At 40.1% G+C, this 72,089-nt stretch overlaps 1 protein-coding gene, 1 long non-coding RNA gene and 1 pseudogene across 2 annotated transcripts; 1 reads left to right on the forward strand and 2 right to left on the reverse strand.

Moving 5' to 3' along the window:
- Window positions 1-12,203: 12,203 nt before the first annotated feature.
- On the reverse strand, window positions 12,204-15,015 carry LOC130228608 (uncharacterized). The gene is made up of 3 exons (XR_008837789.1): window positions 13,567-15,015; window positions 12,453-13,485; window positions 12,204-12,347 (listed from the first exon to the last, which is right to left on the reverse strand). It is a non-coding gene; the product is annotated as an uncharacterized LOC130228608 (long non-coding RNA).
- Window positions 15,016-30,338: 15,323 nt separating this feature from the next.
- LOC130228712 (putative nuclease HARBI1) lies at window positions 30,339-32,830 on the forward strand (annotated as a pseudogene).
- A 5,451-nt stretch (window positions 32,831-38,281) lies between these two features.
- Window positions 38,282-51,594, reverse strand: si:dkey-172m14.1 (uncharacterized protein LOC567451 homolog). The gene is given in 7 exon segments (XM_056458464.1): window positions 38,282-39,057; window positions 39,641-39,897; window positions 43,779-43,875; window positions 44,253-44,400; window positions 46,472-46,532; window positions 50,656-50,697; window positions 51,123-51,594. Coding segments are annotated over 7 exon segments (1,200 nt in total). The 5' UTR covers window positions 51,385-51,594; the 3' UTR covers window positions 38,282-38,724.
- Between the last annotated feature and the right edge of the window lie 20,495 nt (window positions 51,595-72,089).

The following is a 72,089-nucleotide window of genomic DNA, read 5'->3' on the forward strand; positions in this document are numbered from 1 at the left end:
AACGGGCCAATGAAATGCCAATGAGTTGGCAGCGTCAGCGTGCACAGCTGGCGTCAATGACAATCAGTCATGCTATAAAGACGCAGCCAGTGCCATGCTCGACATCCTTTTCTAGCTGAAGAGACTTTCACGCTCAACAGCTAAGGGACAATCGTTGTGGCGAAGGAACATAGCATTTCCGTTCCCCCCCTCGGGGAACGAAGGGTTACTTTAGTAACCGTAGCGTTCCCCTTCGGATGGGGAACTCCAATGCTATGTGGAAACTTCCACTATGGGGAAATCTATGGAAAACGCCACAACGAAAGAACCTTACTGCGCCCCTGGCGAAGGGTGTGCCACGCAGTAGAGCAAGCGCACCTACAACGCCCCGAGACACAGTCTTCCAACGTGTCCCCTGGCCCTCACTTACCTGTTCAGAAACGGTTATATTTTTCGGGGAGTCGCAATAACCCAGTAAAAAGGTTTTGATACGACAGTACGTTGGGAAAGCGTTCAGTCCCGATAGGGAGGACGCTGCGGAGCTCACCTGCTACCCAGAGGGGAGACCTGGTGACAATCTATGGACCAGCCCAGAGATGGGGGGGTCCTAGCATAAGGATGGTTAGCGGGGAGGGAAGACACGAGCCTGCCCTAGAAGGGGGGACTATACCGTGGCTGAGTGAACGTATGGGATCGCCAGCGGGGATCACACATAGCAGGCACCTATACCCAGAACGCGGGCTGACCAGCGGGCATGCCGACAACGTAACGGGCCAACACCTGACTCCTCCGCTGAGTCAGGTGCTGGGGGCCTCGGAGGAACTCTGCAGGGTTCGCCAAAGAAATGGGGAACTAAACTGACAAAGCTGAAAAAGCGCACGTATCTCCGGGTTAGGGAGAGTGGCGCAGCAAGCGTGTTTCGACACCTCAACCGAATCGTTTCCTCAATCACCAAGGGTTGCCTAATACCCTTGAGGAAACCGGCTCCACTCGCAGATTGTAACCTTGCAAATGTATTGGGTGTCACCCAACCCGTAGCTCTACAAATGTCTGTCAGAGAGGCGCCGCGTGCTAACGCCCAGGAGGATGCGATGCTCCATAGTGGAGTGCGCTCTCACCCCCGGGGGACACGGCTCACCCTGGCCCAAAGGCGAGGGAGATGGCATCCACTATCCAGTGGGCCAACCTCTGTTTAGATACGGCACTTCCCATCTGCCGACCACTGTAATGGACAAAGAGCTGGTCAGAGGATCTAAGGCTCTGAGTGTGGTCCCCATATATTCGCAAAGCGCGAACAGGACACAACAATGAAAGGGCTGGGTCTGCCTCCTCCGTGGGCAGCGCTTGCAGGCTCACTACCTGATTGTTAAAACGACGTGGTAGGAACCTTGGGCACATAGCCGGGCCGGGGTCTCAGGACAACGTGAGAGTAGGCCGGCCCGAATTCTAGGCACGAGTCACTGACCGAAAATGCCTCCAGGTACCTAACCCTCTTAACCGATGCCAACACGACCAGCAGAGCTGTCTTCAAGGACAGAAATCTCAAGGATACTGAGTCGAGTGGTTCGAAGGGATCCCCACGTAGGCTCGTAGCACTACCGCGAGATCTCAAGAGGGTATGAGAGGGGGGCGGGGGGAAAACATCCGCCTCGCACCTCTGAGGAACTGGATGATGAGGTTATGCCTCCCCACGGTGCCGCCATCCACGCATCATGATGAGCGGAGATGGTGGCCACGTAAACCCTCAGTGTGGAGCGCGACAGCCTTCGCTCCACCTGTCCTGAAGGAAAGAAAGCACAACACTGATCTGGCAAGATCGGGGGTCTTCTCGGCGAGAAGCGCACCACTCAGTGAATAGACTCCACTCCAGGGCGTAGGCATGCCTCGTAGAGGGTGCACTAGCCTGAGTGATGGTATTAACCACCGCCACCGGTAGGTTACCTAAGTCTTCCTCGTCGCGTCTTATGGACCCCACGTGGAGGTTCCACAGAACTAAGCGAGGGTGCCAGATGGTGCCCTGTCCCTGAGAGAGTAGGTCCTCTCTCAAAGGGACTCGCCAGGGGGGGCGTCGCGAGGAGGGAGAGTTCTGATATCCAGGTCCGGTTGGGCCAGGGGCGCAACTAGCAAGACCTGCCCCTCGTCCTCCCTGACCTTGCACAGAAACTGCGCGAGTAGGCTCACTGGGGGGAGTGCATACTTACGCATGACTCGGGGTGGAGTCGCCATTCTCCCGGGGAAGGAGCTGCCGTGAGAGCCTGTTGGCCGCACGGTTGAGCCCATCCGGGGTGTGAATAGCAAGCAGCGACTTCAGCCGCGTATGACTCCAGAGGAGCAGACGGCGAGCGAGCTGAGACATGCAGCGGGAGCGTATACCCCCCATCCGGATGGAATACGCTACCGCGGCCAATGCTGTCCGTCCTGACCAGCACGTGTTGCCCCCTCAGCACCGGTAAAAAGCGGCGCAGAGCGAGAAACACTGCCAACAGCTCTAGGCAGTTGATATGCCAATGCAGCTGGGTTCCCCTCCACAGGTCCGCAGCAGCATGCCCGCTACACACGGCCCCCCCACCCCATACTGGAGGCATCTGCCGAAACGACAGCCTGCCTGGACGCCTGACCTAGGGGCACACTGGCCCGTAGGAAGGAGGGGTCCTTTCCAGGGGGTGCGGGTGCGGTGACACAGCGCAGTGACAGTCACTCGGTGTGGGCCCGCGTGCCATGCGCGTCTGGGGACCCGATCGTGAAGCCAATGCTGTAGTGGTCTCATATGGAGCAATCCGAGCGGCGTGGCCGCGGCTACGGATGCCATATGCCCCAGGAGCCTCTGAAATAATTTCAGGGGGACCACTTTTTTTCCTGTCGAACTCTCTCAGACAGTTCAGCATTACCTCGGCGCGCTCTCGTGAGAGGCGCGCCTCCATAGTGATCGAGTCCAGCTCCAACCCGAGAAAGGAGATGCTCTGCACGGGGGCGAGCTTGCTCTTTTCTCGGTTGACCTGAAACCCCAACGGGCGGAGGTGCCGGAGCACCTTGTCTCTGTGCATAATCAATTGCTCCCGAGAGTGGGCTAAAAATCAGCCAGTCATCGAAATAATTGAGCGTGCGGATGCCGGCGAGCCGAAGGGGCGCGAGGGCACCCCCGCGAGCTTGGTGAAAACTCGCGGAGACAGAGAGAGCCCGAAGGGGAGGACCTTGTATTGCCACGCTCGACCTTCAAACGCAAACCGCAGAAACTGCCGGTGGCGTGGAAGTGTGGAGATATGAAAATACGCGTCCTTCAGATCTATTGCTGCAAACCAATCCTGAGGACGAACGCATCGCGTGATGCGCATCTGCGTAAGCATTCCGAAGCGCAGCCTGTGAAGGCAGCGGTTCAAAATGTGCAGATATAGGATTAGCCATAGCCCACCGCTTTTTTTTTTTTTTTTTTTTTTTGGGGCACGATGAAGTGCGGGCTGTAAAACCCGCGCTCCATCTCGGCTGGAGGGCCGGCTCGATTGCATCCTTCGCCAGGAGGACAGCAATCTCCTCTCGCAAGACAGGGGCGGACGCAGGACTGACCCTGGTCGCCCGTGAACCTGGGAGGCCGTTTAGCGAACTGAATCGCATAGCCGAGTCTGGTCGTATGGATGAGCCATTGCGATGGGCTGGCCCGCGCTAACCAGGCAGGCAGAGCCCCCGCAAATGGTCCCACCCGCACGATCGCTGACGTGCCAGCGGCGGGGCAGCGTGGAGTGAGTGGGCTCATCCGGGGAGCGCTGGGGTCCCACAGGAGAGCAGGAGAGGAGATGTTGTCGTCTCGCACTCAAACTCCAGGAGAGGGGCTGGGAGTGGAGAGAAAGGAGACCGTTCTCTCGTGCTCCATGAGCCATTGGCGAAATGCACCGATCCTGCGAGCTGGAAGGCATAGCGTCCCAGACTGGCAGTGTTCGGGCTGTCACATCCGGAGGAGGGGAAAAGTGCTCTTTCACTGAGGATTTTGATGGCGTTTTTTTTTTTTTTTTTTTTTACGCCTTTAAATAACGTGCCCCGCCCTCCAGCGGGGAAAGAGCAAATTCCCTCCTCCCCAGATGGCCCGCCTCAGGGACGCTTCGCGGTCCGTTTTACCGAACTTAGCGGCGCCCTGGGCGGGGGACGCTGGTTGCCGGCGCGATGCTCGGCGCAGCCGCGTGGCCGGAGGCGCAGGCGGGGGGCGGCGAAGCAAAGCTGCGGGCGGGCGTCCTCGGCGAAAAAGCAGTGGATGTGGATGGCTCGGCGGGGGGGAGCGGTCATACAATCCCGCCGATAGAGACCTCGCCCATCGCCTCCGACTGCTCTATCACCGGCGTGAATTCCTGGGCGAATTCACCGCCAGTGTCGCCGAACAGGCCAGCCTGGGATATGGGTGAGTTAAGAAAGCGAACTTTGTCAACGTCACGCACATCACCAGGTTTAGCCTGAGGTGGCATTCCTGGATCACGGATGTGATCATCGTCCTTCCCAGGGCACACACAGCCGACTTTTTTTTTTTTTTTTTGTAAGAGCATAGTCGGTTGCGGTGCGGAGCGCATGCTCAGTCCTGGGTCAGAACCATCCTCGCGCAGCCGGGCCAGCGCCTGCGCTTGGTAGCGCTGGTAGGTGGCCATAGCGTGCATGGTGAGGGGGAAGGCGCACGCAGCACACTGCGTGAGCCTACTGTGCCCATCCAGGAAGAAGGGGATGGGGAGGCTTAGAAGGTCTCGCCTTCATCCTCCACATCACACCCCTCTAATCGGTCCGGCCGCGGAGCTGGGGGATAAACCATCTCCAGAGCCACGGCCGAAGCAGCCTGGGGAAGCACAGCCGCAAAGTCTGCTTCTGGATTCGACGCCGCGCTCAAAGTCCCGGAGGGAGCGAGCGGGTTCGAATCCTCGTCAGACCTTGACAGCCCAACCTCCAAGGATGGTGAGGATGGAAGCGCACGCAGATCGGGCAGAAAAAAGTGCCCTCAGGACAGCGTGAGTTTACTGTGCACTTCCGGGAAGAAGGGGACGGGAGGCTTTGAAGGTCTTGCCTCCTTATATCCTCCACATACACCCATCTAGTCGGTCCGGCCGCGGGGCTGGGGGATAAACCATCACCAGACCCACGGCCGAAGCAGCCCGAGAAAGCACGGCCATCACGTCTGCTTTTTAGATGCTAACGCCGCGCTCTCCACCCCGGAGGGAGGGAGCGAGCGGGCTCGCATCCTCATCAGACAATGACAGCCCATCCTCCGATGCAGCGATGGACATCTGACCCCCGGTGTCATCAGGTGAGAGAGCGACCATCCAAGGACGGAGCGCTTCTCTTCACCTGAAGCTTGGATGGAGCGCGTGGAGGAGCGAGAGGTCCACGGCCCGGGGGCGGCGGATTTACTCTCACTGAAACCCTCAGATCTGCCCGAGTGCCAACCGCAGTGCGGGGGACAACTGGGGTGGGTGGCTCTTTTGCAAGAGCGAGCCGCGATCTTAACTGCGCAACAGACATGACATCAGTGATGGCATGCACTGCCCGCGAGCACCGCATTAACATGCTGGACCCCCAGACATGAAACGCTGTGCTCGTGCCCATCATCCGGGGATAGGAAACCACCGCATCCAGAAACGCACGGTCGGAGTGACGTCTTGAAAAAGACGCGCTGCACGACCGTGTTGCTCTTTTAGGAAAGCTTTTTTCCTATATACAAACCGCTCTTGGAGGACCGGACCCAAAGGACGCCAGGCAAGGGAGAAATACCCAGCTCGACCATCTGCCACTGCGTATACGCGCTCTGGACCGGGAGAAGCTGCTTCTCGATCTCTCTCTGTAGACACAGGTTGGAGATACCCTCAAAGACTCTCTCAGAAGCTTCGTGAAAGGCTCTGAAAGCGAAAGGATGTCGAGCATGGCACTGGCTGCGTCTTTATAGCATGACTGATTGTCATTGACGCCAGCTGTGCACGCTGACGCTGCCAACTCATTGGCATTTCATTGGCCCGTTTTTATACTCTTTCAGATGATTGGATTCTGACGAAATCCCCATAGTGGAAGTTTCCACATAGCATTGGAGTTCCCCATCCGAAGGGGAACAGCCTATTTCTGCATTGCAGGAATCAGCTTATTTCAGCTTTCTAAGGCCAAAAACAGCAAGTGATAAAAACTGCTCAAAACAGTGAAAATGAACAATGTTTTTGTTTTTAACAACATATATGCAGTATTAAACATGTTTTAACAAGTTGCAAGTGAATACTGAGTGAAATGAGAGAGTTTGCAGAACAGCCTATTTCTGCATTGCAGGAATCAGCTTATTTCAGCTTTCTAAGGCCAAAAACAGCAAGTGATAAAAACTGCTCAAAACAGTGAAAATGAACAATGTTTTTGTTTTAACAACATATATGCAGTATTAAACATGTTTTAACAAGTTGCAAGTGAATACTGAGTGAAATGAGAGAGTTTGCAAAATGACAAATTCTGCATTGCAGGAATCAGCTTATTTCAGCTTTCTAAGGCCAAAAACAGCAAGTGATAAAAACTGCTCAAAACAGTGAAAATGAACAATTTTTTTTGTTTTTAACAACATAATATGCAGTATTAAACATGTTTTAACAAGTTGCAAGTGAATACTGAGTGAAATGAGAGAGTTTGCAGAACAGACTATTCTGCATTGCAGGAATCAGCTTATTTCAGCTTTCTAAGGCCAAAAACAGCAAGTGATAAAAACTGCTCAAAACAGTGAAAATGAACAATGTTTTTGTTTTTAACAACATAATATGCAGTATTAAACATGTTTTAACAAGTTGCAAGTGAATACTGAGTGAAATGAGAGAGTTTGCAGAACATGACCAATTTCTGCATTGCAGGAATCAGCTTATTTCAGCTTTCTAAGGCCAAAAACAGCAAGTGATAAAAACTGCTCAAAACAGTGAAAATGAACATGTTTTTGTTTTTAACAACATAATATGCAGTATTAAACATGTTTTAACAAGTTGCAAGTGAATACTGAGTGAAATGAGAGAGTTTGCAGAACAGCCTATTTCTGCATTGCAGGAATCAGCTTATTCAGCTTTCTAAGGCCAAAAACAGCAAGTGATAAAACTACTCAAACAGTGAAAATGAATCATTCTTTTTGTTTTTAACAACATAATATGCAGTATTAAACATGTTTTAACAAGTTGCAAGTGAATACTGAGTGAAATAGGAGAGTTTGCAGAACAGCCTATTTCTGCATTGCAGGAATCAGCTTATTTCAGCTTTCTAAGGCCAAAAACAGCAAGTGATAAAACTGCTCAAAACAGTGAAATGAACAATGTTTTTGTTTTTAACAACATTATATGCAGTATTAACATGTTTTAACAAGTTGCAAGTGAATACTGAGTGAATGAGAGAGTTTGCCAAATGACCAAATTCTGCATTGCAGGAATCAGCTTATTTCAGCTTCTAAGGCCAAAAACAGCAAGTGATAATAAACTGCCTCAAAAAAGTGAAAATTATCATTGTTTTTGTTTTTGACACCATAATATGCAGTATTAAACATGTTGTAACAAGTTGCAAGTCAATACTGAGTAAAATGAGAGAGTTTGCCGAACAGCCTATTTCTGCATAGCAGGAATCAGCTTATTTCAGCTTTCTAAGGCCAAAAACAGCAAGTGATAAAAACTGCTCAAAACAGTAAAAATGAACAAGGTTTTGTTTTTTAACAACATTATTTGCAGTATTAAACATGTTTTAACAAGTTGCAAGTGAATACTGGAGTGAAATAAGAGAGTTTGCAGAACGCTACGGTTACTAAAGTAACCGTTCGTTCCCGAGGGGGGGGACGGAAAATGCTATGTGGAAACTTCCACTATGGGGATTCGTCAGAAACCAATCATCTGAAAGAGTATAAAAACGTGCCAACGAAATGCCAATGAGTTGGCAAGCGTCAGCGTGCACAGCTGGCGTCAATGACAATCAGTCATGCTATAAAGACGCAGCCGGTGCCATGCTCGACATCCTTTTCTAGCTGAAGGACTTTCACGCTCAACAGCTAAGGGACAATCGTTGTGGTGAAGGAACATAGCATTTCCGTTCCCCCCTTCGGGGAACGAAGGGTTACTTTAGTAACCGTAGCGTTCCCCTTCGGATGGGGAACTCCAATGCTATGTGGAAACTTCCACTATGGGGAAATCTATGGAAACGTCACAACGAAAGAACCTTACTGCGTCCCTGGCGAAGGGTGTGCCACGCAGTAGAGCGAGCGCACCTACAACGCCCCGAGACACAGTCTTCCAAAGCCCTCACTTACCTGTTCAGAAACAGTTATATTTTTCGGGGAGTCGCAATAACCCAGTAAAATAGGTTTTGATACGACAGTACGTTGGGAAAGCGTTCAGTCCCGATTGGGAGGACGCTGCGGAGCTCACCTGTTACCCAGAGGGGAGACCTGGTGACAACCTATGGAGTAGCCCAGAGATGGGGAGTCCTTGCATAAGGATGGTTAGCGGGGAGGGAAGACACGAGCCTGCCCTAGAAGGGGGGACTATACCGTGGCTGAGTGAACGTATGGGATCGCCAGCGGGGATCACGCATAGCAGGCACCTATACCCAGAACGCGGGCTGACCAGCGGGCATGCCGACAACGTACGACAATGAGAGAGTTTGCAGAACAGCCTATTTCTGCTTTGCAGGAATCAGCTTAATGCAGCTTTCTAAGGCGATTTACATCGTGACAAAAACTGCTCAAAACAGTAAAAATTATCATTCTTTTTGTTTTAAACAACATAATATGAAGTATTAAACATTTTGTAACAAGTTGCTAGTGAATACTGAGTGAAATGAGAGAGTTTGCAGAACAGCCTATTTCTGCATAGCAGGAATCAGTTTATTTAAGCTTTCTAAGGTCAAAAACAGCAAGTGATAAAAACTGCTCAAAACAGTGAAAATGATAATTCTTTTTGTTTTTAACAACATTATATGCAGTATTAAACATGTTGTAACAAGTTGCAAATAATTACTGAGTGAAATGAGAGATTTTGCAAAATAACAAATTCTGCATTGCAGGAATCAGCTTATTTCAGTTTTCTAAGGCCAAAAACAGCAGGTGATAAAAACTGCTCAAAACAGTGAAAATTATAATTCTTTTTGTTTTTAACAACATATTATGCAGTATTAAACATGTTTTAACAAGTTGCAAGTGCACTGTAAAAAATAAATTGTTGAGAAAACATAAAAAAATAAGGCAACTTGATGCAGTAAGAACTTTGAGTTGTCTCAACAACTGTTTTTTAGTTCTTCTCAGTAACAATATTTTGTTCAGCTAACATAATTTTCTTTATTCATGCAATGTTGATTATTATATTATACTAATTACGATATTCTTGTCACATCAACTGAAGTAATAGTTACTATTGATTTCAATTAATTTTTTTCCGTTTAGTGGATGTTATAAAATAAGTAATTAGTACTAGTTAGCATATCATTGTTTTTAATCATTCTACTTACAAATGACATACACAAACTTCCTACTTCTTCAATTTATTTCCAATGAAAGCAACAGATAAACAAGCTTTACATCAGGAAAGTCCACAAACGTTTGTAAATATTTTAAGAAGAAAAAGTGCTTCAAATCACAAACTTTGCAGTATACAGACTTTTCTGCTAAATTGTAGGCACATATGCTAGCTTTAACATTTTAACCTAAAAATTTAAAAACAGCACAGAAATGAACAATTTAAACATTGCATTTAACACAAACAAAATTTGCTTTGAAAGCTTTTATGCACAAAAAGGTTGATTTGGACACCAGTTTCCATAAACATTCCAACCAAAATAAAAGTTAAGTGCTTGGGCGTCTTGAAAAAATTCAAATATTAAAATCTAAACCTTTTAATTTTAAAACCTTTAACGGTAACACTTTATAATAACTATACACTATGAATCATTATCAAAGCATTAACAAATAGTTAATTCATTACCTGTTAAGCATCAACTCTACATTATTAGATGTTAGTAAGCACTTTATAAATACATATACAAAAGCTGTTATAAGCTCATAATGTGCTTAATGATTGTATTTTCATATTTTGCTATTTATTAATTGTTCCTTAGTAAATTCAGTTTTGCATTATTTACAAACCATTTGTATTTAAGAGTAGTTGGTGGTTTTAAGATTATTCAGAATGAGTTAGTAAATGATTAATAAACTATTCAAATGAACATTTATATATCTTATTATTCAGGCATATAGTAATAGTTAATTTTTATGTTAATAAATGGTTTATTAACTCAACTTCATCCTGTTTTGTGACCTAATCTAAAGTGAGGACTATTGATGCTTTATAAATCCCTTGTAAATGACAATTAAAGGCTCAGTATCAAATGAACAATAAATGTTTGCAATCTTATATAAAAAAATTAAATTACCGTAAAGTTTAAACATTGCTGAATAACAGACATGTCAAAATACAATTAGCAATAAATATAATTGAATAAAATAGGATAAAACAACAATATATTAATTTAACAATATATTATGAGACAACATTTCAGTGTTATTTAGCAAAGTTTAAACTGTACAGTAACTTTATTTTAGATAAGGTTTCAAAGATTTATTCTTTCATTTGAAAGTTTCATTTGTGTATCTTTAAATAAATAGAAATGAATAAAGTAATTTATTTTCTTTTTTTTTTAGGATATAACAGAGCCATTACTTGTCATTTATAAGGGATTTATAAAGCATAAGTAGTCCTTACGTTAGGTCACAAAACTGGATGAAGTTGACTTAATAAGCATTTATAAACATATAAATTACCTATTAGTATATGCCTGTATAAGATCTATGAATGTTTGAATAGTTTGTTAATAATGTACTTACACATTCTGAATGATCTAAAAAAACACCAACTATTCTTAAATAACTGGTTTGTAAATGATGCAATACTTATCTAATGAAAAAACGATCCATTAACAAAGTATTAAAATACAATTAATTACAATTAAAGAATAGAGCATTTGTAGCTGTATTTATAAAGTGCTTACTAATGTCTATTAGAATTAATACTTACCAAATAATGAACTAACTATTTGCTAATGCTTAACAAATGATTCATAGCATGTAGTTATTATAAAGTGTTACCCATTTAACTGAACACAGTGCCTAAACAGTGGCTCTCATGGATCAGATTTAGTACTCAAATTGTACATTAGGTCTTTGTAACATCAGACCATTGACACAACACTGTTTACAGTATTAGTTTAACATCTTGTTTTTAAGAGAAAGCACACGTTGTGTACATCCAGTCCCAAGCTCCATGAAAACATTCTGAAGTGTGTCAAAAGTGTACCGAAGTTCTTTGGGATAGGAAAAGTTGAGTGCATAAAGAAGGCCAAAGAGGTATGCCACAGCACTTGAGGTATCTGGAATGTCTTCCAAAACAACAACCTCTTCCAGTACAACAGCAATGTTCTGGATCACTGGTGATGCTGCCCGGGTGTCATCGTCCGTAACATAGAGAATGCCAACTGATACGCCCTTTGTTCCATCTTCAGTTTCCTGTGAAAGCACAATAAGAATATTTGAGCATAGAAAGTCATTAGAGTGCTTTATCTACAAACAAGCAAGATATTATATTGCAAGTAGGGCTGTCATGCTTATGAAATTTAGGTGATTAATTGTAAAATAAATAATTGCGATTAAAGAGATTAAATAATTTTAGAAATTACTTGTTTATTATACGGCTATGACAATTAACACACTCTCACACATTTAAATAATTATAATAAAGTTATTCATTCAAAAAAATAAACCTGATGGAACCTGATATCAAACTTTTAAAAATAACAAGATACTTGTGAATTTACAAGATGCGTTTATAAGTAAATAAGGTCAGAAGAATTGTAATTTCTGTTAATGATATAAATTAAACATTTTAGCCCAGCTACTCAAGGTTTTCATGAAAGCTCCAAATAGATTGGCGCTCAACTTTTCAAGACACCAGCCATGCAGAAGCAAGTTTGGACACTCAAGCTTTAAACCATTTAGAGTGTTTGATACCTACTTTACATATCTAGAAAAGGTTAGTTTGTTTCTCTCGAAGAAACAAAGGCAGGCCCTCCAAAGCAGCCGTCCTTCTGTGATTAACAATTTCTGTTGTCTGCAAAAACATAAAAAAGATACAACCAAAAAGTCACAGTGTGAAAACTGAAATATCATCAACTACATAGATCAAAAACATGTAAACAATGAAAATTATTAACTTGCCCTTTCATCAAGTCTTTCCAGGAGCTCTTCCATTTCATGCTCCTTTTCTGGCTCTGTATAACTTCAGAAGCTTTGGTGTGTACTTGTCAGTGGCTGCCATGAAGACTCCTAGAAGGTCTTTGTTGGTGATGTGGAAAAATTCCTCACAGATCTTTTTAAAACAAACCAACCAGATTTACAGTAATCATTTTTTCTGTAAACAGCATAATGCATACTGTGAAAAAGCCTAATAAGAAAGAAAAAAAATTATCTTTACCTGTTCTTGGAAAAAGAGTGCAGGCCACCTCTCCTGAACCTCTACAATCATTGGCTGCTCTTGGACCATTTCTTTTCTTCTAAGGGAAAATGTTAGTTCCATTTTTTCACTTATGGCTGCCATGTCTCTTCTTGCCTTTTTGGTTTCCTCTACCAAAATAATTCTTTGCTCTTCAAGTGAAGTGTCAGTGTGGTTGCATGGATGTTCCGGTACATGATTGACTTCTCCACGCTTTGCCTTTTTCAGAGTGAAACTCCTCCGACTACTGGCATCATCGTTTCGCTTCCTGTTAACAATTACTTCATTGCAACCTGCCACTCGCAACTTTGCCCTATAATTGTTTAGCTTGTTCTTGATGCTAATCAACCACCCCTCTATAATTGTTTAGCTTGTTCTTGATGCTAATCAACCACCCCTCAAAACCCTTTCCTTTGCCAGGCTCCTTAAGGCAAGGATATTTGAAAACCAATGCAGATGCAATGGATTCAATTTCCTGATTGTCAGGGTACGCCTTAATATCAAAAACTGTCTGCACTATTTTGTCAAGAATCTCTATTTTCATGTCTCTAGTCACATCAACGCCTATTTTTGTTTTTTCAAATGCCTCGTTTCCTCGTCTTAGTTTTAGCTCCACATCAAATGACAGCACTGGTATGGGAAATGGCGAGGGCCATTCTGAGGCAGTGCGTAAATAGTTTTGCATAGAGCCTGAAGTGCTTGGCAAGGATTCTTCAGAGGAGTCGAGACTAGCAGTATCAAGTGATGAAACTGATGGAAGGCTACTGGTTTCATAAGCTGATGACTTGCACCCCTGATTATGCAAGACTGCTTTTTCACTTGGCAATTCTGAGATGTCAGACAGGTTACAAAGTGCATTGCCAAAATCAGCATCCTCAAACTTAAGGGAAAACTGTCCTTGTATTTGCAGCTTCTCTTGAAGAATATTGATGAGAGATTCCACTGATTCAGGCACTTCAGGAAGCTGGACTCGCCGGGCTTCAGTGGAGGAAATGATGACTCGTAGTAGCAAAGGCTGTAAATAAGCAAGAAGCCAATTTTAATTACTAAATTTAAGCAATAAATAAATACATTTGTTAGTTAATGTGGTACATACCATTGTAAAGGACATTTAATGCTGCAAATAGGTCCTCAGGGTCACAAACACTTTTGATCCCACACTGTATGGAATTAATGGGTGATAGCCATTTAGGTCACCAGAGTCAAAGATAACCATGTCAGCATAGTGGCTTTCAACAAGTTCATAAGATCTCAAATGTTCTAAATACCAAGCAGAAACCCTTTTTGTTATAAAGGACACTTTGGCAGAATGGATCAACATGTATTCAATTCTGAAGAACTCAGGCTGTCCATTGCAGTGTCCTGCCGATATGATCATGTCCTGGGCATATCTAGTTCCATGAAGACAAACGTCTCTGGACAGTGACACAGTGTGCAACTGTGGGAACTTTATTTGTACAGCATGCCTCAGGGTTGCATCCAACAATGATGTGCTAACCACATCCAACTTGTCAACATGCAAGTCTGACTTTAAAAGGCTTTGTGCATCCAAATGGTATGCAATCATTTGTTGATGTTTCATGGAAAGAGTGAGAAGTACATTTTTCATGTTGTGGGCATCACGCGCAACCTTCTTGAAGAAAGAGTGCTTAGACTCAAATCTCATGGTCCACAAAGTCACTAAAGGTCCAAAACATTTAGTTAGTTCTGGGTAGTGTTCAATAAAGTGATGCTTAGGCTTTAATGCATAGTCTGGAAAAGTGGAAATAAGAAGCAAGCGGTGGTCAGACAATTTAAATGACAAGTAACACAGAGTTTCATCAGAGAGACTGTTTGACAAAACAATCTCAACAATTTCTTTTAGGTCCATTAATATGTCCCATGATGGCTCATGCTCTGGGATACGATCCCCAATCATCAGAGGAAGTAAGCGCAATAACGTCCAATTTTCGTGTCCATTTCCTCCGATTGATCCTTTAGCAAGGCCTGTTTGTAGAATTGTCTTTGGTTTGTTGACCCTGGCGGAGTACTTGTAAGGAAATGTTCTAATGGAGTGATTTACTCCTTCAAGAGTAATGAAACCTTTGGAAATCAAGTCTCTGAGGCACAAAGATAATTCCGCAGGGATGACCCCTTCAAAGAAATCATGTAAAATGTCCGGGAGAAATCCAGTTACAGGATGAAAGTATCTTAAGTGTTTGCTCAATGCACACTCACTCTTTATACCATTAACACTCTGAATAGCACTCTGCTTAAGCTGTTCTACAAATAAATCATGTTGATCCACAGTTCTCAACGGAAAGTCACAAGGTTTTACAGTTGAGATCTGATCACGACTAATCAAACAGAATCGACAGAATTTTTCTACATTGAAATTTTCCTGAAACCCAGCAAGACCATGTGCTCCAAGATTATCGGCACACACACAGAATACCGTTGGCTTTATATAACGTCCTAAAGCTTCCACAAACAAACCTTCGTGCTCCAGAGATTTTAACTCTTTTATAAAAGGTTCAAGAAATTTGTCAAATCCAAATTTTTAAACATCAACACTTTTTCCTAAAACAGCTAACTGGATTGATGATAAAGTAGATCTTAAATTTGCAGGTAAATTTAAGACCACCCAGTACACAGCAGTGATTTTATGAATTTTCCTAGATGTCCCAAGAGGGTTGCAAATTTCAAACTAATCCACATAAAAGGCTAAACTTAGTTTAACATCATCATCTGTAACAAATCCACTTTCCCTGTAGTACTTTCCATCTTGAAATGAGCTGTATTGTCCAGGGAGATGTTTATGTGTGAATTCAATGTTATTTAAAAAGCTTTCTTGATTTAACAAGGTTTCAAGCAACCGAATGACTGGAACATGAACAAAAACTTCTTTATGAGAACGCTCATAAAGATATTCAGTAGGTTCGATTACAAAAAAAGTTCTTTTAAAAATATTGATTTCGTTTATAGTCAGTAGACAAAGTACCCTTTTCAGAAATTGATGCAAAAAGTGGATTTGTTAGCAAAACAGAATCTGCAATTTCTTTGATTACAACAATTTCAATGTTAATATTGTGCTTTGTTACAATCGATTCTATTTTATGAAGTGCATGAGATTTTGAGAACAACAAAATACTTTTAAGTTCCTCAAAAAATGTCTGAGTAGCACTTTTTGAGACATGTAAAACAGTTTGCATACACAATAAAACTGAGGCGATCTTTCGTTCAAGTGTATGAACATTTACATCTTCAACAGACTCTATTATATCCCCTTCATCGAATTCACTTGTGTTCTGTGTTGTACAAAAACCTTCTGAGACTCTGAGACTATCTGAGACTGTCTGTCATTTAATGTTTGATTTCTATGATTCCTGCTTCTATGCGAGCTAAAGGTTGGGCGGTTGTTTGTTTTAAAACCACATCCTTTAAAGGGACACTGAATTGTTTCTTTACGTTTCAGATGATTTTGTAGGTGAAGGAAAAATCTTTTTTCAGTACAAATCTCATGAAATTCACATAGTCCACAATTAAATGTTAAAAGATCTCGACTGACTGTATCAGTGTTGTGGTGTGATTTAGATAAGTGGGATCGTAAAGCACCTGGAGTTTTAAAAGCACAAACACACTCCGTGTAAAGGCAGGGCCAGTTGGAAATTCTATGATGATGTAGCTGATAGTGCTTCAGAAGGACATCTTCACTTGAAGTGCTGAATTTGCAGTTTTTACACTGCATGAACTCTTGAGATGATTGTCCTGAAAACAGAAATAAGCAGTTATAACCTTGTATTGGTAAATCACAACTTTATATTAAATATAATTTTTGTGAAAATATATATGAAAAAGCTACACATTTAAAAGCTTTAAACATTTTTCAAGTTTATGCCCTTTTTTTTAACATGAAACTCGTTTGGGAGCAGACAATGATACTGATATCAATATATGATATTGATGTATACAGAGGAGTCCACAAATAATGTAATATAGTTAGTAATAATATATAGTAATAATTAAGACTATTTTAAACCTAATAGGGACCATTTATATTAATTTGACAGTATTAAATAACGTTTTAAGCAATATTTTATAAATAGAAAAATATAGACTACATTTACATATTACTTTATCTAATATAATCTGAATATTGTCCGTGCTTTATATATGCGTCACAAATTTCTAAGTACAATTTACGGTCTCTTACTCGGTCTTAGTGAAGAGAAGTTTGGATCAAATTACTGACTCGGACCTTTGAGTCTCGTTCGTTGAAATGAACGAATCTTTTTTCGAGTCATTTCGTTCAATTTGCCAAAATATTATCAAAATGATACAAGTTGCCTTTAAACGCATCTACAACTAGCCCAGACGTTGATCACACTACAAACAAGTCATAACTTGAATGCTATAAGAAAAAGGAAATAATCGTTTGTTTACCTGGTCTTTTGTCTATAATTATGTCAGCTCAGCTCTTCTAACAGGTCTTCAAATTTGAGTGGTTCGTTTACGTCACACAGAGAGACCCATATAAGCGTAACCAAAGCACTGTCTGAGCCGAAAGGAGCCATTAGTTCAACTTTCGAGTCTTCTGATTTTTGACTCGTTCGTTTATCACGTGACAGCATGTAAAGAGAGATGACTCAACGCCGAGGACTCGAGAGATGATTTCAAAAATTTTCCGGCTCTGACGGCATGATTGCCTTCTGTCTTTCACGTGATGAACGAATGACTCAAAACCGATAGAGGACTCGAAAAATGAACTCATTTTCTCCACCTGCACAAATGTGCGCATGCGCGAGTGAACTAATCACTCCCAGAGGACTCCTCGTTTTTGAGTCATACAAAAGATTCGTGCAAAATGAACGAATCGTTCAAGAACGACCCATCACTAGACGTGTCACATACGCTCGTGCGCACAGAGGGAGAAGCACGTTAAATGAGAAAAATGTGAAAACTCGCCAGAGAAATGAAAACGTTTCACCTAAAAACAAACAAAACGTCTGAATTCCCTAACGTAAACGTGTCAGTACTATGGGCCCATAAGCCATATCTTATCAGTGACAAATAGCTAAGCATAATGATGTAAATTCAGTGTTACATCAAACATTTTAAATTTAAACGGCACAGAAAAGCAGTTTCCGTTATATTTTTCCAAGTAATAGCTCAGAAAGCTCTAGGCAAACAACGACTGTGCCGACCTCACGATGCTCATGCCGCCCTCTCGAAAGTGAAGTGCGGGGCGTGGGCAGGAAGGATGTCGCGCAGGGTCTCCATGCCTCCCTGGGCGATTGACTATGCCTAAATCCGCCACTGAATGTCATGAATACAAGTAAACATTTATGAGAGCTGAAACTATAGGCCACATGAATTGCCCACTGGATGTGTAACTTAAGAATATGCAATAATTCTCGTCGCTACTAACAAACCGTCAGGTTGTGAAAATAGTACAATTCATCGCATGCATAAAATTAGTGTTAAAAAGTGTTGTTACTCACCTACAGGAACGTGGTAATGTTTAGTTTACCGAAGAGTCGAAATATGCGTGAAGTCCGATATGGCACCAAGACAAAATGACGATAAGGAGCGAAACGAATGGTCAAAATGGGGGAGGGTTGGCGCCGTTTTCGATCTTCGCGTCACGCATGCGCAATTTATTTAAATATCAACACACCTGTTCAACACAAAAATGTATGTCCAGAAAACTCTGTTAAGCATGTAGACATAACATTTTAGCAGATATTATTGACATAACATATATTTTTATGTAGATCAGTAGTTATTCACAATTCTTAGTATATATAACAGAAAAAGTACAATGTGCTAAACAAATGGTGATTTTATTTTTTACAGTGCAGTTGCGCTGGAGCTGAACTCCTGTCAGACAACATCTCCAGAATACTTCGCTCTATCTGACTAGTAAGTAAAAATTCACAAAATTCACAATTTAGCCATATAGACTCCTATTCGTCCCACACAAATAACAGTAATGCATACCTAGCTAACCCCATAGAGACTGTGTCTGTTCCTCGCATTATTAGATCAAGAAACAAACGTACTGTGTGCTCCAGAAATAATCTATTATGAATTAAACCAGAAAAACCACTAAAAAGTGAAAATACAAATTTCATGAAGCTTGGTCTCCTAAACATCAGGTCACTAGCACCTAAAGCACTTATCATAAATGAAATAATAACAGATAACCATCTTAATGCACTCTGTCTCACTGAAACCTGGCTGAAACAAAATGACTATATTAGTTTAAATGAAGCAACTCCTCCAGGATTCTTATATAAACATGAGGCTCGTCAAACTGGTCGTGGTGGTGGAGTTGCGTCAATCTTTAGTGATATTCTTAATGTTAATCAGAGAAACGGACTTATGTTTAGCTCCTTTGAAGTATTAGCGCTTAATGTTGTCCTTCCAAACACTATGCAAAAACCTATCTCTCGCTCTAATCACCATATATAGACCCCCAGGCCCCTATGTCAATTTTCTAAAAGAGTTTTCTGATTTTATCTCTGACTTACTAGTTAAAACTGATTAAATACTAATTGTAGGAGACTTTAACATCCACATAGATGACGCTAACGACACATTAGGGCTCGCGTTTATGAACCTACTACTTTCACTAGGGCTAAAGCAAAATGTTATTGGTGCAACCCATCGCCTAAAACATACACTAGATCTAATTCTGTCTTATGGAATTGAGGTCATTGATGTAGACATTATACCACAAAGTGATGATATTACAGACCACTACCTCTTACTATATAAGTTGTGTTTACCTGAAATTAGCAGATCCGCTCCGATATATCGCCCTAGTAGAACTATTGTTCTATCCACTAAAGATGAATTTATAAATAACTTACCTGATCTTTCTCTACTTCGAAATGCACCCGTAAACGCAAATGACCTTGATGTAGTAACCAGCAGTATGGATGCCATCTTTACTAGCACTCTAGATACTGTGGCACCCATCAAACTAAAAAAGGCTAGAGAGAATAAAACTACACCATGGTATAATAGTCATACCCGCGCTCTCAAAACAGCAACCCGTGCCCTGGAACGTAAATGGAAAAAAACTAATTTAGAAGTCTTTAGAACTGCGTACAAAGACAGTATGTCCAGCTATAGGAGGGCTTTTAAAATCTGCCAGGGCTGAGCATCTCCGCAAACTGATAGAAAATAATCTTAACAATCCTAGATTCCTATTTAACACCATTGCTAAATTAACAAATAATCGGTCATCTTTGGAAGAAAACGTTCCACCGCAAATTAGTATTGATGACTTCATGAATTTTTTCAGTGATAAAATAGTAGGCTTTAGACAGAAAATAGGAGATATTAAACTTTCTGCACCACCTTATACTTCAGATCCAGTAAACACACGCCACTGAATCTATATAACCTACAGTGCTTTAAAATCATAGAACAGGAAGAGCTAGATAAAATTATAAATAGCTCTAAACCAGCTACGTGTATATTGGACCCAATTCCAACAAAGTTACTGAAAGAATTGCTACCTGTTATAGGAGAACCTCTTCTTAACGTTATCAACTCTTCTTTATCTTTAGGCCATGTTCCAAATCCTTACAAGTTAGCTGTTATTAAACCTATTATTAAGAAACCACAACTGGACCCCAGCAACTTAGCTAATTATAGGCCTATTTCAAATCTTACATTTATATCTAAAATACTTAAAAAAAAGTTGTTTCTGCTCAATTAGGCTCCTTTCTGGAGACGAACAATGTTTTTGAAGTGTTTCAGTCAGGTTTCAGAGCTCATCACAGTACAGAAACTGCATTAGTGAAAATAACCAACGATTTACTCTTAGCTGCTGACCAAGGGTGCATCTCGCTATTAGTTCTACTCGATCTTAGTGCGGCATTTGACACCATTGACCATGGTATCCTTATTAATCGCTTAAAGTCTACAGGTGTCCAGGGACAGGCCCTACAATGGTTTAAGTCATACTTAGCTGACCGTTACGTTTGTGAATATTAATGGACAGCCTTCACAAATCAGCCCAGTAAAAAGGGGGTGCCTCAAGGATCAGTTTTAGGCCCTTTGCTGTTTACAATATACATGCTACCCCTGGGAGACATTATTAGAAGACATGGGATCAGCTTTCACTGCTATGCAGATGATACTCAATTATATATTTCAACTAAACCTGACGAGACGTCTAAACTGTCCAAGCTAACTGAGTGTATTAAAGATGTTAAAGACTGGATGACCAACAATTATCTTCTCTTAAACTCAGACAAAACAGAATTATTACTTATTGGGCCTAAATCCTGTACACAGCAGATCTCACAACTCGACCTACAATTAGAGGGATACAAAGTTAGCGTTAGCTCTACTATAAAAGATCTGGGTGTCATATTAGACAGCAATTTAACTTTTAAAAATCATATATCTCATGTCACAAAAACTGCTTTCTTTCATCTGAGAAATATCGCTAAGTTACGAAGTATGCTATCCATCTCAGATGCAGAAAAGCTAGTCCATGCTTTTATGACTTCTAGGCTGGACTACTGTAATGCTCTGTTTGCTGGCTGCCCAGCATCCTCTATTAACAAACTTCAATTAGTACAAAATGCAGCTGCCAGAGTTCTTACCAGCTCTAGAAAATTTGATCACATCACCCCAATTTTATCCTCCTTACACTGGCTGCCTGTTCGTATTGAATTTAAAATATTGCTTCTTACATATAAAGCTTTAAATAATCTAGCTCCTGTTTATCTAACCAATCTTCTGTTTCGCAACAATCCAACTCGCCCTTTAAGGTCTCAAAACTCAGGGCTTCTGGTAGTACCTAGAATAGCAAAGTCGAGTAAAGGAGGTCGAGCCTTCTCATTTATAGCTCCTAAACTCTGGAATAGCCTTCCTGATAACGTCCGAGGCTCAGACCCACTCTCCCAATTCAAAACTAGATTAAAGACCTATCTGTTCAGTAAAGCATACACTTAGTGCACCACTTAGCGGGCTTCCACACAGGTTCTGCATCTTGTTGATATACACTATGAACAGCAGCTACGCTAATTATTTTCTTTATTCGCTATTTCCACTTGGGGATACTCTTCCCGAGGCCCTCAGACTATGCAGAGTCACTGATTCGATCCAAGACCAACGACGAGATGATCCCAAGGTTTCCATATCCTGGACCAGGCCGTATCCTGAGCAGCTACTGTGATGGTCATGGAAGAGTGGAGAACATGAGACTGATTCCTGTGATGCTCCAGAGACAGACGAGTCTTCGCTGAGGCCAGCTTCCAGCCTCCGCCGCTGAGACTGCAGCTCTGCACAAGACATTTGGCCAGCGGAGAAATTAAAATGATCGTCCCCAACTGAGCCTGGTTTCTCTCAAGGTTTTTTTTTTCTTCACTTCCGCCATTAGTGAAGTTTTTTTTTCCCCCTCTGCTGTCGCCTCTGGCTTGCATGGTTCAGGATCTATAGAGCTCCGCATCATTGAATTTGCTCTTCAATATTTGGACTCTCAGTAGTGATTATTAAACCACACTGCACTGAGCTAAACTGAACTAAACTTAAACACTACAAACTGAATTACACTGTTCCTATTTACTATGACCTTTTATGTGAAGCTGCTTTGACACAATCTACATTGTATAAGCGCTATACAAATAAAGGTGAATTGAATTGAATATTTTTCAGACCTTTGAAATGTAAAACGAGTACTTCAAACGATCGACTTCCAAACTACCAAAATAAGGCATTACATTTAATGTTGAAAACAAATTAAACAAGAATAGTATATTATTATACCGCTCTCGTAATATTCATTTGTCATTTTATTACTTATGTCATTGACCAGAAAATCAGAAAAGTCCACTGGCCAGCACTTTTGGTTTCGTTTTCAGAGTTTCTGCCAATTCCAGTCAAAAACAGCGCTCATCGGTGCAAAGCGCAGAGTTGGACAGTTCCATTTTTGTGCGGAGGGGGCTTTAAATTTGATTAACAAACTTACAAAAACTTAAGTGTTCTGTTAATCATCAACATCTTTTTCCGCCTTACACCCGTTGCATGTTTTCAATGGAGTTTTTTCTTTGCTGCTATCTCCGTGGTCTCTGGCCAGGGGGAGCCTAAGCCTTCCCTAGCCTTACACACGCTCCGCATATGAATAGGAGTTTCATATGAATTTATTGCACATTCTTACTATTCAATGAACGCAAATGGTCATAGTTTATCAAAAATGTAAACACCTCATTGCACTACAGCTGCCAACTTCAGCAAAACTCCTATGTGCAGCACAATGACTTTCATGAAAATTTATGAGCGTCAAAAGCACTGTGTCCCAAACAACGCCAAAAGTGCAAAGGTGTTGACTTTAATGTGTGATATGACAAAAAAGTGGTCACAAACAAATATATTTTTTCAATTCAAATGAGTAACGGCTTGGACCCGGAAATGGTATTTCATACTTCACTAGTTCATGAATACTAAAAACTTATAGACCTCTAAAAATGGAGGAAATGTGGAGACAACATTAAAAAAAACGTATATTTTTTTATTACTCATTTATGAATAGAAATGTTTTTTTTTATTGATAGACTTTTTTCTTATTCAAAAAATGCAGAAAAAAAAATCTGGAAAAAATGGAATACATTACAACCGGTCAACCGGTCGCATATGGTCTAGTTGCAGGGCCTGGTTTTTCAAAAGGTTTAATCCGGATCAAATTTATCCAGATCACCTAATCCAGCTTACTTTGAGCCAGTTTTTCAAACCAACTTCGGATTGGAACTTTTCAGGATCACCAAATCTGGATAACCAGTGCTCAAACAGGATAGGAAATCACAATGTAGAACGCTACGGTTACTAAAGTAACCCTTCGTTCCCCGAGGGGGGGAACGGAAATGCTATGTGGAAACTTCCACTATGGGGATTTCGTCAGAATCCAATCATCTGAAAGAGTATAAAAACGGGCCAATGAAATGCCAATGAGTTGGCAGCGTCAGCGTGCACAGCTGGCGTCAATGACAATCAGTCATGCTATAAAGACGCAGCGAGTGCCATGCTCGACATCCTTTTCTAGCTGAAGAGAATTTTGCGCTCAACAGTTAAGGGACAATCGTTGTGGCGAAGGAACATAGCATTTCCGTTCCCCCCTCGGGGAACGAAGGGTTACTTTAGTAACCGTAGCGTTCCCCTTCGGATGGGGAACTCCAATGCTATGTGGAAACTTCCACTATGGGGAAATCTATGGAAAACGCCACAACGAAATAACCTTACTGCGCCCCTGGCGAAGGGTGTGCCACGCAGTAGAGCGAGCGCACCTACAACGCCCCGAGACACAGTTTTCCAACGTGTCCCCTGGCCCTCACTTACCTGTTCAGAAACGGTTATATTTTTTGGGGAGTCGCAATAATCCAGTAAAAAGGTTTTGATACGACAGTACGTTGGGAAAGCGTTCAGTCCCGATAGGGAGGACGCTGCGGAGCTCACCTGCTACCCAGAGGGGAGACCTGGTGACAATCTATGGACCAGCCCAGAGATGGGGGGTCCTAGCATAAGGATGGTTAGCGGGGAGGGAAGACACGAGCCCGCCTAGAAGGGGGGGGAACTAAACCGTGGCTGAGTGAGCGTATGGGATCGCCAGCGGGGATCACGCATAGCAGGCACCTATACCCAGAACGCGGGCTGACCAGCGGGCATGCCAACAACGTAACGGGCCAACACCTGACTCCTCCGCTGAGTCAAATGCTGGGGGCCTCGGAGGAACTCTGCAGGGTTCGCCAAATGGGGAACAGAACTGACAAAGCTGAAAAGGCGCACGTATCTCCGGGTTAGGGAAAAAGGCGCAGGCAAGCGTATTTCGACACCTCAACCGAATTGTTTCCTCAATCACCAAGGGTTACCTAATACCCTTGAGGAAACCGGCTCCACTCGCAGATTGTAAAACCTTGCAAATGTATTAGGTGTCACCCAACCCGCAGCTCTACAAATGTCCGTTAGAGAGGCGCCGCGTGCTAACGCCCAGGAGGATGCGATGCTCCGAGTGGAGTGCGCTCTCACCCCCGGGGGACACGGCTCACCCTGGCTCTGATAAGCGAGGGAGATGGCATCCACTATCCAGTGGGCCAACCTCTGTTTAGATACGGCACTTCCCTTCTGCCGACCACCGTAACAGACAAAGAGCTGGTCAGAGGATCTAAAGCTCTTGAGTGCGGTCCACATACACTCGCAAAGCGCGAACAGGACACAATAATGAAAGGGTTGGGTCTGCCTCCTCCGCGGGCAGCGCTTGCAGGCTCACTACCTGATCCTTAAACGGCGTGGTAGGAACCTTGGGCACATAGCCGTGCCGGGGTCTCAGGACAACGTGAGAGTAGGCCGGCCCGAATTCTAGGCACGAGTCACTGACCGAAAATGCCTCCAGGTCCCCAACCCTCTTAATCGATGCCAACGCGACCAGCAGAGCTGTCTTCAAGGACAGAAATCTCAAGGATACTGAGTCGAGTGGCTCGAAGGGATCCCCACGTAGGCTAGTTAGCACTGCCACGAGATCCCAAGAGGGCATGAGAGGGGGGCGGGGTGGAAACATCCGCCTCGCACCTCTGAGGAACCGGATGATGAGGTTATGCCTCCCCACGGTGCCGCCATCCACCGCATCATGATGAGCGGAGATGGCGGCCACGTAAACCTTCAGTGTGGAGGGCGACAGCCTCCGCTCCAACCTGTCCTGAAGGAAAGAAAGCACGACACTGATCTGGCAAGATCGGGGGTCTTCTCGGCGAGAAGCGCACCACTCAGTGAATAGACTCCACTTCAGGGCGTAGGCATGCCTCGTAGAGGGTGCTCTAGCCTGAGTGATGGTATTAACCACCGCCAACGGTAGGTTACCCAAGTCTTCCTCGATGCGTCTAGGGACCACACGTGGAGGTTCCACAGATCTGGGCGAGGGTGCCAGATGGTGCCCTGTCCCTGAGAGAGTAGGTTCTCTCTCAACGGGATCCGCCAGGGAGGGGCCGTCGCGAGGAGGGAGAGTTCTGAACACCAGGTCCAGTTGGGCCAGAGAGACGCAACTATCAAGACCTGCTCCTCGTCCTCCCTGACCTTGCACAGTAACTGCGCGAGTAGGCTCACTGGGGGGAAAGCATATTTGCGCATGCCCCGAGGCCAGCTGTGGGCCAGTGCATCCGTGCCGAGGGAGCCCTCGGTCAGGGAAAAAAACCACTGGCAATGAGCGTTCTCGGCGGAAGCCCGCCCGGAATGTGAACAGCACGCAGTGACTTCAACCGCGTATGACTCCAGAGGAGCAGACGGCGAGCGAGCTGAGACATGCGGCGGGAGCGTATACCCCCCATACGGTTGATATACGCTACCGTCGCCGTGCTGTCCGTCCTGACCAGCACGTGTTGCCCCCAGCACCGGTAAAAAGCGGCGCAGGGCGAGAAACACTGCCAACAGCTCCAGGCAGTTGATATGCCAATGCAGCTGGGTTCCCTTCCAAAGGTCCGCAGCAGCATGCCCGCGACACATGGCCCGCCAACCCATACTGGAAGCATCTGTCGAAACGACAACATGCCTGGACGCCTGACCTAAGGGCACTCCGGCCCGTAGGAAGGAGGGGTCCCTCCAGGGGGTGAGGGCGCGGTGACACAGCGCAGTGACAGTCACTCGGTGTGTGCCCGCGTGCCATGCGCGTCTGGGGACCCGATCGTGAAGCCAATGCTGTAGTGGTCTCATATGGAGCAATCCGAGCGGCGTGACCGCGGCTGCGGATGCCATATGCCCCAGGAGCCTCTGAAATAATTTCAGGGGGACCACTCTTTTCCTGTCGAACTCTCTCAGACAGTTCAGCATTACCTCGGCGCGCTCCCGTGAGAGGCGCGCCTCCATAGTGATCGAGTCCAGCTCCAGCCCGAGAAAGGAGATGCTCTGCACGGGGGCGAGCCTGCTCTTTTCTCGGTTGACCTGAAACCCCAACAGGTGGAGGTGCCGGAGCACCTTGTCTCTGTGCACAATCAACTGCTCCCGAGTGTGGGCTAAAATCAGCCAGTCGTCGAGATAGTTGAGTATGCGGATGCCCGCGAGCCGAAGGGGCGCGAGGGCACCCTCCGCGAGCTTGGTGAAGACCCGCGGAGACAGAGAGAGCCCGAAAGGGAGGACCTTGTACTGCCATGCTCGACTTTCGAACGCAAACTGCAGAAACTGCCGGTGGCGTGGAAGTATGGAGATATGGAAATACGCGTCCTTCAGGTCTATTGCTGCAAACCAATCCTGAGGACGCATCGGATGATGCGCTTCTGCGTAAGCATTGTGAAGCGCAGCTTGTGAAGGCAGCGGTTCAAAACGCGCAGATCTAGGATTGGCCGTAGCCCACCGCTCTTTTTGGGCACGATGAAGTACGGGCTGTAGAACCCGGCTGGAGGGACCGGCTCGATTGCATCCTTCGCCAGGAGGACAGCAATCTCCCCTCGCAAGACAGGGGCGGACGCAGGGCTGACCCTGGTGTAATATACGCCCGTGAACCTGGGAGGCCGTTTCGCGAACTGAATCGCATAGCCGAGTCTGATCGTACGGATGAGCCACCGCGATGGGCTGGCCCGCGCTAACCAGGCAGGCAGCGCCCTCGCAAGTGGCCCCCCAGAGGAGGGGCTGAGAGGGGGGAGAGAAAGGAGACCGTTCTCTCGCGCTCCCGTGAGCCCTTGGCGAAATGCACCGATCCTGCGAGCTGGAAGGCATAGCGTCCCAGACTGGCAGTGTTCGGGGCTGTCACATCCGGGAGGAAGGAGAAAAAAAGCGCTTTCATTGGGTTTTTGAGTGGCGTTGAAAAACACCTTTGATGTTATTGTTGAGCCCCGCCCCCACCGGGAAAGAGCAAGTTCTCTCTTCTCGGATGGCCCGTCTCAGGGACGCTTCTGCGGGATGCTCGGCGGGCCCGCTGGCCGGAGGCTGCGGGGCGGGGGGCGCCGGAGCGGTCTTGAAGCCGCAGGCTGGCGCCCTCGCGAGGAGCAGCGGAGGTGGATGGCTCGCGGGGGGAGCGGTCTTACGTACCCGCCGATAGATACTTTGCCCATCCGATGATTTTGCCATCCGACTGCTCTCTCACCGCGGTGAACTCCTGGGTGAATTCACCCACGGTGTCGCCGAACAGGCCAGCCTGGGATATGGGCGAGTTAAGAAAGCGAACTTTGTCAACTTCGCGCATATCTGCCAGGTTAAGCCAGAGGTGGCGTTCCTGGACCACTAGTGTGGCCATCGACCTTCCCAGGGCACACGCCGCTGACTTGGTGGTACGCAGAGCATAGTCAGTTGCGGTGCGAAGCTCATGGAGCAGGCCTGGGTCGGAACCACCCTCGTGCAGCTGGGCCAGCGCCTGCGCTTGGTAGCGCTGGTAGGTGGCCATAGCGTGCAAGGCGGAAGCAGCCTGGCCCGCAGCTTTGTAGGCTCTGGCTCCGAGGGAGGCAGAAAACCTGCATGCTTTGGACGGGAGCTGAGGCGGACCCCGCCAGGAAGAGGCGCCACGCGGACATAAATTGACCGCAATGGCGCGCTCGATCTGAGGAATCGCCTCATACCCCCTGGCTGCTCCACCATCGAGCGTGGTGAGGGCGGAGGCACACGCAGATAGGGCAGAGAAAGGTGCCCTCCAAGACTGCGTGAGCCTACTGTGGCAACTTCCGGGAAGAAGGGGACGGGAGGTCTAGAAGGCTTCGCCCTCTAGCATCCTCCACGTAGCACCCATCTAGTCGGTCCGGCCGCGGAGCTGGGGGATAAAACCATCTCCAACCCCATGGCCGAAGCAGCCCGAGAAAGCACGGCTAGCATATCCGCTTCTGGATCCGTGACCGCGCTCGCCACCCCAGAGCAGGGAGGCGGGTCCGGATCCTCGTTGGATAGTGATAGCCCACCCTCCGATGCAATGATGGACATCTGGTCCTCGGTGTCATCAAGCGAGAGGGCGACCATCCCTGAGGATGGAGCGCTTCTCTCGCTCAAAGCTTGGATGGAGCGCGCTGAGGAGTGGGAGGTCCGCGAGCCCGAGGGCGGCGGATTTACTCTTACTGTGACCCTCAGATCTGCCCGAGTGCCAACCGCAGAGCGGGGGGACAACTGGGGTGGGTCGCCCTTTTGCAAGGGCGAGTCGCGATCTTTGCTGCGCAACAGACATGACGTCGCAATGACGGCATGAACTGCCCGCGAGCACCGCATTGACGTGCTGGACCCCCAGACATGCCACACAGTGCTCGTGCCCATCATCCGGGGACAGGGAACCACCACATCCAGAAACGCACGGCCGGAACGACATCTTTAAAAAGACGCGCTGCTCGGCCGTGTTGCTCTTTTAGGAAACTTGTTTCCTTATACCAGCCGCTCTTTGAGGACCGGAGCCAAAGAACGCCAGGCAAGGGTGAAGAACCCAGCTCGACCGTCTGCCGATGCGTATACACTGCACTCTCTCTGCAGTACAGCTTGGAGAAACCCTCAGTAACTCTCTCAGAAACTCGCGAAAGGCTCTGAAAGCGAAAGGATGTCGAGCATGGCACTCGCTGCGTCTTTATAGCATGACTGATTGTCATTGACGCCAGCTGTGCACGCTGACGCTGCCAACTCATTGGCATTTCATTGGCCCGTTTTTATACTCTTTCAGATGATTGGATTCTGACGAAATCCCCATAGTGGAAGTTTCCACATAGCATTGGAGTTCCCCATCCGAAGGGGAACTATAGATATGTAAAGAGCAACAAGTAAAATAGCCAGTGTGGGGTCAATAAAAGTTTATTTTTGTTTGAAATTAAAACATACATTTAAAAAAAAAAACTAAAAGCAAGAAAAACCCCACCCCATCCTCTTCCCGCAGTCTGCTCATCCGAGACCTACAACACAAACACTGCACATTGAGGATATTTATAACAAGTTTCAAATATAGATGTGTTGAATTAAAAAAAAGACTTAATGTCAAAAACAAGACCAGCTTGTCTGAGCGTAGCCTTTAGGAGGCGGATCTCAAGTCTGGCCTTGGTTTGCTGCAGTTTGGTCAGAGCCGTTCTTCCTCTGCCAGACGAAGCTGTGCTTCTGCCCTTTCAGTCTCTTTTTGCAGAAGTGCCTTGTAATCATCATCTTTGTTTGATGAAGGGCACTTCAAGCCTTTCCTCCGAGATCCTGTGGCAACTACCAATGAGGATCCAGCCTCTTCATCAGGAACAGAGCTGAGATTCAATACAAATACGCTTTCTGGTTCAGCCTCAGGAGGAACTGGCAGATTCTCCTCCTCCTCCCCCTCGATCCAAGGCTCGCCATCCCCTACAACACCATGAATACCATGGAAAGCTTGCGACTTCACACCTCCAGTTTTTTTGAGGACCACATCTCTGTAATCTCCCCTCTTAAAGGGCTTGTTGCCTGTCCGTGGGTTTTTGGCTTAAGAATGATCCTTTGTTGCCCTGGCCTTAAGATTCTTCCACCGCAATTTGATTTGGTCTGTGGTCCTCCTCCGGCCAGACCCTATGGCATTCACATTTTCAGTGATTAAAATCCAAACATAATTGTTCTTTTTTTTTGGTATCCCTAGCAGAATTAAATTTCCCACTATTGTTCCATAACAGCACCGAACACCCTCTAGTAGTGCATTGGTTTCAGCAGCAGTGAAGTTACAGCTTCTTGAGTCCATGGGTTCTGTTGCTTTACTATAGTGAACACTGTTCATCAATGAAGGGCCTTGGGTCCCATTGCCTCAATTGAACACAAGCCAAAACTAATCAGTTGTAATAGGTGTGTTTGAAAAGACCAACTACACAGCCATATAAATCAGCCTTTCTCAGAGGATTCACAGAGAGACAGTGAAATGGCAGGTGTTGTCCACGACCACCACCACCACTTTGCCAGGAGAGGATACCGTCAAAGGGTGTATGTTGAATGTATAAAGCACTGGAGCAATACACCACTGAGCTGTATGTTTGGTTTTGCTTTGGGAAGGCTGATATAGAGTACCTTGTGAACTTTTTCAAGTCAAAACTTCAACACAGAACCCAAAGGAGTCACCGTCTGTCTGTGGAAGCCCAGATCCTCATTGCTCTCCGATTTTATGCACGTGGGACTATCAAGTCTATCAAGTTGTTGGTGAGTATATGGAGTGGTGAAATCAGCTGTGTGTGATGTGGTGAGAGATGTGTCAATCGCACTGTCCAGCATGGTGAATGAATTTGTTTCTTTTCCAAAGGACAACCAGACTGCCCAGGCCAAGCGCAGCTTTTTTCTTTTGGGGAACATGCCCAATACTATTGGAGCAATCGACTGCACACGTGAATATACAAGCACCTCGTGAGAATGAATGGGAGTTTATAAACAGAAAGGGGAGGCACAGCATCAATGTACAACTTGTGTGTGATGCTGACCTCATCATCGCCAACATCGTTGTTAAGTGGCCAGGGTCTGTCTATGATGCACGCATCTTGAGACCTCGAAATCAACCGACCGGATGGCATAATATTAGGAGACAGTGCCTACCCACTCCTACCATCGCTAATGACTCCTTTTCTAACAGCAAATACACTGGCGCAGGCACGCTTCAACACTGCTCATTGCAGAGTAACGCTCGTCTTTAAATCAACGGGATACACAAGAATAAAATAAAAAAAGGTTCAATTCTCTAGTTCCTGTTTTCAAATTTTATCATGGATTGATAAGAATACTTTAAGTATTATAACTACACAGATCTCTGAAAATGTCCTTACATTTAAACAAAAAAAAAACAAAACAACATTCGTACCATAACACAATACAAAAAATGGTGAATCCCCGTATGTGTGTGTGTGTGTGTGTGAGTGTAAAGTCCAAAAGTCAGTGGATGTGTACGTGCAAAATGGTTCGCGCTCACCCCAAAGTTTGAGTCCGGATAATTGGAAACCATGCCTTGTTGCTGTACGGTAAAGGTCCTCCTAGGATAGTCTTGACTGTGGGTCTGCAAGACTAATGAGTCCTAAAAGAGCAAAAAAATCCACGCAAAACAATTGTCCTTTGCCCACGAATCAAGAGAAAAATACAAGGTAGTTTTGGCAAACACCTCACTCCATGTGCTCCTCTGGCTTCTTCAGATGTCACCTGAGCAGTGTCCATGTGCCCACTATCTCCCCCTTGTGGTGTGTATGTTATGTAATGTGTATTTATGGAAAAAAACAGCAACAGTTGGAACAGGAAATAGATTAGACACATTCACTTCCCCTCATCACTTCAAAATAAAAGACTATAAAATAAGACCATTACTCAATATATATTTGGGCTACAAAAAAAACTAAGTGCGAGTATGCTTAACTGCATGGCCAATTCACACATTTAATGAATTTTTCAGTCAGCAAACTCATTAGTGTGGCAGCGCTACATAGACCCCCCCCCCCCAGGCCCGGCTATCTCGGAGGAAGAACGACCATAAAAGCGTATTTAAATTAACCACATTAAAACAATCAGTTCTTGGTGGATCACCCCATGATATAGAGTAATTTATTGGCCCTTTCTCTTAGAAATCACCCCAGGTCCTTCCCACTTCGGAGCTAATTTGGAGGTGAATTTACTGACTGCACTGGTATAGAGGATGAGTTTTAAACCAAACTAAGTCACCCACCTTAATTGTACATCTTTCCTTTTAAGATTGTAGTACTTAGCTTGTTTAGCCTGGTTCATCCTCATTCTACACACAACCTCCTGTTGAAGGTGGTGTTGTCGATCCAGTACAGTGTATGATGGTTGATCAGGTGATGGAGGCAAATGTATGAGTCTTTCCAGAGGTCCATGGATCTGACGTCCTACCATAAGCTCCGCTGGGGTGCAACGCGTTGTCTCCTGTTGAGCAGTGTTGATAGCATACCTCAACTCGGGCAACCACTTGTCCCAGTTCTGGTGTTGTTGGCCTACATAGGAAGCGATCATTGTTTTTAGAGTCCTATTTACCCTCTCAGTCAGATTGCTTTGTGGATGGTAAGCAGTAGTTAGTTTTTGTATGCAGCCCCAGGATTTACACACATCAGCCAAGATGGAAGAAGTAAAATTGTGGACCTCTGTCTGAAACTAAATACTTTGGGACACCCCATCGGGTAAAGATTTCTTCTTTGAGAATCTTTGCAATCTTTGGGTCTTACTGTCTCTCAAGGGGAATAATTCTGTCCACTTTGTAAAGTAGTCCACAATCACAAGAATGTAAGCATTTCTCTTCTTGCTTATGGGGAACGGTCCCATCAGGTCAGTTCCTAGAGTGTGTCCTGGTTCAGTAATTAAATTACTCTGCAAAAGTCCAGAGGGTTTACTGTTACTGGGCTTGTACTGCTGACAGAGCTTACAACTTTTAACATAGCTCCAGACCTCTTTTCTTACAGATGGCCACCATGCCACTTCCAAGATCTTCAGAAGAGTTTTGAGTTGACCCAAGTGACCAGCTAGTGGATTATCATGGAAGTAGTGAAGAAAGTTCTTAGTGAGTTCTTCAGGTACCACAAGCTGATACTTATTCCCTTCACCTTTTAGGGGAACTTTTCTGTACCAAATACCCTGAATATTCTCAAAGGTAATGGCTTGATCTTTGGCAGCACAGCGTGATGGAGTGGATGTTAACTGGAGTAAAGCTTTATCATCTTGTTGAGCTTTTTGTATTTCATCCAGACTGATAGGCAACTCTGATGCAGTTGTTGAAGTGATGGAAAGACAAGGGTTAGGTACTGACTCACCAGCTCTGGACAGAGCGTCAGGTACCAAGTTTACACACCCTTTACGGTGTTGAACTCTAAAGTCAAACTGCTGCAGCCTCAGGGTCCAGCGTGTCAGACGAGAAGAGGTCTTTGGGCAATTAAATGCCCAAGTCAATGCAGAATGATCTGTGAAAACATCAAAAGGCATCCCTTCCAAGTAATGTCTCCACTTTTCTACTGCCCAGACCACCGCCAAACATTCTTTCTCTGATGTACTATAGTTCTTCTCCGCTGGAGACAGAGTCCTTGAAGCATAGGCGATTACTTTCTCCTGGTTGTCACAAGTTTGAGTGAGTACAGCTCCTAGTCCCACATCACTAGCATCTGTGTGTATCTGGAAAGGTTTAGTGGTGTCTGGTTGTGCAAGTATAGGTGCATGTTGTAAGGATTGCTTCAGAGCATTCACACTTGATTGACATTCCTCATTCCAATCCCATCTCACTCCTTTTTTCTTCAACTGATTTAGGGGAGCGGTGATATCAGCAAAATGAGGAATATAGCGATGATACCAACCTGCTAACCCCAAAAACCGTTGGAGGGGACTTCAGGTCAGATGGTGTAGGAAAAATTCACGATTGCTTGAATCTTCTCTTTGTCCATTTCTATCCCTCTTTCTGTGATCAGGTGTCCAAGGAATTTCAGTTGTCTGGTGAAAAACTGACATTTCTTCATGTTCAGGGTGAGGTTGGCCTGAGTAAGTCTCTCTAATACTTGATGTAAGTGTTTCTTATGTTCTTCTGGGGTTTTAGAATAAATGATGATATCATCGATGTAGACAAAGCATATCTTACCCCTCAACTCTCCCAACACTCTCTCCATTAGTCGTTGGAATGTTGCAGCAGAGTTTTTCAGTCCATATGGCATCGATTTAAAATGGAATAGGCCTTTGGTGGTGATAAAAGCAGTCAACTCTTTGCTTTCCTCTGCCATCTCGACTTGCCAATATCCAGATCTTAAATCCAAGGATGTAAACCAGGTAGCTCCCTCCAATGACTCCAAGATGTCCTGAATTAGAGGCATGGGATAAGCATCAAAGATGGTCTTTTTGTTAAGACGCCTGTAGTCCACACAGAAACGATAAGTTCCATCTTCCTTGGGGACCAGGACCACCGGAGAAGACCATGGTGAGAAAGAAGGCTCAATAATGTTGTTCTCCAGCATTCGATCTACCTCTTCTTCAATAATGCTTTTCTTTAATGGAGATACTCTATAAGCTCTTGATGTTACTGGAGTATGGTCTGTGAGGGTGATTTTGTGTTGATAAATCGATGTATGCCCAAGTTTTTCTGAGGTGGTAATTGGCCATGCAGTAATCAAGTCTCTTACTTCTTCGGGATAACAGATGCTTGGTGTATCAGATAGATAAGCAACTTTTGGCTGATAGTAAGGTGGAACAGCACAGTACAGGTGGAGTGCAGCATGTCTCACTGAGCAGGATGGACTTACAGGCATTTCCTGGGAATAGGGGGGTAAAACAGACATGAAGGGGAAGTACATACAGTCTTTTCCTCTTCTTATCCCATATCTCCCTTGTTCTAAATCCACCACCACTCTGGCGAGCTTCAGAAAGTCAAGTCCAATAATCACTGGAAAAGCCAAGTGGGAATCTCTCATAATGAAGGCTCCCATCTCATATTTTTCTCCATGCCACTCAACACTCATTGACTGATGATCCCTAGAGTGGTGTATGGTTCCATCAGCCATGATGAATTTCTGAGAGGATAAAGTCTTTGATGTTTCAACTCTCTTAAATCTCAGTCTCTTCCACACACTCTCTTGAATTAAAGTAAATGTACTACCTGTGTCCAGGACGGCTGTTATCTCCTGTCCATTCACTTTGATGGTTACTCCCAACAAGAAAGATGTTGGATGATGTTGGGTTATAGTCACACCAGCCAGATGTTTGCGAGAACCAGCTTCAGATGACTTCTTGGTCTTGTCTCTTTCACCACTACTTTCCACTTTCTTCCAGTACTCCTTTGTCCCCATGCAGTCCTTTTCCACCAGTGCTCCCACTTTCACCAGTTGACTAACAGTATTAACTGTCCCCCTCAAGCATCCTGCAACTCTGGGGTTGATGTTATTCAGAATCCTATTCACCAGTTCTTCTTCTGAAGCATCTGGTTTCCATTTCAGGCATAAAGCACGATAATTGTATGCAAAATCCCTGAGCCGTTGATTGGGCTGCTGTACCATATTTCTTAGTTTTTCTTCTACTTCAGACATATAGTCAGCTGGTAGAAAAGCATCCATTAATGCTCTTTTAAAGGATTCCCAGTCTTTCACCTCTCCCTTTTCAGCCTTCCACCAACTTAAAGCTGGACCTTGCAGGACAGTGCTAAGTGTACCCAATAGCTCCAGATTGGACAATGGTCTCACCTCTAGATAGTCTTCACATTTCTCAATGAAGTTGAATACATCGGCTGTCTCACAGGTTTCACCGAAAGAGGGGAACTCCAGACGTACTGGAGGTCGAGCGAAAAAGGAGGATGAACCAGGTAAAACGTTAGCGTCAGACTGTGTCTGGTGACCTGAGGAATTAGGGGCAGAAACATGGTAAGTAGCATCAAAAGATGGTTTGGTTATAGGTGACTGTGCAGTGGAAAAAAGATCTGAATGTGTAACCTTTGTCTGTAGAGTTTGTCTTCTAGAAGAATATGGGGTGCTTGTTGAGTAAATTTGTTTAATTTTACTTTCCCATTTTTCATCTCTCCTTAGAAAACAATCAATGACAGCTTTTTCTAATTTCTTCAATGAATCCTCAAAGTGTTCTTGCATACTGTTCAGACGATCATCTAATGCTTGTCTGAAGTTTGTTTCACGATTCACTGTACTCTCAAAAGCTTGGTTAAAGTCATATTCCATATTTTGAACTTTATCAGAAAGAGCCAATAAATCCTCCTTTAACTGAAAAACTTCATCATAAATACCTTGATTACCCACTTCATCAGAAACACCAGCAGTTTGATCAGTATCTGATATATACAATGAACTAAGCAGTGATGTTAATTGTTCAGTTGGATTACGTCTAGTTGTAAATTGTTCACCTGTATAATCAGTTTCATTTCCTTCACATGAATCAACAGTGTGTATTACAGGGTTGATTTGTGTTTCTGTATTTTCAACCTCATCCACAGTTGTATATGAATCATCCATGATAATATATGAAACTAGAACTAGTGCTAAATATAGAATTTACCCGTACTGGCCACCACTATGTAACGCTCGTCTTTAAATCAACGGGATACACAAGAATAAAAATAAAAAAAAGGTTCAATTCTCTAGTTCCTGTTTTCAAATTTTATCATGGATTGATAAAGAATACTTTAAGTATTATAACTACACAGATCTCTGAAAATGTCCTTACATTTAAACAAAAAAAAACAAACAACATTCGTACCATAACACAATACAAAAAATGGTGAATCCCCGTATGTGTGTGTGTGTGTGTGTGAGTGTAAAGTCCAAAAGTCAGTGGATGTGTACGTGCAAAATGGTTCGCGCTCACCCCAAAGTTTGAGTCCGGATAATTGGAACCATGCCTTGTTGCTGTACGGTAAAGGTCCTCCTAGGATAGTCTTGACTGTGGGTCTGCAAGACTAATGAGTCCTAAAAGAGCAAAAAAATCCACGCAAAACAATTGTCCTTTGCCCACGAATCAAGAAGAAAAATACAAGGTAGTTTTGGCAAACACCTCACTCCATGTGCTCCTCTGGCTTCTTCAGATGTCACCTTGAGCAGTGTCCATGTGCCCACTATCTCCCCCTTGTGGTGTGTATGTTATGTAGATGTGTATTTATGGAAAAAAAACAGCAACAGTTGGAACAGGAAATAGATTAGACACATTCACTTCCCCTCATCACTTCAAAATAAAAGACTATAAAATAAGACCATTACTCAATATATATTTGGGCTACAAAAAAAACTAAGTGCGAGTATGCTTAACTGCATGGCCAATTCACACATTTAATGAATTTTTCAGTCAGCATAACTCAATTATGTGGCAGCGCTACAAGATGTGCGTTTAAATGGCGTTCTTAAGAGGCGCTTTGCATGCCTAACTACCTGAGAGTGGAACCACAGAAAGCATGCAACGTAACTCTTGCCTGTATTGTCCTGCACAACATCGCTACAAAGCGCAATGTCCTTCTCTGTGCTGACAATGATGCACCTAAGCCCCTTGGAGAACCTAACAAACCTCCTGCATTCTGCCAGAACGAGCAAACAGGACGTGCAACAAGGTTAGTATACACTATTTCTGATCAGGATTTGTTTTAGATTAGACTGCCGTTCTTTGCATTTTTTTTGGTTATTCTGTAATCATTGCATGCATCACTAATAAATATTCTGAAAACAAAAATATTTTCCATTGTGATGAATATATATATATATATATATATATATATATATATATATATATATTATATATATATATATATATATATATATATATATCAGTGACAGAATAACATTTATTGTTTTTGGTCAATTTTAACAGCTGTTTGGGGGATTATTTTATGAGGCCAAACTCTTTCTACTTTGCTGTAGGTCTATACCGAAAGGCTGAATATGTTAAAGCCTACCTAATCACTGTAGCCTGATGAATGAACAAATAAAATGAAAACCTTATGAATAAATAGGATATCTTGTAAGATACTGCATGATCCAAATATAGTATTTTGATACATTTTTAAAGTTTCATTACATTTTGGGCATGAAATCCATGCTGAATCCACCTTTCTGATGGGATCAGTTTATTCCAGAATTTTTCCAGTTTATTCCAAATCCTACAAAAAAGGTTTAAAACCCAAACTAAAGGTTTGATCCGGATCAAAACCAAGATTGGATTACCTGATCTAATCCAATTATGTAATTAGTTTTTTCTTGATTTGATCCAATCTGTTATTCAAAATCCTAGTAGATTTCTTTTGAAAAACCGGGCCCAGGAGCTCAAATCGGATTCGAATTTTCCGCATACTCCACGTAGCTCCTGGACTACTCTCCACTGGAAATGAATGACTTCCGGTCTGTCGCTTGTCGTTTGTCATGTGCAGCGAAAAGGCGGCTTAAAATATTGCTATTTTGGCTTGTTATTAACTCTAGGAAGACAATAGACTTGGGAAATGGTATTTCAAAATAGCGTGTTTTATTATTGCAATCCATTTTAACATAATAGTAATCTGAGGCTTCCAGCCTGTAGTAATATAGCTCAAAATCAAAGACAACCATTTCCAACACTTTGTTAAATCTTAAGGCTGTTCTGGTTTAACCCAGTATTAGCAAGATTTACCTAAAAAAGTGGCTGGCGAGTGTCAACATTTGAAGTGGATCATTTTATTTTTAAAAATTGTCCTAAGACAATAATGGGTGTTGTTCAAGGGACAACACTGATGAAAGATTTCGATTTACTTCAAATGTAGACTACTGTATATTGCCTATGATATGCAAAAGTGCTCAAAATTTAAGGCACAATAACAGGCAATAAGCTTGATTGCATTGAGGTAAAACCCTGACAATAATTAATATAACATAGTACGAGAGGCTGTCAGTTTGGCTGGTGAAAGAAACTAATAAGGCGCATTAGGAAAAGATTCTTTAGTGCTTTGATTTGGATCATAAACTGGTGCAGATGGAGCCGGATGAAAACCAGGCAGCATGGCATTTGGATTTGGATAGACCCCCGCAGCGGCTCCTGGATAGGGTGGCACTGGATCTGACAGATTAGGGTACAGTCCTGCAGGAGGAGGAGGAGCTCCACCAGGATAGGGCACAAGGTTAGGCTGAGGTGGCATGTATGGTGGAGGAGGATCATGCCAGGGAGGACACTGCTGTACTGGTGGAATAATGACCACAGGGAATTTAACTGCTGGATCTGAAGCAAAAGAAACATCCAGATAGACCTGAAAGACAGTCGTGTACAGAAAAGGTCAGGTGAGCTGTGAAACTGTGAATAAAAAACAATTATTTCAGCTTTAGACTTAAAGTTAAAAAGTATCCATCATGTTATAAAATTAATATATCTATAAATTGTTACTACAAATTAATAATCATTTAACAATTTCTGAACAATACAGTGATGGTTTAGCCATTTGTTTTTTTCCATTTGCTCACCATTTACTCATCCTCAACTGATAATAAACCTTTTGAACACAAAATATGACATTTTGAAAAATGCTAAAAACCACTGCCACTGACATGCATAGTAGAAAAAAATACAATGAAAGTAAATGCCTACTGGTTGCCAATATTCTTCAAAATATCTTCTTTAGTGTTAAGCAGAAAGAAATAACTTTAAAAAAGAACTTTATATGTCTTTCATACGCCAACCTTTCTTCACTGGAACACAAAAGATATTCTGAATTTTGAGTCAAAACATATTTTCTTATGTGTCGGCAAGAAGGAAAGTGATATAATCGTGAGCAAAACTTTTTTTGGTAATCTATCCCTTTAATTCTAACAATAAAAAGGAAGACAAAATAGCACCTTGAGTTCGTATTGCACTTTTATAATTCTACAGTTTTCAATGGTGACCATAATGTCATGAGGAAGCTTGATGTCCACTATACATCTTGTCTTTCCTCCAGATGGGATGCAGTCTTTAGTTTCTTTGGCTATGTCCTTATATGCATGGTTAGTGCTTCTTCCCGCAAGAAATGTTTGTAGCTGTTTGAGGCTGTACTTTAGCTTGACATCACGAGATGAAGAGTTGTCAATATCAACAGAAACCCTTATTATTTCACCTGCAAAAATAAATAGGAATTAGAGACAACATATATAAATGATGGGGGGGGGGGGGGGGGGGGTGATAATAACATGGTTTCCATTCAAATAACAAAGTTTAGTTAATTTTGTAATATAGTGTGTAAATACTATGTGAGGAATAATTGGTACGATGTGGAGTCGGTGTTACACCTGGGGGTGCAGTATTTTCTAATAACTCAATGAACCAGTGTCAATAATTCCACTTACAGTGCATCCGGAGAGTATTCACAGTGCTTTTCCACATTTTTTTTAATATTACAGCCTTATTCCAAAATTGATTAAATTATTTCCTCAAAATTCTACACACAATCCCCCATAATGACAATGTGAATTTTTTTTTTTTTTGAAATTGTGGCAAATTTACAAACAAGAACATGCACATACAGTAAGTATTCACAGCCTTTGCTCAACACTTTGTTGATGCCCCTTGGCAGCAACTACAGCCTCAAGTCTTTTTGAATATGATGCCACAAGCTTGGCACACCTGTCTTTGGGAATTTTTGCCCGTTCCTCTTTGCAGTACCTCTTGGAAAGAGACGGTGTACAGCCATTTTCAGATCTCTCCAGAGATGTTCAATAGGATTTAGGTCTGGGCTCTGACTGGGCTAATCAAGGACATTCACAGACTCTTTGCGAAGCCACTTTATTGATATTATGGCGGTGTGCTTTGGGTCATTGTCTTGCTGGAAGATGAACCGTCGCCCCAGACTGAGGTCAAGAGCACTCTGAAGCAGGTTTTTATTTAGGAAGTCTCTGTACATTGCTGCAATCATCTTTCCCTCTATCCTGACTAGTCTTCCAGTTTCTGCTGCTGAAAAACATCCCCACAGCATGATGCTGCCACCACCATGCTTCACTGTAGGAATGGTAGGGATTAGCCTGGTGATGAGCGGTGCCTGGTTTTCTCCAAATGTAACGCTTGGCATTTGCTCCAAAGAGTTCAATTTTAGTCTCATCAGACTAGAGAATTTGGTTTCTTATGGTCTGAGAGTCCTTTAGATGCCTTTTGGCAAATTCCAGGTGGGGAGTGGCTTCCGTCTGGCCACTCTACCATACAGGTCTGATTGGTGGATTGCTGCACAGATGGTTTTCCTTATGTAAGGTTCTCCTCTCTCCATGAAGAACGCTGGAGCTCAGACAGAGTGACCATTGGGTTATTGATCACCTCCCTGACTAAGGCCCTTCTCCCCGATCACCCAGCTTAGATGGCCGGCCAGCTTTAGGAAGAGTGCTGGTGGTTCCAAACATCTTCCACTTACGGATGATGGAGGCCACTGTTCTCATTGGAACTTTCAGAGCATCAGAAATTTTTCTGTAACCTTCCACAGCCTTCATGCTTGATTTGTTCCTTGACATGCACTGTCAACCCTGGGACCTTATATAGACCGGTGTATGCCTTTTCAAATCATGTCCAATCAACTGAATATACCACAGGTGAACTCCAATTAAGCTGCTGAAACATCTCAAGAATGATCAGTGGAAAAAGAAGCTGAGCTCAATTTAGATCTCCACAGCAAAGGCTGTGAATACTTATGTACATGTGATTTTTCAGGTTTTTTATTTTTAATAAATTTGCAACAATTTAAAAAAATCTGTGACCTTCTTGCTATGAGGCGATTGTTACAGTGGTGCAGTGGGCACCACTGTGACGCCCTCAATAATATTTTAGAGTTTAAAAAATTATAAATGTCACTAGAAATCAGCAAAATGAATAAAAACAGTTTACAATAAAATGAGGTTTGACCAATACGCATGTGTTTCTTGCGTTTATATGATAACCTCGTGCACGTAAATTCAAACCAAACAATTATGAGTGATGATAATGAACAGAAGACAATCTGAAGAACATCGAAAGTTTCTAAATGAGTGGACAGAAACTTTGCTTTTATTGAAAGCTCTGGTGCTCTGCTCTGTCTGACCTGCACAGAAAGCATTTCCTCATTTCCTTAAGAGACACTTACTGAGCGAAAGCCAAAAGAAGGCGTGTAAGGAGCTCCAACGTAAACAGAAACAGCTGCAGGAACAATTTGCAGTCTGAATGCTGCATATTTTACTTGCTCACTGCAGATTGCAAGGCAAGTGAAACCCTTTATGGATGGCGAGTATGCAAAGTACAGCAACTGAACTGTTTTGCAGATTTTCCAAACAAGGACAAAACAATTCAGAAAATAAAAGACGTGGCCCTGTTTTTCAGAACTGTACATGATTGACTATGCTGTCAAAATGGCAAGTGAGATAGAGAGGGTGCAGATCAGTGATATAACACCAGCGGTTTGTGGCCAATATTAAATTTTTCAAAAGTTATTTTCTTAAAAATAGTGTTACGAACCGTACACTGCATTTTGTGCGTGTATGTTCTTTCGTATTAACCAGAAATTAAATATAAATGCCCCTTCCTTCCTCATTCATGGATTTGCTCAACATATGATACAGTTGAAGTCAGAATCATTAGCCCCCTGTTTATTTTTTTCCCCCAATTTTAGTTTAACGGAGATAAGATTTATTTCAACACATTTCTAAACATAATAGTTTTAATAACTCATTTCTAACAACTGATTTATTTGTTCTTTGCCATGATGACAGTAAATAATATTTGACTAGATATTTTTCAAGACACTTCTATACAGCTTAAAGTGACATTTAAAGGCATAACTAGGTTAATTAGGTTAACTGGGGGGGGGTTAGGGTAATGAGGCAAGTTATTGTAATAACGATGGTTTGGTTCCGTAGACTCTCGAAAAATATATATATCTTAAAATGGGGCTAATACTACTGACCTTAAACATGGTGTTTAAAAATTAAAAACTGCTTTTATTCTAGCCAAAATGAACACATCAGCCTTTCTCTAAATATTATCAGACATACTGTGAAAATGTCTTGCTCTGTTAAACATCATTTGGGAAATATAAAAAAGAAAGAAACTAAAAACATCAAAGGAGTGCTAATAATTATGACTTCAACTGTATATTTAAAAAAAAAAATGCATTTGCCAAAAAAAATCTGAAATGGCATGTGGTATCTGTAAATTGGGTAAGCAAAATTTTCCGTAGTGTGTCTGTGTGTGTGAATGAGTGTGTAGGGATGTTCCCAGTTATGGATTGCAGCTGTAAGGGCATCCGCTGCGTAAAACATATGCTGGATACATTGGCAGTTCATTCTGCTGTGGCGACCCCTCATTAATAAAGGGATTAAGCCAAAAATAAAATGAATGAAAAAAAATAAGGAGACAGTTGATGTTTAATTTTATTGCCGATTCCAAATATGAAATTTAATCGTAAGCTTGGCAAGCAGTTTTGGAGAATTTGATGTTTTCCCATTGAGACAGAATGCCCGAGCATACTGCCGAGAGGTGTTTCAAAGATTGCAACTGAGTGAAATGACTTGTCCTTAAAGGACTTTGATATTGAAGTCCTGGTTGTGTTTTCTTTGACTAGCTTCAAAATCTAACGCCATACATCACTATGACTCTCTTTTGTTAAGTTTAATTATAACTTAGCCTTTATCCACAACAGATCTGGTTAGCAAAATAGGTTAACGTTACTCTGATTGGATTTATATTTGTCCATGTTCAGCATACATCATGTTCTGTGTGTGTGCTTTGGACCTTCTGATTCTAAGGGTATTATATGGATTAATAAATGAGCTTTTAAAATCGTTTCTGGATTTTTTTACTTACCGAAGCCATAAACCTACTATGTAGATATTAAAGAACAATTTAACTTATTAAACCAATGCAGTATATGGCACCTTTACGGCATACCTGTCAACATTGGAATGTGAAAAAAAGGCATAAACCAAGCTATTGGCATTACTCAACAGTGTCAAGTGTTTGGGACAAAACTTTTAATAAAATCATCACCTAGCATGTAGCCCATTTTGTCTGTTGTTACAGTCATTGACATTTTTCCGGAGCCAAAAAGTTTCATCTTCTTGTCTTCAGAACCAGATTGTGGTTGCTGTATTAAAAACGTAAATAAATAAAAATTAACCATAGGATCATAATTGATTTACTCTTTAATCTACATTTTACAAACAGATAGTTTAAATATAATTAAACATTGTATGCCAGAGGTGCTCAACCCAGTTCCTGGAGATCTACCTCCCTGCCGAGTTCAGCTCCAAACCTAATCAAACACACCTGCACCAATTAATTAGGACATGAACAGCACTTGATAATTACAGGCAGATGTGCTCCATATGGGTTGCAACTGAAATCTGCAAGAATGTACATCTTCAGGAACAGAGTTGAGCAGCCCTGGTGTACGCAATACATAATCTCGCTATTTATATGAATAATTTGATTAAAAATAAGTGTTAGTATTAAAAATCATACCAGTAAGTGATCATCGGTCCCATAATTTCTGGGCGCAAAGTTAATTTCTGCTTGTGCACTTGATGTTGGCTTCCAAGATCTATTCAGCTTTACCATCAAGATGTTACTTCACCCAACCATGAAATCCTTTAAGGTCGGAGGCATATTTCTGAAATTAAGAAAATAATAATAATAACTTCTTTAAAAAAAATTTATGACAAGCACGATGGTGCATAATATAGTCAAATATGACTCAATATTGTAACATACATGCAGTATGATATGTCTTCCTCACTTAACATGCACATCATCACTTAGGTAAATATTCTAAAATATTGAACAATGAATATAATTGACATCTGCTTTTTCTGAAAATGCTTATGTTCACTTGGGGTCATTTTTCTCTTTTATCATATCATAATAAAAAAATGCAGGGAAGTAAGAGGCAGCACAAAACTCTTCCAGATTTGTTCTGTATATAGTGTTTTTGTACTTAAAAGAATTATATCTAGCAAAAAAAAAAAAAAAATTTTTCCACTGCACGCACACACTGAGGAGCAATATCTTGATATATATTATAAGCCTAAACATCAACCTAAATATGTTGCTGATTGGCCCACTGATACATGGGCTCTGTAAGGCCCCTGAAAGTGTTCGGTGGTTTCTGTCTCCAACATCAGAAATTTAGTACCACAGAGTCTGTTTTACTTAATACTGGAAAAAGTATAAAAGCTAACTTGGTCGTGCACCTTGCAGCCCATCACATTATGGACCCTGGAACAGCTGCCATGACAACAATGTGGCCCTTGTCAAAGTAGCTTTGATCTTCATTCTCGGCCATTCATTAGTAGTACTGATTGCGTACACTCATCGGCCACTTTATTAGGTATACCTTACACCTATTCAACTGCTCGTTAACGCAATTTTCTAATCAGCCAATCATTTGGCAGCAAATCAATGCATTTAGGCATGTAGACATGTTCAAGACAATCTGCTGCAGGTCAACTGAGCATCAGAATGGGGAAGAAAGGTGATTTAAGTGACTTTTGAACGTTGGCATGGTTGTTGGTGCCAGACAAGCTGGTCTGAGTATTTCATAAACTGCTGATCTACTGGCATTTTCACGCACAACCATCTCTAGGGTTTACAGAGAATGGTCCAAAAAATAAAAAATATCCAGTGAGCAGCAGTTCTGTGACCGCAAATGTCTTGTTGATGCGAGAGGTCAGAGGAGAATAGCCAGACTGGTTCCAGCTGATAGAAAGGCAACAGTAACTTGCATAATCACTCGTTATAACCGAGGTATGCAGAAGATCATTTCTCAACGCACCACATTTTTAACCTTGAGTTGGATGGGCTACAGCAGTAGAAAACCACACCGGGTGTCACTTGTGTCAGCTAAGAACAGGAAACTGAGGCTACAATTAGCATAGGCTAACCAAAATTGGACAATAGAATATTGGAAAAATTCTGCCTGGTCTGATGAGTTTCGATTCCTGCTGCGACAGTTGGATGATAGGGTCAGAATTTGGCATCAACAACATAAAAGCATGGATCCATCCTGCCTTGTATCAACGGATCAGGCTGGTGGTGGTAGTGTAATGGGGGATATTTTCTTGGCACATTTTGGGCCCATTAGTACCAATTGAGCTTTGTGTCAATGTCACAGCCTACCTGAGTATTGTTGCTGACTATGTCCATCCCTTTATGACCACAGTGTACGCATCTTCTGATGGCTACTTCCAGCAGGATAATGCGCCATGTCATAAAGTGCGAATCATCTCAGACTGGTTTCTTGAACATGACAATGAGTTCACTGTATTTAAATGTCCTCCATAATCACGAGATATAAATCCAATAGAGCACCTTTGGGATGTGATGGAATGGGAGATTAGCATTATGGATATGCAGCCGACAAATCTGCAGCAACTGCGTGATGCTATCATGTTAATATGGACCAAAATCTCGGAGGAATATTTCCAGTACCTTGTTGAATCTATGCTATGAAGGATTAAAGCAGTTCTGAAGGCAAAAGGGGGCCCAACCCAGTACTAGTAAGGTGTACCTAATAAAGTGGCCAGTAAGTGTATATCGTAATGTGTGGCATTGTTAGTTGTTTAATGACATGTGTTTCATCTGTGACTGATCATGATGTATTGGCTCATCTGTGTATTACATGACAGAGAGCAACCACCTCTGAAGATTTTAATTGTAAGAACTGTTTCTGTAGCATCACTCACTGTTGAGGCAGCTGAAATCTGAATGGAAAGACATGACTTCCTGGTTTAATCACCGGTCCATCTGAAGAATAGAAGACATGCTTAGATCGGTAAGTCTGCTGTCAGCAAATTATTATTAAATAATTGACCCAGGACAACAAAATCATTCCATTTCTTTAGATGTAGATTTTTAGGACAATATTTATATCTAAAATCTGGGGGTTAAAAAAAATCGAAATACCGAGGAAATCTTAAAAGGCCGGGACACAACAAGTCTATGGTCAGCCTTTGGGCTTCGTCGGTCCGTCGGTTAGCAATGGTTCAGCTAGTTGGTATGGTGTGTTTGACATGTCAACTCTCATCGGTTTTGTCAGATTGTGTTGACCCAATTTAACATCTAGAATCTGAATTGGGCCGTTGGCTAAAGAGAGCTCTCTGATTGGTTATTCAGCAACAAATCAAAGCGCAAGTGTGACGTAGTGAAGTAACAGCAAGTACAAGTCAAGAAACACAAAGAGGCCGGTTGTAATTTCACTAAATTTCTCAAATATTTGCAAACTACATACATTATTAGATTATCAGTCATGTTTGCAACAGCAAATCCATCTGTGTACAGTACTGAAAGCTGCTTTTTTTATGCTTTGCGTGTGCATGTGGAAGTTCTGGTCTTCCTTTGTGTAAACAGATACTGCCCTCCCAGAACAGAAAAGAAACACATACTCCCACGCAGGCGCAAAACACATGCTCTCGTTTCAGTCGGCTTTCATCCATTTGGTGTGTTCAAGGACAGATTTTTTGTCCATGCATGAGCCAACACGAGGAGAGAATGCAAGGTTTGTTTGGTTTTGACTTGGTGTGGACCGGCCTTTAAAGTTCTGCTTATTACTGACCAAAAGAACAAGAGTTTTAATATATTTACAGTATTTTTAATACATTATATTTACGGAATTTAGTCTTAATGAAACATAATCTTTATTAAATATTCTGTTGATGTTTGACAGAAAAGACAAATCTATATTATATATAATCTATATGAACTGCAAAAACTAATTAATAAAAATCAGTACTTATTGATAATGAAATTTGTTGCAATTCGTAACAAATACAGTTATCGGTTAGTTGGGTTGCTCATATTACATTCGCATGTGGTGCAATGAAGGCTACAGAACCAGCTGCACAAAAAAACCTGCACTCAAAGAAAACATATTTGTGTTAAAGATTACTTTCACCTTGCTTGTTTTCAGGTTGTGCAGGCCTGTAGTCAGGGGGGGTTCGGAAGACCCACCCTTCACTGACAAAGGTCCAGAATTTGTCTCATACATGAGCTCATTTGTCCTATTTTGACTGCTATGCCATCATAAATAGTGAAAATAACCCATCGAAAAAGGCTTTAAAGGGCACATAGTTTACCCCTTTTTCATGATTTAACATTAATATTATGGTTCTTCTGAGTGTGCCAGTTTAGGTTCCGTTCAAAACACAATTTAGATTTTTCTGTTATAATGTGTCATTTTGGGGCATGTACACAGCTCGCTGTTTTAGGGGTGTGTTGCTTCACATGAAAATTAGTTTCAAATTCCCGCCCAACGTAACAAGGGGGCGGAGCCAAGAGCTTCCTCGCTCTGTGTTTGCAACAGACAGGCAGACAGAGAGAAGAAAGCAGCATGAATGAGAGGATCAGCATTCAGCCGTACACCTCGGACACAGACCAAGCCGAGAGTACAAAATCATTTGTGTCTTTGTATAGTTTTACAGCCAACTGTGTGCTAGTTTAAAGTTCTGAGCGTGTACACCGACACTAATAACGACGCACACTGAATTAACTTTGACTATGGCACCGGATGACCCGCTTAGAGTCCAGATACGGACACACCAGATACAGACATTCGCATGTTATTTAAAATGAAGCTACTCAGATGGAGCTCTGTGGCGTGGCAGAAACATGAAGTGTCCCGAATCCTGGCTGGGCACCGCGGACAGCTGCCGACTTGAAGCGCCGCTGTGTGTACCCTGATAGAAACCTATGTTTAGAATTCCAAAATGCATGGCGCTGCGTGTCGCCGAGCGGCGCTTCTGTTGTGCGACCTGCAGGCAAATTCATTATTTCATTTGCAATGGACCGACACTCACGTGAGGCAAAGGCGCTCGCACATTCAGCTGCACCTAGTTAAGATCACACTCACAGGGAGCTTCTGTGACCTCGAGAAATGCAAACGGCTAAAGTTTAAGATAGACGCAATGAAAAGTACTAGTTTGCAAACCTACCTACAAACAAAGTTACAAACAATAATTCCGATTACAGCGATCATGTGATGAATGCTGATCTTGTGTTGAGCCCAATGAGCCTTGCATCTAAAAATAAAGCAAGGGTATTCCTTTAGTAGTGACATCGCTTTGACTCACACTCTAAAAATGGCGGACGTGAAACGACAAACTGAGGATTAGGTGACGCGTGCCTGTCAATCAATATTGGTGGGCGGAGGGGACTGCACTCCTAAGTCAAGTTGCGGTCGATCTAAAAACTGCTCCAATTTGTCCACCGTTTTTATGTTGTTAAATTGAGAAAAAAAAAGGACTGTATGTCTTTAAATCACCCCAATATGGCGGTCTATACACTATACTTACACAAATATCTGCCTAAACAGCTTGAAAAGCTTTCACCATAGGTGCCCTTTAAGACAACTGTGGAATCCTCTGTTGGCTTTTGCTTTGGCGGGACTTCAGCTAATCAGTTTTGGCCAATGCTAACAAATATTTTCATTTTACAATCTGACTTTCGCTACGGTGTTGTTTTTAAATATAGAAAATATTTTACAAGTGACTTTTATTAAAAACAAAAAAGCACCAAAAGCAGACAATATTCAAATTAATTTGAATACTATTTTGGCTATTGTTGTTATCCATGATTTTTTAAATGTACTTTTTTTTTTACAAGCGAGGCTACAAAAATCGTGAAGATCTACATTATTATTATTATTATTATTATTATTATTATTATTATGTTTTCATTCATTTTTTTTTATCAAATGGCCAAATTGTGATTGAGAATATTCGAATGTGCTGGCCAGTTTGTTATTTGCCTAATACATGACATTAGACTACAGTTTTTAATTAAAAACTTTAATAGATTCCTATTGTTTTTCTAATGATATATGATATATTATTATATATGATAATACACTTGTACTTTAAAAATAATTATTTTTCATATTTTTTTTATTCTAAATATTTAAGAAATATTATTGGTAAATCACAAAGTGTAGTTATTATGACCATCTGACAAACTAATCCAGCTAAAAATAGTGCTTAAAATGTCACTAAAATGCAGCATTTACGTCTCATTTTTTGAGAAAAAAGAACCAGTCCTTTCACCAGGCTGGCTATGGGCCTTATTTGTATAATTAATTTATTCATAAATTGTACAAAATATCAATATTTTAGATGTTTATATCTTCACAAATGAATATTATTTTTAACTATATTTATATACAGTTGAAGTCAGAATTATTAGCGCCCCTGGATTATTAACTTCCCTGTTTATTTTTTTCCCCAATTTCTGTTTAACGGAGAGATTTTTTTACAACACATTTCTAAACATAATAGTTTTAATAACTAGGCAGGTTAGGGTAATTACGCAAGTTGTTGTATAACGATGGTTTGTTCTGTAGACTATCAAAAAAAATAGATATTGCTTAATGGGGCTAATAATTTTGACCTTAAAAAATTCAAAGCTGCTTTTATTCTAGCCGAAATAAAACAAATAAGACTTTCTCCAGAAGGAAAAATATTATCAGACATACTGTGAAATTTTCCTTGCACTGTTAAATATCTCCTGGGAAATATTTAAAAAAGAAAAAAAAAATCAAAGGGGGCTAATAATTCTGACTTCAACTGTGTGTGTGTGTATATGTATATATACGTATATATATATATATATATATATATATATATATATATATATATATATATATATATATATATATGTATGTATATATATATATATATATATATATATATATATATATATATATATATATATATATTAGTTTATGTCCAATGTAATGTGATGTAATCTTGCATATTGCAAAAAAAAAAAAAAAAAAAAAAGAACTTAAGCAGGGTCCAGGATAACATATAGCTTTATGCTTATTTGTTTCAGTTTATATAATGTATTAGTGTCAAATATTAATGAAAACTTTACTTACAAGTCTCTCCACTTACAAGTGTGGTATTCTTTTCACATTGTCCTGAAACAATATACATTACAGCAGTAAATAGTTGTAGTAGTCTTTTTCCCAAACTTAATACATTGAGGTAAAGTTGCTTTTATTTTAGCACAATCATTCAGTGACAACATATGATATGCTCCCTTTAATGTTTACCATGGTACTTTGAGTATTCAGTATGAAATCACATGTAAATATGACTTCAAAACAACATTAGCACTATTTATTTGACTGTGAACGATGTTCTATGTTATAGTCATTGGCTGCTGATATAATTTCCCCATTTGCAAAAAATACTTTAATAAAAATATATTAAGGAGAAAGTCCGAATGTGTGAAAATAAAACCAACTTTACCTCAATATTTACTACATAGATTGCACATAATAAAATGTATGGTATTTAATCGATGGGTAAATGAACAAATGGCAATAATTAGCAAGCTGACCTTTCTTCGAGATGTCCTGAATTAAGTATTGCTTTAGTTTGAAGTATCTCTCATGGTCGCTGTAGGATTTCTCGTCATCACCTGATCCTTCGGTCCAGCGCACGTCCGCGTCACCTGTCAGCTTCACAAATAAATCTTCCACTTTTACTTCTTTGGTCACTTCCAAAACAACTCGCCCCTCCACGATGTCTCCATTAGTAAAAGTACTGGTTTCGTTGATCGGGTCATAACGAACACTCAGCTCTTTGACTGATCTTTGCATTTTACTATATGTAAGACCACCAGACAAGTTCGCTATCTTCTCTCGTTCTCGTTTGCGAAGCGGTATTGAATTACGTAAAGCGCAGCAGGATGAAGGCGTGACGCTTCCTGGTTAGTAAAGACTAAAGGTTGCATAATATCAATTGCCGACCACACATGAACAAGGGTCTTGTGTAGTGTGTTTATTACTGTAACTGTTTAGTCTGCGTGGTGCCAACATAATTGACGTCACATCCGATTTCAAAATCATATCCGTTAACATATTTCGTTCTGGACGTATTGTTTTTATTATTATTATTATTATTATTATTATTATTATTATTATTATTATTATTATTATTATAACTACCAGTTAATATTAGTTAGTATTAATAGTATAATAGGGCAACGCAGTGGAGCAGTAGGTAGTGCTGTCGCCTCACAGCAAGAGGGTCGCTGGTTCGAGCCTCGGCTGGGTCAGTTGGCGTTTCTGTGTGGAGTTTGCGTGGGTTTCCTCCGGGTGCTCCGGTTTCCCCCACAGTCCAAATACATGAGGTGAGCTAAATTGGCCGTAGTGTGTGTGTGAATAAGTGTGTATGTGTTTCCCAGTGATGGGTTGCAGCTGGAAGGGCATCTATTGCATAAAACAAATGCTGGATAAGTTGGCAGTTCATTCTGCCGTGGCGACCCCAGATCAATAAAGGGACTAAGCCAAAATTAATAATAAATATTATTATTGTTTTATATTATCATTATTATAAATGGTATCAAAGCTGTTCTCTTTCAGCATTATTTTGAGAAATGTGTCATTCAGATTATCTCATCATTCTTTCAAGGAACTGCAATGAAGATCCATTATTTATGCTACTTTTATATGGCAAGCTGTTTTAACATGTATTGTAATAGAGTGGACGAAGGTGATTCCAGTCTGAAGGACTCATTCCTATGCCCTATCGGACGTTTCTTCTGAAAGGATTAGAGCAGGGGTGCCCAAACTTTTTTGTATAAAGGGCCAAATACCTAATATCATCGTGAGTCGAAGGTAAATATACTAAACTACTTTATATTAAACTAGCCATGGGAAATTTCCTAATTTACTTCATAATATTTAAAAATAAAAATAATTGTATTACCTAATGCAGTATAACTTTTTTAAACTATAACTTATTGCAATAAAACAAACAATTACATTTATAACACATTGGAGCTTAAGATTTCATTTCAGTTAGCTTTTGTCAATAAAACATACAAACAAAGGGTTGCATTAAATTTTAATTGACAATCTTGAAACCATCCCCATCATTCTCCCTCTCTTCTCAGATGGGATGGCCGGCCAAACCAAAGTATGGGCCAACTAGTTTGAGCATCTCTGGATTAGAGCATGGGATGAGCCTTTCCAAATTGAGTGCATTGTGTGACACCACAGCTTTCCTGCTAAAATGATAATTTACTAAATTGCAAGTTGTGTTTTTCAAACTTCATTCCAAAGGGCACTTTAAAGTGGACAGTTTTGATCATTTCAGTTTGAAATTACAGTTCTAAATGGTGGCCATGATGTTTTTACTCCGAAGTAAAGGTCAGCCACGGGACCCGACCAGTTTTCTTGCGGCGGGGGAATAAATTTCCAAATAAAACGCGGTAGATGGCGGGAGCAGGATTTAAATTTCAGTGTCCTTCAGAGGGCAATATGTCTCATTTGGAATGCACCGTATGACATCAGTTTTATGGGAAATTCCACTAAGCAAGTTAGCATTTTAGCAATTTTCGTTCCCATTCAAAAAACTAATTGACTTTGGGACGAGGGAACCAGAACTGCTAAATTGCTAAAGTTAATTATCATATTCTGTTTATTTTTTTCCTTTTTTGAAAATATAGACAAACATCCTTATTATAGTGTGAAATATCTGACTCTCAATTTACGAGATATCCCAATTCTCAAATATGTGTAAGTACATGCATTTCTTCAGTTAAAAGATTTAATAACGGTCATGTTATTTGATATATGACTGGTGATATTGCCATATTAGTCTACACTGCAGGTGACATCAGAGTTGCTGGATTTACAACATGATAATTGATAATTTTTTCATAAAATGCATGAAAGTAAGTGGCTGTTCAAGAGGAATAGAATAAACATCCTAGCAACTTAAACATTTATTCATTCATTCATTCATTATCCTTTGGCTTAGAATCTGATTTAGAAAATGATTAGAAAATGAACCACCAGCTAGTAACCTAAACAGTCAAATGTAAAATATTATACTAGCAATAAATAATTTTCTTTCCCTTTATTAATCTGGGGTCGCCACAGCGGAATGAACTGCCAACTTATCAGCATATGTTTTATGCAGCGGATGCCTATTCAGCTGCAACCCAATGCTGGGAAACACCCACACACTCTTGCACACACTTACACTAATGGCCAATTTAGCTTATTCAATTTACCTGTACCACATGTCTTTGGACTGTTGGGGGAAACCGGAGCACCCGGAGGAAACCCACGCAAACATGGGGAGAACATGCAAACTCAGAACAGATAAGGCAACTGATCCAGCCGGGGCTCGAACCAGCAACCTTCTTACTGTTTGGCGATTGTGCTACCCACTGTCCCACCGTGCCTAATTACTAGCATTGAATGAATAATAGAATTATGAGGACTAGAATCTACTATACTTAAATAAAAAAAATAAATAAATAAAAGAGGCATGGAAATAGATACTAGTAGGCTAAATGGTTTAGATTAAATGTTAAAATGGCTTGCCATATTGCTTCTTTTTCGAAAGGAAGATTAAATGAGATTGGACTACCAGCCACAAGATGGTGCTATTTGTGCTGGTGTCCCTTTTTGGACATTTTGTTCTTCAGTCAGGTAAAGCTTTGTAGCGTTGAAATGTCAAGTATTGTGAGATGATTTGTTAATTTTTGTGTCCTGTGCAACTGGATTTGGGTCAACTATAAAACAGTTGCTATGAACGTTTTGGGTCAGTATCACTATAAAGTGCCTTTGATGTCCCACAAGATCGATGAAAGTCCTATATTATAATATATAATATAAAATGAAATAATGAAATTCTGACGTTTTAATATATTTGGTTAAACCTTTACACACATATAGGTAGAATTATAAGTGTTTTGAAATATGTTTTGTCAATTCTGTCACATTGTTTCATTGAACGGATGTGATTTTGCCATGTCCCACACACTGCTCAGCCAACTTCAGTGAGTCTAAAAAGTAGGTACATTAGATCAAATTAAAAAAAAGATTTTAAAATATTCTTATTCTCTTTAACAAGTTAATTGACAAAAAATCTTTTTTTAATCACTTTTATTTTGTTTTTATAATATTATTTATCATTTTGGTTGAGAATCATAGCTAAGTTTATCAAAAGTGATGGTTGAAAGTAAATGCAGTAATTTGTTACAAAACTATATCTTTTTTTGTTATTTTTATTTTTTTTAAGTTGTATTTATTATGTATTCCTTTGGCGCAGTGGGTAGTGTTCTCACCTCACATCAAGAAGATCGTTGGTTCGAGCCTTGGCTGGGTCAGTTGGCATTTCTGTGTAAAGTTTGCATGTTCTCCCCATGTTCACGTGGGTTTCCTCCAGGTGCTCCGGTTTCCCCCACAAGTCCAAAGACATGTGATACAGGTAAATTGCGTAAGCTAAATTGTCCAGAGCGGATGCTTGAGAATGAGTATGTATGGGTGCTTCCCAGTGGTGGGTTGCAGCTGGAAGGGTATATGCTGGATAAGTTGGCGATTCATTCTGCTGAAGCGACACCTGATTAATAAAGGGACTAAGCCGAAAAGAAAATGAATGAATGGATAATATATATATATATATATATATATATATATATATATATATTTTTTTTTTTTTTTTTTTGGGGGGGGGGGGGGGTGTTCATCTGTAAGGGTACAAAATTGCTGCAGCTCAAATCTGCATATTAGAATTAGTTTCTATTTCAAAATAATACTAACTGTGATAATATTTAACTTTATTATTATTATAATTATTAATAATATCAATAATAAAATAATAATAATAATAATTCATATGCAGTATGAGACATAAAAAGTATAAATAATATTTTAAATATTTTATTATATGCCTCACTCACGGTCACTACACTTTTGTATGACGGTGGATCAAAGATCATGAACAGGTTTATGTTTTGATAAAGTCAAAGGTCATAATCTGTTGTTTTGCTTTTGGGTCTCAAAAAAGTGTTGTGTATAATGTTTGTTCTTTTACATAAATTGCATCCTTGCCCAGAGCAAAGAGAGACTCCGGTCTTCAGCAGTCTTTATTAAGATTAATGAACAGTTTGACATTTTTCGTCCTCTTCATGGAATCAATGAATGTAATACTAAGCGAGCCAATGGGGAGCAAACACACACACACACACACACACACACACACACACATGCACGTCTGTGTAGCAGTGACTTGCCAAAGGGTGTGTGCTAAATGTCCAAGCAGTAATCAATGCAGAGAAATTAGCTATTGATTGTGTATAGTTTTGTAATAGGTTACCTATGGGTTTGCTCTTTTAGAAAATCCCAATATTCCTCTCGCTGGGAATAAAGGCATAATAATTTTGTCTAGCCTTGGCTGAGAGTGTGAAGGCAGAAAGTGAGTTGGCTTTCCAGGGTCAAAGTCTAATTAGTCTAAAGGTCAAATTGGAAATAAGCATGGTGCTAAAAAAATGATAAACTTGGCATCAGATGCAAAGTTCATTAAAAGCTGTGTGGAATTCTGACTTCTGTATCGGCTTTTCCATGAATGTGATCTACATTAGATTCTCTCTTTTAAAACCAAGCTGACACAGTGAGAACTCACATCGATATGTTTTACTACAGTGTTCATGATGTAGAAGGAGAAAGGGAGTAATAAAGAAGGTATAGACTGACATTTAAAAATGAAAGACAATTTTAAAACTAGAAATGTATTTAAGTTCAGTTGTGTTTAGTTTAGCATGACAAAAAAATTATTTTAAAAATAATTATGTTTCAATGAAAAAACTAAGAAACTAATGTAATTTCTAAATTAAATAATCTCTAATAAAAATTAAAAAGTATATTGTATCTTTTTGTAATTCAAGTTTGTAAATAAATAAATAGAAAACATATTTTTCTTGGAATAATTGTCTATTGTTCACGGTGGCTTAGTGGTTAGCACTAGGGCTGTGCGATTAATCAAAATGAAATCGCAATGGCAATTTGAAACGTTATGATTAGCTAATCGCAAAAGGCTGCGATATGAAGTATATATGTATTATTTAATTTCCCCCAAATGCGTGACTGCCATCTGTGTGTGATAATCTAATAGCCAATTAGCAGCCAACATCATTGATAATATGGGAATATTTTGGTTTCAAAGTCACAGACATCGAACAAAAACAGGTAATTTTAGGAGCTGTTGCAGAATTGTTGCCCTGGCTTTCAGATTATTGAGCACAAGCTTGACTGCAAAATTAAATCTGTGTAAAACATATGCTGGATAAGTTGGTGGTTCATTCTGCTATAGCAACCTCTGATAAATAAAGGGACTAAGCTGAAGGAAAATGAATGAATGGATGATTATTTGAGTAACTGAAAGTAATCCAATTCTGTAAAACCATTTTTAAAATCTGATACTGGTATTCCCATCATGATGATGGGGCAATAAAAGAATCACACATTTATACAGTTGCTTACTGTTTTGCTGTTGTAACTTCTGCTGTTGTAACTAGCTTCTTTATGACATCATGGGCCCTATTTTAATGATCTAAGCGCACAGTCCAAAGCATTTGGTGCAGCTTAGAGCATGTCCAAATCCTCTTTTGCTACTTTAAGGATGTGAAAAACGGATGGTGCATGGTCTAAAACAGTTGTATATTCTCTTAATGAATTATGGATGTAGTTTGGACATAATGCGCATTAAACCAATAATAGTCTGAATGCCCATTCCTGTTTAGAGTGAATTGTGGTCACACCACGGTGGAATTGCTATTTCTAATACATGGTGGACTTTGTAAGAAGAAAATGTAAACTAGTGAGGAAATGGATCTGCTCATGTGCAAGATTAAAAACCATCTAAGGAAAAAGATAGATTTCACCAAACCCCTGCGGAGGTGAAGAAGGCATGATAGGAGGCAGTGGTTATTAAATTTATGTAGACAATAATATATATACAGTTGAAGTCATATTTATTAGACCCCCTGAATTATTATGGAGCTAGATTTGTTTATTTATTATTTAATCAAAAATATTTACTTTTAAGGAAAAATTAAGCACATAGTAATTAAAAAATAAAAGATTGCAAATAAAAAAAAACATTTCATTCAAAAAAAAAATGTCAGTGATAATAAAATGTTTTGCATCGCAAAAAATAAACTATGCAGTAAGCACAATTTTCATTGCACACTCATTAATTTTGCTCTCTGTTCTGCTGTCATTTATTGCACATCTAGAATCTTTGCTTGCGAATTGAAAGGTTTTGCTTGCATGTTGAAAAGTTTTGAACCACTGTATGCTAGAGTAATTTTTGTGTCTTTATTATTCAAACAAACATATTTAGTATTAGACCAAAACTAAGTACATTGTAATTAAAAAATAAAAGATTAAAAGAAAAAAAAACATTTAATTAAAAAATGTCATTGGTTAAAAAAAATCTGCATCGCAAAAAATAAACTATTGCCATTTTATTCAGTTACCAGTAGGGTTTTTATTCATTTTGCTTTCTGTTGGGTCAGTTTTTTTTTGCGGATCCTAAATTTTTGCTTGCGAGTTGAAAAGTTTTGAACTCTTCAGCGCAGGGGGCGGTATCTTCCCTCTGGGATGAGAGGCCTTTTTCTATTGGTCAAACTGGATTGACGTCAAAGGTTGGCCACGCCCACTACATGTTCGCGCGATTGGACTCCTAACAGATGAGCGAGCGATGGCGAGCAACAGGTCTACTTCGAGGTAAGTTAACAAAAACTGTATAACTTGTATATTATTATCCACATGTCCCATCGGATAACATAACGACTGCTATTATTAGCTCGGAGTACTTCGTAATATAGATTAATAATCTCGATTATCTTACATTTGCTGTCGGCCTTCAGTAGTGCACAGCTGCAATAGGCAACGGAAGGCCGCTGTATGTTATTTTGGAAAATATACATTAATGTACCGTCACTGTAAAAACAGGCTTTGCTTATGTCTGTATGATGTCTGTAGATGAAGGCCAGGTGTACCTTAACTTCCGGTCGGAAACTTTTGTAGTGAATTATCAAGGTTCACAAAACGAAGCATTCTTTTACCTGTAATGTTAGACATGTAAGAATAATATATAGATAAAGTTTCACATTTTTAAATTAAATAGCTTGTTTAATTATGTAATATATAGTCTATGCTTTATATAAAATATTCAAACACGTTTTTTTCTTTTTGTGTTTACTGATTACTGTTTAAAAACCTTATTTTTCATAATTAAATTTATGTTAAATCTTCACTATTCCAAGCATGATGACATTCAAATAAGATTTATGCTGATGCTTATTTGCTTTACTTCTGTTACTGTAGTAACGTTAGGTGATATTTTCTATTCAGACAATCAAAATATTTAAGGATCAAATCTGAAATTATCTCAAATGCAGATATAACGTAAAATCCACGTTTCCAAATCCAAATTAGATCTATTGACTACAGAATTTGTTCTCTTTTTTAATTGTATATACATAATCTCTGAAACTGAGCATTTGATAAAGTACTGTAAGAAAATAAAATATATATTTTTAAATAAACATTTTTTGTTCAGCCAAATTTGAAGTTAAAGAAATGGCAATATTTTGTCTACAACTTACCAGTAAAAATTATACCCAGTCTTCCAGTGAAAATAGGTTCGGTCAGGGTTGTACCATGCAGTCTGTGCTAAAGTAGATCATTCAATTTTACTTAATTCAATTTCTTTTCAAAAGATTACCTTTTGAAAAATCATTGTTTTTGTGAAGGAACATGATTTCATATCACATAATCAGGAAGAAACCATTATTTTGTAGAACAACATACCAGAAAATATTTAGAATTAATTTCAAGTCCATATCACCTATTCCTTCACATTTGATGCAATGCTATGCAATGCTTCTGAATGCCATGAATGTTACATTTTAAAGTAATTTTGTTAATAGCTATATTGTTTATCTTTACAGATCTCTTCAGTGGGAGATTTTGCGTAGGTCCGCTGATAGACTGGGGCACGTTATTGATCGGCAGCCCATTGATGTTGAATATCTGCAGTTGGTTTGCAGTCAAGAGCTACTGTTTCTTCGAACAGGAGCATCATATTTAGAAATTCCACAGTGCGTGGTGGATGCTCTTGAACACTTATCTGAGGTCATCTCTAGCTACCTCTCACAGAGTTTTGTCCCTCCACTTTTAGAAAATGTAGCTGTGGCTGAAAGTTTTGGAAGTGTGGGGCGTCCCAAGTTAAGCATACAAAGAGAAACACTTCCAAGATTTGCTCAGCATGCACTTACCACTGGCCTCTTTGGCTAAAGTGCATGGTATTTCAAGATCTACCTTATACAGGCGAATGAAGGAGGAAAATCTGTCAGTAAGGAACAGCTATTCAAATATTTCAGATCATGAGCTTGATCAGAAGGTTAGATCTAAAAAAGAAAGAATGCCTCATGCTGGATATAGGCTTGTAAAGGGATCTCTACAAGCAATGGGACACAGAGTTACATGGAGACAAGTAAAGATGTCTATGCAACGTGTAGATGGTGCTGGAGTACTTTCAAGAATGGTCCAGCTGTCTTGCATTGCAAGACGTGTATACTCTGTTCCTGCTCCCTTGTCTCTTCTCCACATAGACACCAATCACAAGTTGATAAGGTAAAAAAAGTATTCATATATACACATATATCTATGCAATATTCTGCAAATAACAGCACTAGTTCCACCTCTTCACCCTTGTGTATTACTCCGCCCACATACAGCGACAAGCAGAGGACGCTCTACAGTTTGACAAATACTGATGCTGTTGGGCAACATCATGTACTTTTGAGGCTTTTTTAGGCTAGAATGTATTTGTTTATATTGCAAATATGCAGTTTATTTAAGGATAGTGCCTATTTCAAATATTTATAATTTCTGAGAGACACAGAGTCAGTGGCCGTCAGCCTGTCATTAAGCAGAGCAGAGGGTTGATGTTGTCCATCCACAAGATGGCGACAGAGACCTCATAATAAGCCCTTAGAGGAGAGGAAACCCAGTGTAAATTTCATACTACAGCTGATCAAATCATTATTAAACTGGTAAGTGACTTTCTGAGTCGATCTCTATTTTGTATGTTGTAGTGCTGTATTTATTTTACAAGCCTATATCCAGCATGAGGAATTCTTTCTTTTATAGATCTAACCTTCTGATCAAGCTCATGATCTGAAATATTTGAATAGCTGTTCCTTACTGACAGATTTTCCTCCTTCATTCGCCTGTATAAGGTAGATCTTGAAATACCATGCACTTTAGCCAAAGAGGCCAGTGGTAAGTGCATGCTGAGCAAATCTTGGAAGTGTTTCTCTTTGTATGCTTAACTTGGGACGCCCCACACTTCCAAAACTTTCAGCCACAGCTACATTTTCTAAAAGTGGAGGGACAAAACTCTGTGAGAGGTAGCTAGAGATGACCTCAGATAAGTGTTCAAGAGCATCCACCACGCACTGTGGAATTTCTAAATATGATGCTCCTGTTCGAAGAAACAGTAGCTCTTGACTGCAAACCAACTGCAGATATTCAACATCAATGGGCTGCCGATCAATAACGTGCCCCAGTCTATCAGCGGACCTACGCAAAATCTCCCACTGAAGAGATCTGTAAAGATAAACAATATAGCTATTAACAAAATTACTTTAAAATGTAACATTCATGGCATTCAGAAGCATTGCATAGCATTGCATCAAATGTGAAGGAATAGGTGATATGGACTTGAAATTAATTCTAAATATTTTCTGGTATGTTGTTCTACAAAATAATGGTTTCTTCCTGATTATGTGATATGAAATCATGTTCCTTCACAAAAACAATGATTTTTCAAAAGGTAATCTTTTGAAAAGAAATTGAATTAAGTAAAATTGAATGATCTACTTTAGCACAGACTGCATGGTACAACCCTGACCGAACCTATTATCACTGGAAGACTGGGTATAATTTTTACTGGTAAGTTGTAGACAAAATATTGCATATTTCTTTAACTTCAAATTTGGCTGAACAAAAAATGTTTATTTAAAAATATATATTTTATTTTCTTACAGTACTTTATCAAATGCTCAGTTTCAGAGATTATGTATATACAATAAAAAAAGAGAACAAATTCTGTAGTCAATAGATCTAATTTGGATTTGGAAACGTGGATTTTACGTTATATCTGCATTTGAGATAATTTCAGATTTGATCCTTAAATATTTTGATTGTCTGAATAGAAAATATCACCTAACGTTACTACAGTAACAGAAGTAAAGCAAATAAGCATCAGCATAAATCTTATTTGAATGTCATCATGCTTGGAATAGTGAAGATTTAACATAAATTTAATTATGAAAAATAAGGTTTTTAAACAGTAATCAGTAAACACAAAAAGAAAAAAACGTGTTTGAATATTTTATATAAAGCATAGACTATATATTACATAATTAAACAAGCTATTTAATTTAAAAATGTGAAACTTTATCTATATATTATTTTTACATGTCTAACATTACAGGTAAAAGAATGCTTCGTTTTGTGAACCTTGATAATTCACTACAAAAGTTTCCGACCGGAAGTTAAGGTACACCTGGCCTTCATCTACAGACATCATACAGACATAAGCAAAGCCTGTTTTTACAGTGACGGTACATTAATGTATATTTTCCAAAATAACATACAGCGGCCTTCCGTTGCCTATTGCAGCTGTGCACTACTGAAGGCCGACAGCAAATGTAAGATAATCGAGATTATTAATCTATATTACGAAGTACTCCGAGCTAATAATAGCAGTCGTTATGTTATCCGATGGGACATGTGGATAATAATATACAAGTTATACAGTTTTTGTTAACTTACCTCGAAGTAGACCTGTTGCTCGCCATCGCTCGCTCATCTGTTAGGAGTCCAATCGCGCGAACATGTAGTGGGCGTGGCCAACCTTTGACGTCAATCCAGTTTGACCAATAGAAAAAGGCCTCTCATCCCAGAGGGAAGATACCGCCCCCTGCGCTGAAGAGTTCAAAACTTTTCAACTCGCAAGCAAAAATTTAGGATCCGCAAAAAAAAACTGACCCAACAGAAAGCAAAATGAATAAAAACCCTACTGGTAACTGAATAAAATGGCAATAGTTTATTTTTTGCGATGCAGATTTTTTTTAACCAATGACATTTTTTAATTAAATGTTTTTTTTTTCTTTTAATCTTTTATTTTTTAATTACAATGTACTTAGTTTTGGTCTAATACTAAATATGTTTGTTTGAATAATAAAGACACAAAAATTACTCTAGCATACAGTGGTTCAAAACTTTTCAACATGCAAGCAAAACCTTTCAATTCGCAAGCAAAGATTCTAGATGTGCAATAAATGACAGCAGAACAGAGAGCAAAATTAATGAGTGTGCAATGAAAATTGTGCTTACTGCATAGTTTATTTTTTGCGATGCAAAACATTTTATTATCACTGACATTTTTTTTTGAATGAAATGTTTTTTTTTATTTGCAATCTTTTATTTTTTAATTACTATGTGCTTAATTTTTCCTTAAAAGTAAATATTTTTGATTAAATAATAAAGAAACAAATCTAGCTCCATAAATTATTAGCCCTGTTTATTTTTTCCCCAATTTCTGTTTAACGGAGAGAAGATTTATTTATATATTCTATATTATAAAAGTGTTATATTATAATAACTTATTCATTTTATCTTTTCCATCATGACAGTAAATAATATTTGACTAGATATTTTTGAAGACACTTCTATACAGCATAAAGTGACATTTTGTGACATAAAAGTGACATTGTTATTGTATAATGATGGTTTGTTCCGTAGACTATCAAAAAAAAAAAAAAAAAAAATATATATATATATATCTTAAATGGGCTAATAATACTGACCTTAAAATGGTGTTTAAAAAATTAAAAACTGCTTTTATTCTAGCCGAAATGAAACAAATAAGCCTTTCTCTAAATATTATCAGACATACTGTAAAAATGTCCTTGCTCTGTTAAACATCATTTGAGAAATATTTAAAAAAGAAAAAAAAAATTCAAAGGGGGGCTAATAATTCTGACTTCAACTGTATATATATATATATATATATATATATATATATATATTTTTTTTTTTTTTTTATCCTTTATTTTTTTCATATTTAAGATATTTTTGTATTGCTGCACATACATGTGTGTGTAATAAGTAACGTATTCACTCACACCTATTACTAACATGCTCTTTAAATAATAATAACAAAAAAGAAAATAGGGAAATTTACTTTTTTTGTCTCAAAATAGCAATACATCAACAATACACCTTAAAGAATACCTAAAACGTAATTGAAGAATGAAAACATATGAAAATTTGCAAAACACAGTTGCGTCACTCCTGGCTTTGTATTGTGCCAAGTGTATAGGGCCCTATGTGTATATTTCAATGTGTATAGTTCAAACAAGTGACCATTAACTTGCATTATACAAAACACCAAGGAGGACAGATTCAGCTAAAATTGTTTTTATTGTTCCACTGTAGATAAAAAGTCACCTATCTTGCCTTGAGGGTAAGTAAATTAACTGTAAAATTTTATTTTTGGATGGACTATCCCTTTAAGAACTGGCATTTCCATTGGGGCTTTAAACGAATTACTCCATAACTATTTGCTCCATTTGTCAGATGCTGTTTCTTCAGAAGACCTTCATACAAAACCTTAAATCAAGCAATAGATCAGTCTCTGCATCCTCTTAATGCTGGGGTCTCCACCATACGATCATTACAGTAAAAACTGTCCAAATTTGATTGATTAAAATGGCACTGGGCGACTTTAGCTAAACCACGTTAAGTGATGTGACATGTCATATTTCTGTCAAGACAATGATTGTAAAAAGCCTTGTTGGCATGTGATATCTGACAAGCCATCTGTCTGGATGCAAGCCTAGATTTATGACAGGATTTTAGTTGGCTTTAAAGGAGCAGCGAGGGAAAAGTAGCCATTTTTGTGCATTGTCACTTTTTGAATGACCGTAAATTGTGTAAAGGGGACACTTAGGCGGCTTGACAAACTGCTAGTCGTAAAGGTGTGTACTAGGCTAGTTAGCTGTGGCCCTCATGCCTGTCACAGTGTCTTGAATGTTTATGCTGTGCACAGTTACAGATGTACTAGCTTTGTTGTATGTTAATATGAGATCAGTGAGGTCAGTCAATGAAAATAAAAAGGGATTTTTTACTCATTCATTCATTTATTTTATTTTCGGCATAGTCCCATTATTATTCTGGGGCCGCCACAGCGGAATGAACACCCAACTTTTCCAGCATATGTTTTACGCAGCAGATGCCCTTCCAGCTGCAACCCATCACTGGGAAACATCCATACACACTCATTCACACACATACACTATGGAACATTTAGCTTACCCAATTCACCTGTACTTCATGTTTTTAGACTTGTGGGGGAAACCGGAGAACCCGGAGGAAACCAACGCCAACACGGGGAGAACATGCAAACTCCACACAGAAATGCCAACTGATCCAGCCGAGGCTCGAACCAGCGACTTTTTACTTATGTATTATTAATAAATAATTACCGAATGTTTTATTAATAAAAAATAATTATAATAACATTACTAATAATGATGATGATAAAGCTAAAATAATGAAAAAATATGAAAAAAGTAAAAAAAAAAAATAAATAAATAAATATATATATATATATATATATATATATATATATATATATATATATATATATATAGTTAAAATGTTATAATAATAATAATTATTATTATTACTATTTTTATTATAAGTTGTTGATATTGATGACATTTGATATTATTTTACGTAAAATAGCTTAAATTAGTTTAGTCACTTAACTATATACACTCTTAAACAAAATCTTAACATCGGGGGGAAACATTTTAAGTATTCACATTTTGCACTGGTGAAACGTAATCAGGTTGTAAGTTCTGCTTCAAAAGGCCAAACGAAGACACAGGTGCAACACATGAAAAGCGATGAACATTGCATTTAAACTTAAACAGGCTATTCATCAGCAGATCAAAAGTTTAGGACATAGCCTTAAAAAGTTAAATTCTGTGCATTCGGTCATGATCGCTAGATGGCAAAGGCAAAAAGGCTTTCTCTTTTTGAACATGGCAGTAGTGTTGAGCTGCACAAGCAAGGGCTCTCACAGCGCATCATTGCTGCCGAGGTTGGACGCTGTAAGACAGTCATTTTAAATTTCTTAAAAGATCCTGAGTGTTATGGGACAAAAAAACTCAAGTGGTAGACCCAAAATAATTTCACCTGCACTGAGCCAGAGGATACGACGGGCTTTCTGTGAAGACACTGGCAGATCCTTAACCCTTAGCGTAGACACACACACACAAATAGCGCAGACATACACACACACATGGTGCACACACACACACACACAGAGAGACAGCGCGTTAAGCTTTGCACTCGTTTTGCACGCATATGTGACATGATACTGGTAATATCCACTGCTGTATGTATATCTCTTATATTAATGTACAAAATAAACCTGATTTAACATCCACAAACCGGGATTGAAGCGTCTTCTTTTATAATTGTTCTGACACGCGGCTGTGCTGATTAAGTGAATCTGAAGTAAATCGCTGTAATTCATTACGCACATGCTCTGTTTTAAAACATTTTAAACTTGTACAACTCACTCTTGATCACGTTTGATGATGATTGATGAACCTAGCGAACTAAACAGACCTTTTATTCCCGGTTGCTTTGCGCTCGTCCTGTCTTGTTGATATGATTATACACGTGACTACCAGACATGTTAATGCGCGCAGCTGTCAATCAATATTGGTGGGCGGGGGGACCACACTCCTACGTAAAGTTGCGGTTGATCTGAAAACCGCTCCAATTGATGCACCGTTTTTATGTTGTTAAATTTGAAAAAAAGACTGGGTGTGTTTATTTCACCCCAATATGACAGTTTATACACTATACTTACACACATTTCTGTCCAAACAGCTTGTAAAATAGATTTTTCACCATAGGTGCCCTTTAAGGCCCTTACTGATACTGACTGCAGCCTAATAACAATAAGATGACATCTTCGAGAGATGGGCTTAAAGAACAAAAATGTCTTGAAATGCCACATCTTCGCCCACATCACAAGCAAGGGAGCACCAAACATGGGGCACTGAAAAGTGAAAGAAAGTTTTGTTCTCTGTTGTAAAAAAATGAACCTGGATGGTCCTGATGGCTTCCAACGTTACTAGCATGAAAAGGAGGTTCCTCAGGAGATGTTTTCTACACAGCACAATGGTGAAGGCTCGATCATGATCTGGGGTGCTTTTTCCTGCAATGGTAAAATTGAGCTTCTGGTTGTGCAGGGTTGTGGTTGACTGAGGGCCCTCGTCTGTGCAGTAATGACTGAATCTTTCAACAGGACAACGCTACAATTTACAATGCCCTCCTGACAAAACTTTTCTTCCAAGAGAATAACGTTGCTCTTTTGGACCATCCTGCATGCTTCCCTGATTTAAATCCCATTGAGAACATTTGGGCATGGATAGCAAGGAAAGTTTACAAAAACGGACACCAGTTTTAGACCGTGGGTGACCTTCTTAACCACATGGAGCAACGTTACTACAAGCCTCCTGGAAACACTTGTATCAAGCATGCTGAAATGAGTGTTTCAAGTAATCAACAAGAATGCAGGTGCTACTCACTACTGAGATATTTTTGACCATTTCAGTTCTATTGTTGTTGTTTTTTTTTGGCCTGTGGTCCTAAACTTTTGATCAGCTGATGAACAGCCTGTTTGAGTTTAAATTCTGTTTTTTTGGCTTTTGCACCTGTGTCTTCTTTGGGTATTTTAAAGCAGCACTTAGAATCAGATTATGATCTACCAGTGCAAAATGTGAAAACCTGTAATGTTTCCCCCGGTCTTAAGTTTTTGTTTAGGTCTGTAGTACTACTACTACTACTACTAATAATAATAATAATTGTTGTTGTTCATAATGATGATAACGCAAATAAGAGTGATCATAATGCCAATATTAATGTGTGTCAATTAATTATAACATAGTAAATATGAATATATGATTATGGCACATTTTAATGCTATCAGCTGTAAATTACTTTAAATTATAGCATTCAAGAGTGTATATATTTACTTTATTACTGCATGCAGTATTTTTTTATTTAATTTTCTACTTATGTCAACCTCTACAGTTTAATAACTCAGTCAAAAATCGTTATTTTAATTAGTTTATTTATGAAAATAATAAAAGATGAATCCACCACAATGCTGTGTTGTGATGCTTTCTTATTATTCTTTGCTTCATATTCATTCATTTCATTAAGCGCCAGCAACAACAGCATTAGATTTTCAATCAAGTGAATCCCCATCTTCACAGGAGCACAGAGGATTGAGCACACTTACAGAAACCCATTAGCCTAGTTACTTAGATTCACAATGGAGAAAAAAAAAATCAAGCCAATCATCCAGCGCAGACCACACATGTCCACGAGAAATGTCTTATGCCACTCACATCACCATCAAAAGGATAATGATTCTCAATCCATCATTAAAATCTGCCGGAGGGCTTTTGTCTCTTCAGTCTCACACTCGTCTCTTGAGGCAAGTTGGGTCTTGCTTGACATGTTACTGTTTACACACAAAACCATATATGCAAAAGTGTGCATGTGTTTGCAGGCCGCAATCTGTATAATCAGTGCTTTTGACTAACGTATGTCTGCCTTTATTAAAACTGGCGAAATGGATCACAATCACACATTGATTTTGGTATATTGTATAGAGGAGACAGGATTGATCTCTCTATATATAGGATTAAGTTGCAGGAAAGTTATGAAATATGACACATTGTTAAAAAACGGTCTGAATATTAGCAATCCCAATTTTGGTCTCTAAGGGTGCTTTCACACTTGGTTCAATTGCCTGGACCGTACCCAGATTCAATTGCCACCTTCTCGGTTGGTTTGTTCACACTGTCTTTTTTCCTTCTGAACCTAGGTACACTTGGGTCATCCAGCTGCTGTTCTGTGTACGACTGTTGCTAGGTGACGGACAAAGCACCAAAACAAAGCACCAAAAGTTCTGCTTTTACTGAATCTTTTGGTTTTGAACATACAGAAAGAGACTCGCGTCCATCTGCCGCAAAAATATTATAAACATTAGATATAAACATATTATAAACAAACAGAACATGCTGTTTTTTGAGGAGACAAGCAGACATTATCACTGTGTTTGCCCTGGCTCAGTCCCGCTTGTCACCAAGGTACAGAACATGATACAGACACACACACACACACACAAACACACACACACACACACACACACACACACACACACACACACACACATACGAATGAACATTATGAAAATTATAGTTTGTTGTACAGTTTAGGGTTGCACAGTTTACCGGTACTATAGTAGTGTCGTGATACTATGGCTCCAAAATACTGGCGGTGCCACTGTAGTTTTTAAACAGTAGTATCGAAATTTTAAATACCTGATTAAAAAAAAATTAAAAAGATAAAAAAACTCGAAAGAGCAACAGGAAACATTGAAACAATGTTTGACCACTGCATATAGCCTAATTGTGTTGGAAAAATACTTTTTTGTAACGAATTTCATTCTGTATAATTTGTATCTTTATTTTAATGTATTTTTTGTCAGTCAGTTATTTAAAAAATAGTTTAGGTAAAGTGATGTGCAAATACTTTTTCAATAATAAGGGAATTATGAATTCAATTCAGGCTGAACTGAGCATTTTGAAATGAGATGATCTACAGAAGACGGATCTCGTCACCAGGCACTCGTAACAGCTGCTGTTAAAAAATACTGATAAAATTTGTAATGAGTTTTTTAAAGTGATTTTAAAACTTATTTTAAGCAATCTGAAGGCAAAACAAGGTATACAAAAGCTGGAAATATATTTCCTTTGATCCATACATGTACACATAAAAATGTAAACTGTCTATAAAATCACTCTTTAGTATGACATGTCATACTCTTTTGTTTTTTTTTAACATGTGTTTAGATATCCAAGTCAAATAAACTTAATTTCTTTTAAAAACGTTCTGCCGTTATCAGCGCACAATGAATCTTGGGACGTTTGAGGCCATTAAGGATCTACCAGTTGTGTCCTTCATTACCTGGGAAACGAAGGATGCATTTGGAGGCTGCGTTTGAAGGAGTCTTAGAATTTTTTTAAATAAGACAGGCAGGTATTTCTCACATTTTTCGAATTCTATGAATTTAGACATATTACTCAGGTCACATACTTATTTTAGCACACCATATACTATGGAAGCATGCGATTTCAGAAGCAGCTTCAGTTTTGGCCATATTTTTGGACACACCAAGCCAAGGGTTAGCCATTGGGCAGCATCAGGCTATCAGTCATCATATGTCAGGCTAGTTTATTTGGTGTTCCACATGTAGCCTCTCGTCATGTAACATCAATTAAAGGATAAAAAAACTGAAGAGATGCAGAATTTTGCTGCATTTCTTGAATATTTGCAAACAAATTATCAGATTATCAAACATAATCTTGCCCACTATTTGATCAACCAGATTAGATGTAAGGTTGAACTTGTGAAACTAACAAAAGATACATTTAAACACACCGTATGCCTCTTTGGGGTGGTGCTGAATTCATTTATAATCCATATATGCTACATTTTGCATTCTGTCAGGCTGTAGATGAGACACATGGCTGCCTGCTTCACAGAACTGCTCCGTTACTTTTTCTGACCCTCGTGTTGTCAAAATAAGAGTCCCACATATATAGTATTAATCTTAGATAAACATGAAAGAAGAAAGTAATCTCACTAGGAAACGTGACTAATTAAACACTGCCTGGGGTAATGATCCTGAGTGCTATGTTTCCATCCACCTATTTTTATGCGCATTTTGGACAAGCACATAAAAAAGCTTGATGGAACTGACAAAACGCGCATCAATTTTGAAAATGCACATAACATAAACTTTTTTTACCGAACAAATTCCAGTATGCACATTAAAAAAAGTCATGTGATCACGTGATGATAAAATGTGTTAGAATGGCCAAATCAGCAGGCTGAGTGCACTGTAAAACCTCTGAGATGTTGTTTTGGTCATTCTAAAATGCTTTAACCGTCTCAGTATTAGCGTTATTATATTTTTAATTACCGCCATAACTGTCAAACGCCACCACACGTTCATTGCATGTCAGCATTTGTCTTCTGAGACGCTAATCATTTATTAAATAAAGAAAAGATTCCCACAGCTTCTCCTACAGCAGCAACTTTCACTTTTCCTGTTAATATTTGCTGCCAGTTTATCAGGAAGTGATGATTTTTTTTTCTCTTTGACGCATTGGATAGAAACGCTACTTTATTTGCACGTCTTTTATGCGATAATTCAGTTTTGCATATACATTTAATTTGCATCTTTGGATGGAAACATATCTGCAGTATATGTTTTGTTCAGACTGGCTTGATTTTCATCAGGACATACAGTTGAAGTCAAAATGATTAGCCCCTCTGAATTATTAGCACCCCTGTTTATTTTTTTCACCAATTTTAGTTTAATGGAGAGAAGATATTTTTTTCAACACATTTCTAAAGATAATAGTTTTAATAACACATTTCTAATTACTGATTTATGATGACAATAAATCTACTTTACTAGATATTTTTCAAGACACTTCTATACAGCTTAAAGTAACATTTAAAGGCTTAACTAGGTTAATAAGGTTAACTATGCAAGTTAGGGTAATTAGGCAAGTTTTATGTATAACAATGGTTTGTTATGTAGACTATAGAAAAAAATATAGCATAAAGGGGCTAATAATTTTGACCTTAAAGTGTTTTTTTTTAATTAATAACTGCTTTTATTCTGGTACAAGACATACATGTTATGGCACAATGCCACCTTGTGGTCAGGATAATATGGCATTAGCTATTGTTAGAACTTCTAAAGAGTTGGGTCCCCCTGAGTTAAACAATACCTATTTTACTACAATATATCTGCGTTTTTGGACATTGCCATTTTATATGTTGTTATATATTAAACTTGGTATGTGTGTTTATCAACATGCACTAAAGGTATTCAAAAAGTAAAAAAAAAAATAAAAAGTTTTTTTTTTCTTTTTTCTTTATTTCTTTTTTGTTTGTTTTACTGGTTTTAATTCCTTGGATAATGGAAAGACCACTGATACCAATTATGCCATAATCAGCCAGACTTCCAGTTTGCCATTTTAGTTATAAGCGTACTTTTTCAAACTCATTGGTGCGGCGATATATTTGAGTCATATCTCACAAAAAGTTAAGGAATTCAGGCAGGGGCGTCACCAGACCCAATTCACTGGGGCACGTGCCCCAGTGAAAATCTCCAGTGCCCCAGTAAATGCATTGAGATATGATTTACTTCATATGCAAGTGTATTTATTAAGAGTAATTCCGAAATAAAGACGTTATTCTCTATGTGCAACTGAACCAACGCTGGTGAAAGCAATGTAATCAAAAAGCAA

This window comes from Danio aesculapii, chromosome 5 (genome assembly GCF_903798145.1).
Source record: "Danio aesculapii chromosome 5, fDanAes4.1, whole genome shotgun sequence".
Taxonomy (NCBI): domain Eukaryota; kingdom Metazoa; phylum Chordata; class Actinopteri; order Cypriniformes; family Danionidae; genus Danio; species Danio aesculapii.